Source organism: Hordeum vulgare, chromosome 5H (assembly GCF_904849725.1).
Source record: "Hordeum vulgare subsp. vulgare chromosome 5H, MorexV3_pseudomolecules_assembly, whole genome shotgun sequence".
NCBI classification, from domain to species: domain Eukaryota; kingdom Viridiplantae; phylum Streptophyta; class Magnoliopsida; order Poales; family Poaceae; genus Hordeum; species Hordeum vulgare.
Window position 1 is genome coordinate 25,012,476 of NC_058522.1, and position 72,089 is coordinate 25,084,564.

At 44.5% G+C, this 72,089-nt stretch overlaps 2 protein-coding genes and 1 pseudogene across 7 annotated transcripts; 2 read left to right on the forward strand and 1 right to left on the reverse strand.

Moving 5' to 3' along the window:
* The first annotated feature begins 6,014 nt into the window (after window positions 1–6,014).
* On the forward strand, window positions 6,015–7,586 carry LOC123396235 (annotated as a pseudogene).
* A 14,852-nt stretch (window positions 7,587–22,438) lies between these two features.
* Window positions 22,439–33,581, reverse strand: LOC123399437 (probable periplasmic serine endoprotease DegP-like). 3 transcript variants are annotated; one of them, XM_045093845.1, is made up of 11 exons: window positions 33,328–33,581; window positions 33,070–33,216; window positions 32,811–32,965; window positions 32,294–32,581; window positions 31,883–32,013; window positions 31,221–31,338; window positions 31,055–31,147; window positions 30,882–30,941; window positions 30,678–30,765; window positions 28,049–28,172; window positions 22,439–22,861 (listed from the first exon to the last, which is right to left on the reverse strand). In XM_045093845.1, exons 1-11 carry the CDS (start codon window positions 33,500–33,502, stop codon window positions 22,828–22,830), a joined length of 1,413 nt encoding a protein of 470 aa, XP_044949780.1. In that variant the 5' UTR covers window positions 33,503–33,581; the 3' UTR covers window positions 22,439–22,827. The 3 variants fall into 3 exon arrangements, with proteins under 3 accessions (XP_044949780.1, XP_044949782.1, XP_044949783.1); XM_045093847.1 differs by lacking the exon at window positions 28,049–28,172; XM_045093848.1 differs by lacking the exons at window positions 28,049–28,172; window positions 30,678–30,765.
* A 24,131-nt stretch (window positions 33,582–57,712) lies between these two features.
* Window positions 57,713–64,525, forward strand: LOC123397718 (release factor glutamine methyltransferase). 4 transcript variants are annotated; one of them, XR_006610009.1, is made up of 5 exons: window positions 57,718–58,526; window positions 62,021–62,266; window positions 62,941–63,135; window positions 63,670–63,798; window positions 64,078–64,525. XR_006610009.1 is itself a non-coding variant. In XM_045092258.1 (3 exons), exons 1-3 carry the CDS (start codon window positions 57,723–57,725, stop codon window positions 62,809–62,811), a joined length of 1,116 nt encoding a protein of 371 aa, XP_044948193.1. In that variant the 5' UTR covers window positions 57,713–57,722; the 3' UTR covers window positions 62,812–62,930. The 4 variants fall into 4 exon arrangements, 2 of the variants coding, with proteins under 2 accessions (XP_044948193.1, XP_044948192.1); XR_006610008.1 differs by lacking the exon at window positions 63,670–63,798; XM_045092258.1 differs by lacking the exons at window positions 62,941–63,135; window positions 63,670–63,798; window positions 64,078–64,525 and adding an exon at window positions 62,746–62,930 and having other exon boundaries at window positions 57,713–58,526.
* The last annotated feature ends 7,564 nt before the right edge of the window (window positions 64,526–72,089 follow it).

Here is a 72,089-nt window from a genome sequence, read left to right on the forward strand (position 1 = left end):
CAGGGGCAAAGACTAGAACCCTCAAACCCAACCCTTATAAGGGAATATTCCGTTATAAGGGTTGGGTTTGAGGGTTCTAGTCTTTGCCCCAACCCCAAACCTTAAAACTGTCATTTCATATATCACGCGGTCTTCAAACGCTTGCACGTCGACGAGGAGGCTCATCATCTCAACGTCGTCGTCTTGCAACAACTCGTCAATGTCCGAATCGTCGGATGACGACCAATCCGATGCATCGGACAACGAGTCCATGTCGTCGTTGTTCACCTCCATCTATAATGTGAGTGGCAACAATTGTGAGTGCCAATGAAGCAAAAATGTAAAAATGAAGCAAAAAAGCAAAAATGTAAACCTCAATCTTCGGTGCTGCGGAGGGCCGGCCGGGGCGGCGGCGCTGGGAGGGGCGGCGCTGCGGAGGGCCGGCCGGCGGCGGCGGAGGGGGAGTCCGGGGCTGCGGAGGGCCGACCGAGGCGGCGGCGCTGCGGAGGGCCGGCGGGGACGGGGCGGCGCTGCAGAGGGCGACCGGGGCTGCGGCGGGGCGGCGCTGCGGAGGGGCGGCGGGGGCGGGGCGGCGCTGCGGACGGGGCAGTAGGGGCGGGGCGGCGACGGCGGAGGGCGGCCGGGGCGGGGCGGCGGAGGGGCGGCCGGGGCGGCGGATGGGCGGCTGGAGTGGAGCGGCGGCGGCGGCGGATCGAGGGGAGGGATCTGAAACTTCCCTCCCGCGCTGGAGAGGAAGAGGAGTGCAGGTTGGGGGGAGTTTCTCCCCCCAACCCTCACTTCTACAGGCTGCGATGGCGTTTGAGGGTTGGACCTCTAAAATTGTTTACGGGTTTAAGGGTTTAAGGGTTCTAGTCTACACCGTTTTTTCGACGAAAACTGTAAAAAAAAAGCGGTTATTTTTAAGGGTTTGAGGGTTTGGGGGAGGCGGCGGGTGGTCGGGGGGAGGGGTGCGGCGGCTGGGGGAGGTCGAGGGGGTGGGGCGCGGCGGCGGGTTGTCGGGGGGAGGGGTGCGGCGGCTGGGGGAGGTCGAGGGGGTGGGGCGCGGCGGCGGTCACGTGGCTCTGGCAGAATGGCGGCGGGCGGGCGGTCGGAATGGAGACGGCGGTTGGGGACGGGGAAAAGTCCCTCCCGCGCAACGATGGAATGGTTTGAGGGTTGGGGTAGTTTTCGCTCCCCAACCCTCACTTCTGCAGGTTGGGAGGGGGTATGAGGGTTGGATCCTTAAATTTTTTTTAAGGATTTGAGGGTTAAGGGTTCTAGTCTGCAGGTTTTTTTCTCGCAAACTGTAAAAATCAGTTATTTTTAAGAATTTAAGGGTTTGAGGGTACTACTAGTGATGCTCTTAGTCGGGTAGAGGCACGGGCCTATGGACGGCCTGGTGGGATGTATGCGCATCTAGTGCCAATCGATAGTTTTGGAAATTGTTGCAAAAAGCAGTTAAGTAACTAATATGTTTGTGAGTAAAAGGGAGTAGGTCCACGGGATTGTTTATCGTGTGGTAGACGATCCCTAAAAATTGTGTCGACAAGCAATGGTTTTGGTATGTTGTTCGAGGAACACATCGATGCAATGAGGAAAATGACACGGGTGTAAAGACTCTAGTGGTTCCTAGTTTCAGTTTTCACTTATTGAGTCATATGGCAAATTGTACTATGAGGGGGGGGGGGGGGGGGGGGCAAGTGAACTTCAGGTTTTGGTCATCGATGTATGCTCAATCCAAAGAAAGAATTCCTTATCTAACACTGTCTTAAATTTTCATTCCCTATTTTACACTGAAAAAATATTTCTTCCTTACCTAACACAATCTTTAAATTTTGTTTCCATTATAACACTTTCATCCATCTTTTGTGTGAACGGTGTTAAATGGCACGTGAAATGACTGTTATGTCCTCAATATCTATTCCGTCCTTTTCTTTATTCTGGTGTCTTATTTAAGGGTGGGATCCCGTGGTAGTGTAACAAAATAAGCTCATAGAGGAAGGAAGCTGAAACTTCCTCCCGTGCTCGCGAGGAAATGGATTGCAGGTTGGGGGGAGAAACTCCCCCCAACCCTCACTTCTACAGGCTGCGATGGCGTTTGAGGGTCGGACCTCTAAAAATATTTACGGGTTTAAGGGTTTAGGGTTCTAGTCTACGTCGTTTTTCGGACGAAAACTGTAAAAAAACGGTTATTTTTAAGGGTTTGGGGGTTTGAGGGTTCTATTAGAGATGCTCTAACAAAATAAGCTCATAGAGCAAGCAAGGCTCAAGTACGTACGTACATAGAGACGGGCACGTGCTCGTTCTGCTTGTAGTTAAAAAACAATCGAGCTGCTTGTGTGTTTGTGAGCTAGCTTTCTAGGGGAAACCAATCGAGGTGGAGGTGCTTGTGCCCCCGTCCGCTGCACCTTGGCCGCCCTTGCCTTGACCAGTTTTTCCAGCTGGAACCGTCTATCAACCTTGCAATAGATAATTCATGTCACGGTTCATCTCTCCTTGAGATCCGTCATGCGGACGACCCAGCACAGCTCAGTACACCGCAACATATGCTCCTGTGGCGTGCTAGACTCATGTGCCGCTCAGTGTTCCCGACTGGAAGGGATTGTGAGCCGGGTGAAGCCAATGGCAATGGACTTGACATGACTTAGATGCTTCTAGTGCTAGGGGTAAATTTGTCATTTCACATGTCACTTAACACCATTAGGTCAGAAAATGGACGGAAGTGTTATATTGGGAACAAAGTTTAAAGTTGTTGTTAAATAGGGAAAGAATATTTTCTCAGTGTCAAATAGGGAAACCAAATTTAAAACAATGTTAAATAAGGAATTCTTTTCAATCCAAACCCTATTTCTTCATGTGAAGACGAGAGAAATCTCTTCATGTAGAGTATTTATTCCCTAAGCCGACGACACTGTTCTTCAGGACTCCAAGAAAGAATCACTTGCTGTTAAGTTCAAATGACTTGTTCCTCAAGTAAGTCACTGAGTGAGTTTGAAATGCGATCATTATGTCATGCGTCGGTTCTTTGTTGAGTGGTAAGTTCCCTTAATTGTCATCTCACACCTCGGGATCACTCACTTCTATAAATACCACCACCTCCCAACCTGAGACGGTTGGCTGCTCTCTTTCACTTGGCAATTTTGTTTGAGCAACCCCTCCTCCAGGAGAATTGAGAGAATCCGGAGAGGAAAAAACCCAGATCCTAATATATGTCAAGTGATCGAGTATCATGATGAAATAGATTGAACCTTAGCTTCTAAATATTACTCTTGTGGACTATGCATCTACTAGTCGCCTATGTTGTTGGTTTGGAGTATCCAAGAGCTATCAAGGATCACCAAGAACAAGTCAGTGAAGGTCACGAGATCACCTTGAAGATCTACCTATAGTAATTGGCCCGAGCCGAGGGACTTTAGGTCAACGAAAATAGGATGAAGAGAGTTTTTCTTCTATGTTAAATCGGAAGTTCCTCCAAACAAACGTAGCATTGTGACAACAGTGTGAACTAGATGAACAAATTTTGAGCCACAATCGAGCACCACTGTTAGTTTTCTTACTCACATTACTTTCTGTAATTTTCCCATGTTCTCAAAGAACTTCTCCTCCGTGATTTATCTTTGAAACCAATTCTCCGAAGCTGATGAATACTTTGCATTCTGCTCGCCTTGTTAGCATTATATTTATCTCCTGCAAAAAGTGTATGCGTGTATGCTCGCCTACTTTTCGTCCACTTCTCTTAGTTATTCTTCTATCATGTGTCTTGATAGAATCATCTCATTGGAGTTGCCTAGTTATTTAAGTCACTTACTTCTGCAGTTATATCTGCCTTAGAGAGAATTTACATTGCACTTCTTTGAGAAACTTGTTTTATCGAAGAAAATTTAAATCACCTATTCAACCTCCTCCTCTAATTGATTTCTGATCTTGCAATGCTATCAGATCAAGGTACTCCTTTGTTTCTGCATATTTTGGTCTAACCACCTGGAGTTTTGAATTTTTTGACTCCAATGAATTTCAAGTTGTCTGGAAAGATTCTTGTCTTCGATGTCAAATACTAACCGCTCTAGAATAACAAGATGCTCATCCGCATAAATGTTATTGAATAAGATCTTTGAAGAATCATTGAAGGTGGATACTCTATCACCAACCATGTCTTTGTTACTCTTGTAGAGATGAACTAATGGCAGCTTGTATGCCCAAGCTAACGACATCATCTGCAATCACCTCTCCAAGGGCAAGTCGGTCTCGTTAGCTCTCTAAGGATGATAAAGGCAATCCGGGGAAGACATGGTAAGGTGAATATAGATGTTTCCACTCGGAAAGAATTTTGGGTTGATACTCTGTGAAGACGCTTCAATTTCTTTAGAAAACTTGACAATGGGTGTGTTCAAGATACTTTTGATTGTCTTTGTTATACACCAATGAGCTTAAATGACTCGACACTATTGACATTACTGGTCATGAAGTGGCGATGATGTTGCATCTGTCTTTGGACGGTTCAACACCCTTATTACAGAAGCCATGCTCTTAAGGCCATTGTTCATACTTCATCGAAAGAAGAAATTGATGATTGCGAATCTGACAATTATGACCATATCGCCAAAGATCTCACATTGACCGTGAAACACTTTAACCGACAGAAGAAGAATCACTTCCAGAGGAGTCTGAAATGTAACTAAAAATCTGCCTCTGGCTCAAATTCCTCGAGTGAAAACTCTAGCTAAAAAGGCAAAAAAGACCGGCCATTTCATCGATGAAGGTTTGTTGTTGGAAATTGATGCCGGGAATTACCAAGAGCGGTAAGAGTAGCAAGAGGAAGGACTATGATTTTGTCCATGAAAAGAAGATAAAGAAGCATTTCAAGAATAAAGAGAGTTCATCCTCGAAGTCAAGCTCCTACGGGAAGAAGAGTTCTCATATGGGCAATGCATATATTGACAAAGATATAGATACTGAGGAAGAAGCCTCTGAGTCTGAATCTACTGAAGACGATTCATCTGTTGATGAATCTGACTTCAACATGGCGGATATTGCTTACGCCTCTACACCAACATCGGGCTCGTTCTTCAACAATGATGAAAGCGATGACAAGGCACCTGCATTCTGCTTCATGGCAAAAGGCTTCTAAGGGAAATAACACTTAGTCGAAAAAGAATTCCTAGTAGATCCAGTATGGAAATCCTTCGAAGGGTTCCAATGTTGATTTTCCTCTTATGAATACAAGCATTACTCTTTTGACCATTATATGTTCATGCTTCTAAAGGAGAAAATATGCATATTCATAAAACTATGCTAACCAATCTTCGAGAAAAAAACTCTAAAGTTCATTGAGCAAAGTACTCTTATATATGTTCAACGTCCAACTAAATCTTCTGAGTCACCCCTCAAGATATCGATGGTTAAGAAGACCGAATTTTTCTGCGGCACTATATCTTCGATGGCACTAAATGGGTCATGGATAGTGGATGTATTAATCATATGACCGGAGACAGAAGTTTATTCATCGATCTTAAATTGACTACTTCCTTACATAAGCATATCACTTTTGGCGACACCAAGAAAGGAAAGGTATTGAATTAGGTAAGTTGTTATATACAAAGAGAAACATATTGATATGATCATGCTTGTTCAATTTCTTGATTCAATCTAATGTCCATTTGAAAGCTTTCTGATGTGGACATGATGGTCTTATTCCCCAAATCTAGATTTGTGGTTTTGATTCAAAATAATAACTTCTTTGTCTCCGAAGGGTTCAAAAATGTCATTTATATATTGTGGATTTCCCTAAGGGTCTCTCGGTTACCAAGTGTTTTCTTGTAAAAAGTACAGAGAGTTTGTTGTGGCACCGAAGACTTGGTCATGTAAGTATGATAAACTTGCATGCGTTGGTGAAGATAAATCATGTCGTAGAAATTGCCGCTGTGAAATTCGATAAATATCGCCTTTGTGATGTATGTGAAGTTGACAAGCTCGTGGACAACTCGCATCCCGTACAGGCTATCACAAACATGACAAGGCCACTCGAGATTCCTCACATGGACATCTTCGAGCCGCAGAACTACTCTAGCTTCGGTGGTAACCACTATGGATTCGTCACTGTGTATAATTGTTCTCGATTCACATGTGTTTTCTTCCTTGGGGATAAATCCAAAACCCACATAATCTCCAAACGTTTTGCCAAAAAGGCTCAAAATGGATATGGAGTCACCATGAAGCACATGAGAGGTGAAAGTGGCACGGAGTTCAAGAACACTCATATTGAAGTGTTTCTCAATAATTATGACATCACCCATGAGTTCTCCGCAACTTATACCCCCCAATAAAATGGAGTGATGGAAAGAAAGAATCGAACCAAGGACCATATGATCTCAATGCGATTTTGGGCGGACACCATCAAGAAAGGGCCATATGATCTCACCAGCATCCCTCTCCAGGTCTCTCTCATCTGACCCGTCGAATAGGGGATAGACGAGAATTCACTAAAAGTCAGAGCTCCATGCCTTATCCGCAATATAATCCATCGTATCTTTGGCCCCTTTGTATCAGGTCGCCGCATCGCCATTGCCATCCAGAAATTCGATACTCCACATTCCACACCGAGCCCATACGTGGAGTGGCGCAAATTAAAGGAGCTCGGCATTTGTCCGAACCCTCCCGTACCACCTTTTTCCGGTCAAATTGCTCCAAGATCACCCAGCTCTAAGCAGCCGAGTACAACTCAAAGTCGAAGCCTTGTAGTATTAAGAGAGCTTGCTAGAAGCAATCGCAGCTACTTAGTTAATCTCTCTAACAGTAGCAGCACTGAACACCGGACCAGCCTGATCGAGCAGGTGATGAAGCTAGCGGGGCAGCGGGAGGTGGTGATCTTCAGCACGAGCACCTGCTGCATGTGCCGTACGGTGGCGCGCCTCTTCCGGGACCTCGGGGCGAACCGGCGGTGGTGGAGCTGGACGAGGCACCTCGGCCGCAACCGGCCGTGCCGGCGGTGTTCATTGGCGGCCGGCTCGTCGGATCCACGGACAAGGTCATGTCCCTTCACCTCAGCGGGAGGCTTGTCCCGCTGCTTCGTAACGCAGGTGCTGTCTGGGTCTATTGCGCGGGGGATGGTTTTGTGGATGCGTGTGCAGTGGACAGTGAAGAATTATGTACCGTAGCACGTAAGGCCCTGTTTGGAACCATCCAAATTATATAATCCAGTTTTTATAATCTATCATGTCTCCAAACAGGACAACTTATGATGTAGATTATAAAAACTAGATGACTAGATTATTAAAAACTCATAATCTACTCTATACCAGCTAAAATCAGATTATGGATTGCTAATGATCATTACTCTTATAAAGTTGGAGATAATTACATTCCTACCACCGCCACCCTTCTCTTTTTTCGAAAAAACAAACAAAGGGCAGACAGGTCATTATGCAATGTAAAACGTGGATTACAGTTTATATAATCTGGCATCCAAACATGTCCACCTAGATTATTTTTATAAACCAGATTATATAATCTATCTTCATAATCCAGATTATCATAATCTATTATGGTTCCAAACAGGGCCTAGTGCTCTGTTTTTTTAGCTGAAGTGCTCTGTTTTCTCTACCAGGTGATTATATCAAGACTAGGAAAATGATCCGTGCGTTGCAACGGGATCAAAATTCATCGCACTCCTCTGGCTCTCCTAATCCAATCACTATGATTTAAAATATATGGTTAAATATCACTAACATGAGAATTATTCTTTCAAGCCGATCATCAGTGCAAAAGGTCTAATGCATTGTTGTTGTTATATTTTCCAGGTGAAATGCATGCATTGTTCGACTTGTCGGCCGTGCTTGTATTTTTTTTCTTTTATCAATTGGCTAAATCAAATCTGATTAATCTATACTATTATTAAACAAGCAAACTAATTCTTTTTTAAATTCACATGGCAGATGTACACAGTTTGATTAGCACCGTACGATTAGGCCCACTAAATTTAATCTAACAACTAGCCTTAACTTAATTTGTTCTTTGGTGTGCACTTTGTAATTTACGTTGGCTGGACTGTTTCACCGCAGAGGAATATTTGAAGCTCACCTACGCAATCCCTATGATCACGCAAGGGCAGAAAAGAAAAAGGAAACCAATCAAAATCTGCTCACCTTGCTCGCTCACTTCCTCGTCAAGGCCGCGACCTACGCCAGCTGCCTCTGGCCACCGGACGAGGGTCGGACATCCACACCACATGCACCGCCCGCAGACTTTCATCCGCCATTGCAGAACTGACAAGTGCACCGGGCCTCTCCCACCGCGACCCCTGACGCCGGCAGCACGTCCCAGTCCCATCCCCTCCTATCATCTTCCCTATCCCTACCCAGCTGACGGCCAAAGGAGATGGAGCTGGCGTCTCCCTCCTTCACCTACAGCGACGATGAGCTGAAACGACGCCCTCTCGCCGTGCACGTCCTTAATCTGGACGGCATCGCCGTGCCCGTGGTCCTACTGTCGGGGTCACCGGATCCAGCCAACATCCGTCCCGTCCTCCCACATCGGCAACCATGGTCATCCTCCTCTGCATCCAAGCTTTGTCCATAAGCTCCATGTGCATTAGCAGGTTTGAGCCTGCGATTTTGATCGGGCAAGTCACAGGAGCTTGCCGGCAACATGCAGTTTTTGATCTGGTTTGTTGTTCATCTCAGCCGATTCTTTCTCTGGAAAATAATTTGGAACATAAAAAACTGCATTTTCAAATGGTTCTTGCAAACTGAATTTATGAATAGGACAATCGTATTTGCTTTTAGATGTTCTGGTGTATCAAATCCCTGTTCACTGCATAAATTGGGATTGAAACGATGCCATGATAGGTGGCATTCACGCTTCAGGTATGAGATCAGCTCAATCATCTTCAATTAGTTTTCTTTCTTGTTATCTAGGTCAGGCAGTCTTTGAACAAGGGGTGTATGGGAGTACACAGTTTGGACCCGTCCGCATATTGAAACATTTTTTGATATATAAGTTTGCAATTTTCACAACTTGTCACTTGTATTTGATTGAATAATACTCCCTCTGTCCCAAAATAACTGTGTCAAGCATAGTACAATTTTATACTAAAGTTAATACAAAGTTGAGACACTTATTTTAGGACGAAGGGAGTATATAGCATGGGCATAAAATTCGCAAGTGTGTGATTTTATTTTTGCATAATTATTTGATAAGTCTGAATGTATCTCGTAGCCTAGCTTTTAACTTTCAATTCTTTTTGTTATTTTAGCTCTGGAGTTTATGGTTTGAAGCAACATTTTCATTTTTTAAGAAATCTATTCAATATTTGGTTATGTTTCATATCATAACCAAATATAACTCTGGAGTTTATTCATTTTTTATTATTGTTATTTTTGTTATTTTAACTCTCGAGTTTATTTTTGTTATTTTTTTATCATAACGAAATATTTTCTTTTTGTTATTTTTGTTATTTTAACTCTGGAGTTTATTCATTTTTTAAGAACTTCTCGATGATGCTATAATCGACAGAATCCTCCAGTCTCTCCTACCAAGCTACAAAGGCTTTGTGCTTAACTACAACATGCAAGGGATGGAAAAGACCATTCCCGAGTTGTACTCGATGCTCAAGTCTGTAGAAGTAGAAATCAAGAAAGAGCATCAAGTGTTGATGGTCAACAAGACCACTAGTTTCAAGAAAGGCAAGGGTAAGAAGAATTTTAAGAAAGACGGCAAAGTTGTTGCCGCGCACGGTAAGCCAGATGCCGGGAAGAAGAAAAAGAATGGACCCAAGCCTGAGACTGAGTGCTTCTATTGCAAGGGAAAGGGTCACTGGAAGCGGAACTGCCCTAAATACTTAGCGGACAAGAAGGTCGGCAACGTTAAAGGTATATGTGATATACATGTTATTGATGTGTACCTTACCAGCGCTCGTAGTAGCTCCTGGGTATTTGATACCGGTGTTGTTGCTCACATTTGCAACTCAAAGCAGGAACTGCGGAATAAGCGGAGACTGGCCAAGGACGAGGTGACGATGCGCGTCGGGAATGGTTCAAAGGTCGATGTGATCGCCGTCGGCACTCTACCTCTACATCTACCGTCGGAATTAGTCTTAAACCTTAATAATTGTTATTTAGTACCAGCTTTAAGCATGAACATTGTATCAGGGTCTTGCTTAATGCGAGACGGCTACTCATTTAAGTCAGAGAATAATGGTTGTTCTATTTATATGAGTGATATGTTTTATGGTCATGCTCCGCTAGTGAATGGTTTATTCTTGATGAATCTCGATCGTGATGTTACACATATTCATAGTGTGAGTACCAAAAGATGTAAAGTTGATAATGATAGTCCCACATACTTGTGGCACTGCCACCTTGGTCATATCGGCGTTAAGCGCATGAAGAAGCTCTATACTGATGGACTATTAGAGTCTCTTGACTTTGAATCATTTGACACATGCGAACCGTGCCTCATGGGCAAGATGACTAAGACTCCATTCTCAGGAATAATGGAGAGAGAAACCGACTTATTGGAAATAATACATACTGATGTGTGTGGTCCAATGAACGTTGAAGCTCGCGGTGGCTGTCGTTATGTTCTCACTCTCATCGATGATTTGAGTAGGTATGGGTATATCTACTTGATGAAGCACAAATCTGAGACATTTGAAAAGTTCAAGGAATTTCAGAGTGAGGTCGAGAATCAACATGACAGAAAAATTAAGTGTCTACGATCTGATCGTGGAGGAGAATATTTGAGCCACGAGTTTGGCACACACCTAAGGAAGTGTGAAATCGTTTCACAACTGACGCCGCCTGGCACACCGCAACGCAACGGAGTGTCTGAACGTCGTAATCACACTTTATTAGATATGGTACGATCTACGATGTCTCTTACCGACTTACCGCTATCATTTTGGGGGTACGCATTAGAAATTATAGCATTCACTTTAAATAGGGCACCGTCTAAATCCGTTGAGACGACACCGTATGAACTATGGTTTGGCAAGAAACCTAAGTTGTCGTTTCTTAAAGTTTGGGGCTGCGATGCTTATGTGAAGAAACTTCAACCAGAAAAGCTCGAACCCAAAGCGGAGAAATGCGTATTCATAGGATACCCTAAGCAAACTATTGGGTATACCTTCTATCTTAGATCCGAAGGTAAGACCTTTGTTGCCAAGAACGGATTCTTTCTAGAGAAAGAGTTTCTCTCGAAAGAAGTAAGTGGGAGGAAGGTGGAACTTGATGAGGTAATTACACCCCTCTCGAACAGGATAGTAGCGCAGCGCGGGAAGTTGTTCCTATGGCGCCTACACCAACTGCAGAGGAAGTTAATGATGATGATCATGAAGCTTCGGATCAAGTTACTACTGAACCACGAAGGTCCACAAGGGCACGCTCCGCATCAGAGTGGTACGGCAACCCTGTGATGGAAATCATGTTGTTAGACATCGGTGAACCTTCGAACTACGAAGAAGCAATTGCGGGCCCGGATTCCAACAAATGGCTTGAGGCTATGAAATCTGAGATAGGATCCACGTATGAGAACAAAGTATGGACTTTGGTGGACTTGCCCGATGACCGGCGAGCCATAGAAAATAAATGGATCTTCAAGAAGAAGACTGATGCAAACGGTTATGTAACCGTTTACAAAGATCGACTTGTCGCAAAGGGTTTTCGACAAATTCAAGGAGTTGACTACGAAGAGACTTTCTCTCCCGTAGCGAAGCTGAAATCAGTCTGAATCATGTTAGCAATTGCCGCCTTTTATGATTATGAAATTTCGCAAATGGACGTCAAAACATGTTCCTTAACGGGAACCTTAAGGAAGAGTTGTATATGATGCAACCAGAAGGTTTTGTCGACCCTAAGGGTGCTAAGAAAGTGTGCAAGCTCCAGCGCTCCATCTATGGGCTGGTGCAAGCATCTCGGAGTTGGAACATTCGCTTTAATGAGGTGATTAAAGCGTTTGGGTTCATACAGGTTTACGGAGAAGCCTGTCTGTACAAGAAAGTGAGTGGGAGCTCTGTAGCTTTCCTCATACTGTATGTGGATGACATATTATTGATGGGGAATAATATAGAGATGTTGAGAGCATAAAGGCCTATTTGAACAAAAGTTTTTCAATGAAGGACCTTGGAGAAGCTGCATACATATTAGGCATCAAGATCTATAGAGATAGATCAAGACGCCTCATAGGTCTTTCGCAAAGTACATACCTTGACAAGATATTGCAGAAGTTCAATATGGAAAACTCAAAGAAAGGGTTCTTGTCAGTTTTGCAAGGTGTGAGATTGAGTAAGACTCAGTCGCCGACCACGGCAGGAGATAGAGAGAAGATGAGTTATGTCCCCTACGCATCAGCCGTGGGCTCTCTAATGTATGCCATGTTGTGTACCAGACCTGATATAAACCTTGCCATAAGCTTGGTAGGGAGGTACCAAAGTGATCCCGGTATGGAACACTGGACAACGGTCAAGAATATCCTTAAGTACCTGAAAAGGACTAAGGAAATGTTTCTCGTTTATGGAGGTGACGAAGAGCTCGTCGTAAAGGGTTACGTCGACGCTAGCTTCGACACAGATCTGGATGACTCTAAGTCACAGACCAGATATGTATATGTGTTGAATGGTGGGGCAGTGAGCTGGTGCAGCAACAAGCAAGAAGTCGTGGCAGCATCTACATGTGAAGCGGAGTACATAGTTGCTTCAGAAGCAGCTCATGAAGGAATTTAGATGAAGGAGCTCATCACCGACCTTGGAGTGATTCCAAGCGCGTCGGGTCCAATGACACTCTTCTGTGATAACACTGGGGCCATTGCCATAGCCAAGGAGCCCAGGTTTCACCGGAAGACGAAGCACATCAAACGCCGCTACAACTCCATCCAGGACCATGTCCAGAGTGGAGTGATAGATATTTGTAAAGTACACACGGATCTGAATATTGCAGACCCGTTGACTAAACCTCTTCCACGAGCAAAACATGATCAACACCATAATACTGTGGGTGTTCGATACATCACAATGTAACTAGATTATTGACTCTAGTGCAAGTGGGAGACTGTTGGAAATATGCCCTAGAGGCAATAATAAAATGGTTATTATCATATTTTCTTGTTCATGATAATCGTCTATTGTTCATGTTATAATTGTATTAACAGGAAACAGTAATACATGTGTGAATAAATAGATCACAATGTGTCCCTAGCAAGCCTCTAGTTGGCTAGCTCGTTAGTCAATAGATGATCATGGTTTCCTCATCATGGGCATTAGATGTCATTGATAACGGGATCACATCATTGGGAGAATGATGTGATGGACAAGGCCCAATCCTAAGCATAGCACTAGATCGTATTGTTCATATGCTAAAGCTTTTCTAATGTCAAGTATCTTTTCCTTCGACCGTGAGATTGTGCAACTCCCGGATACCATAGGAGTGCTTTGGGTGTATCAAACGTCACAACGTAACTGGGTGACTATAAAGGTGCACTACGGGTACCTCCGAAAGTGTCTGTTGGGTTGGTACAAATCGAGATCGGGATTTGTCACTCTGTGTGACGGAGAGGTATCTCTGGGCCCACTCGGTAGAACATCATCATGAGCTCAATGTGACTAAGGAGTTAGTCACACGATGACGTGCTACGGAACGAGTAAAATAGACTTACCGGTAACTAGATTGAACAAGGTATAGGTATACCGACGATCGAATCTCGGGCAAGTTCTATACCGACAGACAAAGGGAATCGTATACGGGATTAATTGAATCCTTGACATCGTGGTTCATCCGATGAGATCATCGTGGAGCAAGTGGGAGCCACCATGGGTATCCAGACCCCGCTGATGGTTATTGGCCGGAGAGGCGTCTCGGTCATGTCTGCCTGTCTCCCGAACCCGTAGGGTCTACACACTTAAGGTTCGATGACGCTAGGGTTATAGGGAATTGTTATACGAGGTTACCGAAAGTTGTTCGGAGTCCCGGATGAGATCCCGGACTTCACGAGGAGCTCCAGAATGGTCCGGAGGTAAAGATTGATATATAGGACGGATGTTTCAGATACCGGAAGTGTTTCGGGCATCACCGGTAACGTACCGGGACCACCGGGACCACCGGAGGTGGCCCCGGGGGTCCACCGAAGGGGGGCAACGACCCCGGAAGGTAAGGTGGGCCAAGTGGGGAAGGGAACCAGCCCCTAGATGGGCTGGTGCGCCTCCCCACTCAGCCCAATGCGTGGGGGAGAGAAAAGGGGGGGGGGCAAACCCTAAGCCAGGTGGCCCTAAGGCCCACCAGGTGGTGCGCCACCCCCTCCCCACCCTAGCCGCCGCCCCCCTTTCCCATCTGGTGGCCGCCGGCCCCTAGGGAGGGAAACCTAGGGGTGGCGCAGCCCCTTCCCCTCCTCCTATAAATAGAGAGGGGTTTTGGCCCTTGGGAGACAGACTTCTCCCTCTCCCTCGGCGCAGCCCTGCCCTTCTTTCTCCTCCTCTCTGCCGGTGCTTGGCGAAGCCCTGCCGGGAGACCTCGTGTCTCCATCGACACCACGCCGTCGTGCTGCTGGAGTTCTTCCCCAACCTCTCCCTCCTCCTTGCTGGATCAAGGTGCGGGAGACGTCACCGGGCTGCACGTGTGTTGAACGCGGAGGTGCCGTAGTTCGGCACTAGATCGGAATCACACCGCGATCCGAATCGCTGCGAGTACGACTCCATCAACCGCGTTCTAGTAACGCTTACGCTTAGCGATCTTCAAATGTATGAAGATGCTCTTACCCCTCTCTCGTTGTTGGTCTCTTCATAGGAAGATCTGAATATGTGTACGAAAATTTTGAATTTATGCTACGTTACCTATCATATGTTTCATATCATACGTGCGTTGCACGTGCATGCTTACTAGTCAAGTTAATTGTTAGGTTTTCAAAACAGGATTACGGATTTTATTGACCATCCTGCTTTAGTTAGAGCACTATGTAGGGCCCATATAATATGTGAATGCACACCGTGCATGTAATCCCCTGTATAGTATTAAGCAAGGCCCATGATGCCGCTAACCAATGCCAACGTCTCCTGTATAATCATCCAGCCCGTAATGTTCTCCTTCGTCATTCACGTTGAGGATTTCCTTCCTTTTGAGGATTAGAGGGTGTCTTTTCTTATTTTCCACCTTCCTTATATTATTAAACCTTGGACTGCTCCTTCCGTATATTCCTTCTCTTCCTTATTTCTTTCCGTACTTGGATGAAATTTTATTATTTACTTCCTTAGTTTCCTTGATATTTCTTTTAGTCGACTGCATGTTTCCCTTCTTTAATTTTCATGAATTGGCAGCCTGATCGGTTGCGTGATTGTTTTAATTCACATGACACAAATTCCGTTAATTATGCCAGAGGAATCTTTCGTTTTCCTTCGTCTGCTTATTGATTCTTAAAGCGGTTATTGATTTTAAATTGCATACATATATAGATTGATGGGAGCCACTACATAGCGGCGCAACACATAGATCTTTCGATGCTGCGGTTTTCTTCGTGTATGCAAACTAATACGCTAGCATGACATCAGCAAAGATTCCTCTAGTGTTAAACTTTTAAAAAGTTTTATCTCTTAAATTATATAAATCTAATTGATGATCCGCTTTCACCGTCAGCTTTCTCGCATTGAGATCTTCGAAACTAGATCCCATGTTGACATGTTTCGATAATATTTTTTTCCGTCGATAGTTGCCAGAATATTATTATTTACTTGTCATAATATTTGTCACATAGTTCTCACATTAAATTAACTTGGTATCAGGTTTATGAATGTCGATATACCCCACTAAAAAACTTGATTCATTGTGCTTGTGCTGGTTCATGCATTTACTTGCTTATTGTTAGTGCATTAATAACCACTTTTTAGCTCCATATAACACTGCAATACTTAAAAGGTATAAATTATTGCCCCGGTAACTATGTATAATTTTTATGACAACTGCACACCCGTAAGATGACATAAATGTGGCAACTAGGAACGATGAAAAAAACAACGAAACATGTCAACATGGGATCTTATTTTGAAGGTCTCATCGAGACGAATCTAACGGTAAAGACGAATCTTCAATCAAATTTTTAATCTGTGAGACAAATCATTTTTTCAACCCGCATGCATGCATGCATAGAGTCCACGTTGTTGTGGAGCAGGTTGAAAGCGACGGGTGCCTTTTTTTAATGCTCGGGCATGTATGCACGAGAAGGACAGGGTGCCGCGGTGCTAATTAGATTTTTCCTAGATTGATAGGACGGATGGTAAAGAAGTAATGTGGTACAATTTTGTAAATTGATGGTTAGCTCAATTTGTTGTGCACATTAATGATTGGGCTGCAGGTCAGGTTTCGATCCCACACGTTTCCACTATTATTTCTACACAGAGTCCAGGCCCAACCGGATGAAATTAAAAAAGTATTAATATTGATTGCATGTTTATTTTTAAAAATGTGAAGGGTCATTGCGTAAACACATGCATGATGGACTAAGAATGTTTATTTTTTTAGTAGTAGGTAGTATAGTAAAGATGTCTGTGCGTTGATACGGGTTAATTTATTTGAATTTTTGGCCATGAAAATTTTAATCGAGTTCAATCTTCATATTGGTTCAGTTAGCCCATTTAGGATGCCGTTGTCTAGACCATGGGGCATAGATGTGAAGAAACATACTCATTCCCTCCGATGGTGCCCCTTCAAGTCCCCACTACCCTAGTTTGAAGATGGTTTTTGCATGAAAGAGTTTTTGAGTGGGAGAAGCACATGGTGGAAGGGTTGCGCTTGGAGAGGGAGGGGCGCACGGAGGACTTCAGGTCGGGTGCCTATTTTCTCAAGTTTGAAGCATATTCTTTGAGAGTTTAGTTACAAATTCAATGGATTTCCAGATATTATTTGAATTAGGAGCAATGATACATACATGTTGTTTTTTTGTCAGACTTAACTACGACATCGATGCTTAGTTAAAACCATGTCATATCGGCACATTAACCATCATACTCATAATATTTTTTTTCTCCATGCAGAACTTATATTCAGTTTCAGACAATAAAAATGATGTATAGTTCATTGGGCATCCATGCCTATATGCTCATGTTGTGTGTGTGCTAAGTATGAAGTACTCGTACAGATGTACTAACTTCCTCTTGCTTTAACTCACGGTTGGCTGCAATTTGCTCTATTGTAGATTCCTTTTGTTCAAGCTATATATTTTGTATATTGTCGCACATCCTTTTTTCTTTTGTGTTGGTTCCATATTTGCATATTTCTTCCTCCCTTGTGTGCATTTTTTGCAACTCGATTGAATATTAATTTAATTACTTGTTTTACTGATAGGCTTCATGGCGCTTTTTATTTCTTGCTTCATTGGTCAATTGTGCACACTACTCTCTATCCTTTTCCCTTCTTTATTCCTTTGCATCCATGACTGGAGGTTGTGACGCAAACAATTTGCTTGCATGAGATATTTTTATACTGTTTGACTCTGTTGTTCATTAAAAAAAATTATTAGATCTTGCATCATAAATAGAACATATGTAGCTACTTATAAGTTACTTTAATTAAAACGGACGTTAGCAATACAATATATGTGTTGTTTCTATAGTAATGTTTTACTTCATTTCCACGGTCTCTTTTTAAAGTCTTGTAGTCATTTTGGCTTACAATTTTCAGTTGATAGTAGCCAAGTTTCATATTATTTATCTGTCCTCTTTAAATGATTGATACTAAAGTAAGGTAAGAGTATCATACATAAAACTATACAAAATCTCTTATATCACATAATGTCATGACCTTAGTAAGTTACTCCTCCGTTTCTAAATATAAGTCCTTTTAGAGATTTCAATACAAACTACATACATATGTATATAAACATATTTTAGATTGTTGATTCACTCATTTTGCTCCATATGTAGTTTCTTATTGGAATCTCTAAAAAGACTTATATTTAGAAACTAAGGGAGTACATAATTTACATTACTGTATTAAACCAAGATAGCTCATATTAAAATCATGGTGGAAGGATATATAAAAGCACTTGTGGTTACCTTTCATTTAATAAAGCAATGTACTTGTGTTTACTATATTCTTTTGTTTAAATAATATAGTTTTTGTAGTGTGGTATCCCTAAACATAGTTTGAAATAAGCCTGAATGAGTTAACTAATGTCAATGGATGTGTTGACAGAGTGTCATGTTTTTTCTGGATGCAATTCAGAAAATAGAAAAATGGTATTGAGGTAAGAGCATTGGTACACACACACCATTTTTTGTCCAACTTCAGTACGATGACGTTGATAGGGCTTCCATGCATAGTGTCAAAGCATACCACATCGGCAGATTAACCATCTTAATCAGTCACTGGCATCGGGTCACATCGGCAGATTAACCATCCTAATGAGTTACTGGCATTGGGTCACATCGACAGATTAACCACCCTAATGAGTTACTGACATCGGACAATAAAAATTTCGTCCACGTCACACTTTTGTTGAAGTAATTTTACCTGGACGAGATTTTTCCTGCATACAACATCCATCTTATCCACCTTCAGGGACATTAAGCATGCCACCTTCTTCCTTGTTGTTAATGACTCTAGACATGAAATCTAAATGTCTATATTTTCGAATCTGTGGTTTATTATGCAATCACACGTATATAAGTGAGATCAACATTGCCTAAACATTTTTTTTTTTGTATTTTGCTTTTGTGTGTTCATCGTCTCGTATACTTCACAGATTGTCCAGGTGTATATGCTTCCCGTGTGTCTGCTAATTTGTGTATATATCTTAGTCCAACCGTATAATCCTAATTGGACTGTTGATAGTATTCGTTTTCGGATTTTTCGTTGTACCAGTCCGTGAAGAACACAAACAAACACCAGTTAAAAAGATGTCACATTTTTTTCCTTGAGACTTTCAACTCGGCAAGGCAGCGTGCAGTATGCACATGGAGTTTAGTTTAAATTGTGGTCCTCCTTTATCTCTGCTATTTCCTTCATTCACAATGTGAATGTCGTCCTTACATTATTCAATGCATTATTAGGGATGACTTAATTATTTTGAGTCTCCTTGAGACTTTCAATCAGCAGAATGCATCAATGCACAACGTGAATGTCCTCCTTATATCACCTACAAGTACATCTCATTATCTCCGGTAAAAAATATTTTCAGTGCTGCAAATACAATAGCATAACAAATGTTTTCTTCTTTAAAAAAAAACTATATATGCTTTTGCAGGTGCATCAGTCACATGGTTTAGTCGATTCTCAAAATCGTATAGCCTCTATTTACACTTTAGTCTTTTTCCCTCTTATTATATGCACCTTGTACATGCTCACTATTTCCTTCCTTATTTCTGTCCACGTCGCCTGTCTTTCCATCTTTTTTCTCTAATTAGCCTCTCTTTCCTTTTTTATTTCTTCTTGCTGATATTTCATGTAATTTGCAAAGTATATAAAAGTGTACGAATAACTCTAAGGTAGCGAGGTGGTACCATTCAACATCGATCTAAGGCCTCGATGGCTGACATAGGCTAACGATGTACGGACGAAAATATTGGTAAACAGGCCATAATTTTGGAGCAAGAAGCGATCCTTGCAAAATAGAAAGTATGCCCGTGCTTTACAACGGAGATACACTATATATGACCACGAAAACAGGCAAGGAAAGATTGTATTTTTGTAAATTGTATTATTTGAAATTGTTCATAATTTCAAAAAGGTTTAAATATTGAAAAATGTTTGATATTCAAAATTGTGTTCACGATTTCAAAAACAATAAGTTTTAAAAATACCACGCTCAAAATAAATTTAAAATTCCAAATTCCAAAAAAGTTCAAAATTCGAAATTTTTGTTCCTCACTTCAAAAATTGTTCAAGTTTCAAAAAACTTTCACCATTCAAAAAATGTTCATTGTGTACAAAAAAATCTTCATCTTGTATAGTAAATTTGTTCAGCATGCATTTAAGAAAACTTATCATATATTTTTAAAACATTCAATGTGTACTTGAATATTGTTCACCATATATTGAGAAAATACTCAGAGTCTATTTTAATTTTATTTTTTAAAAATGGTCTACAGTTAAAAAATTGTTCAGAATTTGATATTTTTCACGTTTTGAAGAAGTGTTCATATTTATTATTTTTTTGTTTATTTTTTCGGAAAAAAACTGTTTATGCTACTATTAGAATTTAAAAAATCACGACTTTTAAGCATTTTTTTGAACTTTGGAATACGTTTTGTTCACATTTTCTTCAAAACAATGTTGAAAAACGGATCTGCCGTTGTCGCTAGGCTGTAAATTTAGTGCTGCTTCTTAGCCATCCGGAGTTGCTAGCTTAGGTAGAGTGTCAGCATTTTCATTAAAAAGATCTGGATATATTGGACCTGAAACCTGTGATCTCTGTGTATTTCCTGACTCCAGAGTCCAGATGACTCGATGCCGATGTAATTCTCAAGGGTCATCCTAACAGTGCGGTGGTACTGCACAGTGAGAAAAGAAGATGATCAAGTCATGTAAGTCAAGTAAGTCAAACATGACCAAGTCAGCTGTGACATGCTAATTAGATATAGTACTCCCTCTGCAAAGAAATATAAGAGAGTTTAGATCATTACTTTAGTGATCTAAACTCTCATTTATCTGGACATGGACTATTTGACCCCAAACTCACATGCTCTCTTATGAACAGTACAATCCAACAAAATAATAAAAGGATACAAAAAAACAGATTTCTTTTGTCATAAACACTGATGGGGGAAAAATGTATGCTTCAAAAAGACTCTTGTTCAAAGCATTTTGATCACAAAATAAATTCAGATTTAAAAAATAATATCGTTCACAAGGGAGCATATGACTTGGGATCAAAAGAGGACTTCGACAACTTATATAATCCTTTCAAAGGCCTTTGAAGCAGGGGTTGTTTAACCCATGAGGTAGAGATTTGTTGGTCTTAGAGCATGTACAGCCAGACCCCTTAAACCCGTCTTAAACGTCCGGACAGGTTGTCCGATCACGAAAATATGACCCAGACGAGCCTCTCAAACTGGCCTCAAATGTCCGGGTTGACTGGCACCCCCATTTTCATCCCAAATATGGGGCGGATATGGGGGAACCCGGATGCGCCCGGGCACGCCCGCCACGTCGGCCTGACGGCATGGCCTCACGTGGACTCGCAGGAAAATTTGACGGTCCGACGGACGTCTTGACCGTCGGCGCGGTGTGAACGTTGTGTGGTGCCGCTCCGACTCCTAGCTCGAGGTCGGAGCCTGCTATTTAAGCTGACTGGCGCCCCCAGCCCTAGCTCATGCGCCTCCTCCATCTCTTCGCCGCCACCCAAGATGCTGCTCATCTCACACTTCCCTCTTCGTCAGGGATGGCTAACGGCTCATCACCACATACACGCAGCTCACTCCGGAGCGGTGCCTGCAAATCGAGGCGGAGATTCAGGCTCGCCGCGCCGCCCGCATCACTACGGGTCTCCCTCCGGACTCGCCGGAGACGAAGGAGGAGGAGCAGGAGCAGCATGAGGAGGACCAACAACAGGAGGAGGACAACCGAAGTCCATGGAGGAGGACAGCCCGGAGAAGGAGGCTCCCGGCTTGAGCAGTTAGAGGCAAAGACGGTGTTCACCGTCGCCCAATCGAAGGAGATGGCGGAGCAGCAGGACATCATGGATTCCATTCGGTATGAGGCCGAGGTGGAGGCCAATCGCCGGCTCATCCGGTAGAGGCAGGCCGAGGCCGAGGCCCTCTTCAACGAGTTGGAGGCAGAGATCAAGGCAGAGGAGGCCACAGCGAAGTAGTCGGAGCTGCGACAGGTGGCCATTTATCCGTCGGAAGGCACAGAGATCATCGACATGTCCGACGAAGAGTAGATAGGTTATATGTAGTACGTAGGTTTTATATGTTACATGCTTTTGTATGGATTTGAGGCTTTTAATATGAGATGCCCGATTGTGGAATGAATTATTTGAGGCGTGATTTCGCATACGCGCCTCGATGCGTTAGCGGACATTTGAGGGGCCGAATTCGCAAGATCCTGTTGTAGATGCTCTTAGAACTAGCCTACACATGGATGCTGCAGCATTATCCTTCGTCAGGAAATACTTCTCGAAGAAATGGATATATCTAGACATATTTTAGTTCTAAATACATTATCTTTATCCTTGAATCCTATTAGGTAGGAGACCGCGGTAAGAAACTTCCTATGGAGCTAGGTTTCTACCACAGTTGCTTCGATGCAGACAACTGGGCTACCAAGAAAACGGATAACTGCAGAAGAAACTTCCTATGGGCAGGGGATGAGGAGATACATGGAGCAAAACTTCTGAGCAAATTCTGCATTTTTTTCAGTAAAAGAAGGTAACTTGATTGGTTGATCCACCTGAACGTTCAGCAAAATGAGATCTTAACGGGGCTAGGTTTGTGACTCAGGGTCTAATAGTGGAGAGGCGCGTATATACGCCACCTTACACTTGCAACTTAGAAATTTCACCTACTTATAACAACAACAAAAAAACATGTGTTTACAGTCAGATCACCATGGAAAAGAATTGCCATAGACCAGCAACAGTTACAAATTATCGCTTTTTCAGAAAGTTCATGAGCCCCCTCGTGCATACCCATATGCGCAGAGCCAAGATACTTGGCCTTGTTGACCACCAAATGAGATAAGACAACTATCGACGCTTCCTCAGGCACCAAGAGAGGTTTCAATAAGGTGTAGAGAAAATCTCACAAGGAGCTGCTACTTTGGAGAACCAAGGCACTAAATTACAGATAAAGATGTTATTTCTAATATATCTACAATACTACATATGGTCACAGGTAAGTATCCATCACAGTATGCCACGCTATAGAAACATCCGCCCTCAATCTGGCATCCAGTTCAAGAGTCTGTAGGACCTGTAACAAATTATAACACAACATGAGTGCCAAATAACCAATCCTTCTTTTGCATGCAAACGACCCTCTCAAGGCGAATGTTTTGTATCCCTGTCCAAAAAGATAACTGAGAGCGAACATGCAAGCAATATTTAATCCACATTCTTTGCAAAATGCCACGCAACTCGAAGTCAGTGCCCATCGACAAACCTACAAGCAGAGACATGCATCTCTTTGTTCCAAAAAATCCTGAAACTTCCAAGTCTACAAATGGAAGGTGGATGCTTGGGTAAAAAAAAAAGGATGAAGTCTGTTCTCCACAACTTGCTGCACACCACCTATTTATGAAAACCATAAACTTCCAAAATATCATCATACTTTATGGTGTGGTATGATAATTTAAACATCATATGGGTGATGTAAGAGTGTATTATTGCACAATGCACATAAGCTTGCATACTTTGTGCTAGCATTATGTCTGGATAACAATTTATTTACAAAATATAAAAAAACTGGAATATACATACTTAAGAAGGCAACAGAGAAAAAGAAAGTAGGTGACATCGACCGAGTCACTTGACTGAAACGGTATGCGCGAAAAGAGTGGTCTGGCGACGAGTCAGGCGGCCTCGTCGCTGGCCGCATCAGGAAACGCCGGCGACGGGAGTTTCAGGCCTGGAGGGCGGTTCTGGGTTCTGGCTGACAGTGACGATGAGGAGGAGGCCCTCGCCACCGACGGTGAGCATTCTCTCAGCGCTTCACCTACACCTTCTGATCGTATTTGTAAAGCGTTTCAGGATGGATTCTCGGAGGAGGAGGTCGCCGAGATCGTAGACGAACTGGTTCCGACGAATGATCCAGCCAGGCAAGGACTGCAGGATGCGGACAGGATCGAGGTCGCCAGGAGGGTTGCCCGTCAAAGAACATCGGCGTCGTCTGTGCGGCCATGGCAGGGTCCTCTTCCTAAGGTCAGTTTGCCGAAACTTACTTTGTCAGATTTCTTGTCCACGCCGTGGAAGATAGTCACAAACAAGAAACAAAGAAAGAGAGCTGCTGTGTTGACGGCGACGGCGAGGCCGCCGGCGAGTCAGATCCCATCGGCATATTCAAATTCGTTGAAACCGTTGTTGGGCCTAGTAACGACAGAACAAAAAACGCAGGGGCTGGACTTAAGTCATACTGGGTATATGGCCCAGTTAAGAGTCCAGGCTTTTTGCAATAATAACAATCACGAGGTATCTGATGCTATTACGTATCCACAACAGCCTGGTCCCGCTGCCGTCTCTCTTTCGATCGCGGCCCAGGCTGGGGCTTTGCTGCCTGTCGAGGGACGTATATCGCGATAGAAGGATCCCGACCCTGCCGTCTCTCGTTCGATCGCGAGGGTGTCTAGGGCTGGCTTTCCTCGCTTGGGTCCAGGAAGGGCGCCCCAGATCCCTTCTCTCCGTTGTGCTGCTGCTATGTCAGGGAGGGGAGGGTCGCAAGTGCAGCCACCGTCGGGCCAGGCTGGCGCTACTGGGGCGCTAGGGAAACAACTCGAACCAGCAAGGGCTCGAGCCACGGTCCTAGGCAGCCTGCGACTGCTGCTGCCAAGCCGGCGGTGCCTCCTGGGGCCACGGGATCGCAGGCGGGGCATGACGTCAACAGGTTTCAGCCGCGTGGGCGATGGGGCGATGACGGCGTTCACGCGTACGGTCCTGGACATCACCGAGGATCCTCTTTGGCTGGAGGGGGCCGCGGCTATGCATGGCAGGCTACTGCTGCTAATGGCCAAGGGTTCTCGGGTCCTCCCGGGAATTTTGTGCCGGGGCTGGCTGGCCCTAAGAGGGGTGGTTTCCGTCAGAAGTGGGGAGGTCGCGGAGGTGGCAGGCACCCTCGTCCTCCGGTGCCGCCTGAGACTGCTTCTGGGACTGATAGTGGGGAATTTGGTTGCGCCGTCTACTACCCCTCCGATAAAGGGCATAGCTGATGGTGCTCTGGCTTCGTCGGACAAAGGTGGGGGTGATCGTCCAACTAAGTGGGCGCGAAAGAAGGAAAAAATGACTTGTTATCGTTGTGGAGAGAATGGTCATTTTGTGTCTGAATGCTCGGCGGATCTTTGTGAGTTCTGTCTCAAACCTGTTCATGGTTCTTCTTTGTGCCCCCTTTTGACTGGCCAAATGCCCCTTATGGCTATCTATCGAGTATGCTCCGAGGAGCTTATGTTTTTTGAGTCTCCGGCTTTGACGTCGACAGTGCATGTGCCAGATGCGGCTCTTATTGGTATGGTTACTGTCGCTAGTGGGAGGATGACTGTGGATCAGATTGTGCAACAACTTCGGGATCTTGTGTCGGCAACTTTCCGTTGGGAGCCTATTGCGATTTCTGAGACTGTGTTCAAGGTGGTGTTTCCTTCCAAGGAAGAGTTAGCACGACTGCTAAAGTTCGGCATGTGTAGAGTGCCTAGCACGTCGTGTATCCTCGAGTTCGATGTGTGGAAGGATGATGAGCCTCAGGGGGTGCCTCTGGATCAGATTTGGGTTCGTTTTTCTGGAGCTCCGTCTAAGGCGGTTAATGACTTCTTGGTTGCATGGAGTTTTGGGTCACTAATTGGAAAAACTGAGAAGGTTGATATGGCGTTCACGCGTAACAATGGAGTTGCTCGAGTTCTCGTTAGTGTCATAGATAAGGGGTTGATTCCGGATGAAGTGCTTTGGACTTTTGCGGGTAGAAGGTATACCCTCAATCTTGAGGTCGAGAGCACTTCTGTATCAATTGACGGGGTGCTGGACCCTGATGTGGATATGACTGACAGAGATGGTGCGGATAGAGATGGTACGTCGGGGCCTACAGATTCGGCCAAAGGCGACTCATTGCCACAGGCGCCTGCACCTGGGTCGGCTGCACCAGCACTGCTGGCAGGTTCGGGGGGACCGGCCCCTGGTGGGGTGGCATCTTCCTTAGCATGTGATGGTGTGGCATCCTCCCCGCTAGCGCAGCTGTGCTTTGGTTCGGTTCAGCCGGCTTCGACGCCGTCGTATGTTGATAGGTCCGGGCTGCCAATTCAGGATATTGACCGCGGGCAAGTGAAATTTTCTTTCGCTGGGAAACTCCACGTATGTGCTTCGTTGCAGCCGTCATCTCCAGCTGAGGGACTTCCAGCGGTTTCTTTCGATCACTACCTCAGTCGGGCTAGGCTTGAGGAGGCTTCGGCTCCGATACTGATGGCGAGCCTACGGGCTGAGGGGGAGGGAGGCGTTGTGGTACCTCCTCACGCATCGGAGTCTGAGACGCTTGTGGCAGAGGGAGATAACTCAGAGAGGCTACCGTTCACTAATGAGGATGTCATCGCTTTTGGCGGTATACCAGATCCTGCGACACTGAATATGAGGTCTAGTCAGCGGATCCAGGAGCAGCCAGATGCGGATGACTTGCAGTTGGGACGTGCGATGCGAGTTGCTAAAATGAGGGATGTGGAATCTTCAACAGGTATGTCGGTTAATTTGGAAAATTCCATTCTTCATTTTTCCCCTACTGAAATTATTGATAAGGCAACTGCTATTGGGGTATCTCTTGGTAATTCTAATGCAGAAGTTGCGAAATCTATTAATGATTTACTTGATTTAGAGGTAGATAGGGCTCTTGATATTGTTCGAAATTTGGCTACTGTTAAACCTATGACAGATGCTGAGATTAATGACCTTGGCGGGCTAAATTCTCTGTGTGAGAATCTTTTGCCCAGTGATGAGCCTAAGATGGGAGGGGATTCTTATCTGGATTTTAGTTTGGACCCCGAGTTGACTCATCTAACCGAGTCCGATAATCCTGGTTGTATGGACCAGGAATTCGGGGAGAAACCGAAGCGGACTTGGAAAAGGAAAATTTATCCGGTCTCTACAATTCGCAGAAGTGCTCGATTTAAAACTGCTAAAAAATTCTACGATGAACGATGAGAGGCATATTTTGGAATAGCAGAGGTCTACGTAACTTGGCTAAAACCAGATTCCTTGCTGACGCAACGATTGAACATAAGCTTGACTTTATCGCCATTATGGAGACAGGGCGCGATAATTTTACAGCTCAGTTTCTAAATTCTTTATCGGCAGGGGTCGATTTTGATTGGCACTGCCTCCCTCCAAGAGGAAGATCCGGAGGGATCTTACTTGGAGTAAGATGCGACACACTTCAGGTTAGGGAAGTCGTGTTTGGTGATTTTGCAGTTAAGTTTAGGATAGCTTCCAAAAGTGACGGTTTTCGCTGGGCTCTTGTAGCGGTATATGGGGCGGCTCAACCGGAACTTAAAGCTGATTTTTTTGCAGATTTAGTTCGAATCTGTGATGAGAAATTACCACTTTTGATTGGGGGTGATTTCAATATTATTAGGTGGGCTCATGAAAAGAACAATGACAATTTCGATGGTAGATGGCCATTTATGTTCAACACTATTATTGAGAGCCTTGATCTTAGGGAAATTGAACTCTCGGGTCGGAATTTCACATGGGCGAATTCCTTACCAAACCAAACTTTTGAGAAGTTGGATAGAGTTCTGTCTACCATTGATTGGGAACAGAAATTCCCTCTTGTTTCAGTGCGTGTGCTTCCGCGGGCGATCTCAGATCACACTCCTCTCCTGTTAGATACGGGGGATGCCTCGCATATGGGGAATAGAAATGGGTTCTCCTTTGAGTCCAGCTGGTTCTTAAGGGAGGGCTTCATGGAGATGATTGCCACGGAATGGAATAGGAACGTGGGTGGAAATACTAATGTGGAACGATGGCAAAATAAGATCAGACATCTTAGACAATACCTCCGTGGTTGGGCTAAAAATGCCTCAGGGTCTTATAAAGATGAGCGGGACAGGCTTACTATATCGATTGAGGAGCTTGATAGAAAAGCTGAGTTTACTATGCTCAATTCGAATGAGCGAAGTCTAAGATTTGAGGCCGAACAAAGACTCCGTGTACTCCTTAGAGAGGAGGAAATGAAGTGGGCATCTAGAGCAAAAGTTAGGGCAATCGTTCTGGGTGATAATAACACTAATTTTTTTTCACTTGATTGCAAATGGCAAACATAGGAAAAAGAGAATCTTGCAGCTTGAGCAGGACGAGGGTACAATTGTAGGTCATGAGAACTTAAAATTGTATATCTCAAACTATTATAAACAACTTTTTGGTGCTCGTCCTCATGATAGTTTTGTAACTATGGATGAACACCGGGTGGCAGACATACCTCAAGTCGGTGAGGCCGATAATGAGTCTCTGTCTGCTCCTTTTACGGAGAAATAGGTGCTTGATGCTATTGGTGGAATGAAGTGCGGTAAAGCCCTTGGCCCTGATGGGTTTCCGGCGGAGTTCTACAAAAAATGTTGGCATATCATCAAATCGGATCTTATGGCAATGTTTGATGATCTTTTTGCCGGTAATTTACAGCTCTTCCATCTAAATTTTGGTACAATTACGTTGATACCAAAGAAGGAGGGGGCGACACGCATAGAGCAGTCTCGTCCCATCTGTTTGCTTAATGTTAGTTTCAAAATCTTCACAAAGGTGGGAACGGATAGACTAACTAAGATGGCACATTCAGTAGTGCAATCTTCGCAAACCGCTTTCATGCCCGGACGTAATATTCTGGAAGGGGTGGTCGTGCTTCATGAGACCTTACATGAAATTCACTCGAAAAAACTAAACGGGGTGATTTTCAAAGTGGATTTTGAAAAAGCTTATGATAAAGTGGAATGGTCCTTTTTACAACAAACCTTGCGTATGAAGGGGTTCGATGAGCTTTGGCGAAAGCACGTTGACTCCTTTATCAGGAGAGGGAGTGTCGGAATTAAGGTAAACGGCGACATTGGTCACTTTTTCCAGACACTAAAGGGGCTAAGGCAAGGGGATCCGATGTCCCCTATCCTTTTCAACATTGTTGCTGATATGTTGGCCCTCTTGATTAAGTGCGCAAACGAAAAGGATCTTGTCGGTGGACTAGTACCACATCTGGTAGATGGGGGTGTGTCCATTTTACAATATGCCGATGATACTATTCTGTTTATGGAGCATGATTTAGTGAAGGCTCGAAATTTAAAACTCATCATGTGCCTTTTTGAGCAGCTATCAGGGCTGAAGATTAATTTCAATAAAAGTGACTGTTCTGTTTTGGTGAAGCCAAAAATCAACAACACATTTACAATCAGTTATTTAGATGTGAAGCTGGGGATTTACCTTTTACGTATTTAGGTATTCCCATTCATCATCGTAAACTCTCCAATAAAAAGTGGAAATGCATTGAGGAGCGATTTGAAAAGAAACTTAGCAGTTGGAAAGGTAAGATCCTTTCCTACGGCGGTAGGTTGGTGCTTGTTAATTCAGTTTTAACGAGCATGCCTATGTTTCTCCTATCTTTTTTTTGAGATACCTATGGGGGTGCGGAAAAGATTGGATTTCTACCGTTCTAGATTTTTCTGGCAAAGTGATGAGGTTTTGACTAAATATAGGTTGGCTAAATGGGACATTATCTGTCGGCCTAAAAAACAAGGGGGGTTAGGTATCGACAACTTAGAGACAAAAAATAGATGTCTTCTCAGCAAATGGCTGTTTAGACTTTCTATGGAGTCTGATGGGATGTGGGTACAAATTTTGAAGAACAAGTACCTCCACTCCAAATCCCTATCTCGGGTTACGGCTAGACCAATGGATTCACCTTTCTGGAAAGGACTGATGCGGGTGAAAAACTCCTTCAATAGAACGAGGGTGATCATTGGTAATGGTGAAGCAACTAGATTCTGGGAAGATTCCTGGCTAGGAGATTCGCCTCTTGCGCTTCAATACCCGCGACTGTACCATATTGCCCGGCGTCGACAAGTGTCGGTGGCGGCAGTATTTCGTGAGATACCCCTTAATATTCAGTTCCGTAGGTCCTTAGTCAGCGACAGATGGAATACCTGGTTACATTTGGTCAGAAGGTTAATGGAGGTTAACCTTTCTGACAGGGCGGATCGAATTTCTTGGAGTTTAACTTCGAATGGGCTGTTTACGGTTAAATCCATGTATCTTGATCTCATTGACTCTGTACCCATTCCAAAATCGCAACATATTTGGAAGATTAGAGTTCCTCTTCGAATTAAAGTTTTCTTGTGGTTTGTCCATAAGGTAGTTATTCTAACGAAAGATAATCTGGCCAAGCGAAAATGGAAGGGTAGCCCCCAGATGTAGCTTTTGCCCAAGGGTAGAGACTATTAAGCACCTCTTTCTTGATTGTCCTATGGCTAAGCTTGTTTGGCGCTCGATTCATATTACTTTTAATATCCCTCCCCCTGTTAATTTGAATTCGTTATTTGGAACATGGTTACAGGGAGTGAATGTTTATTTGGCCAAACATATTCGTGTTGGAGCATGTGCTCTTTTGTGGGCTCTATGAAATTGCAGAAATGATTTGGTTTTTAACAGAATACGTGATATTAACTTTCTGCAGGTTATCTTCAAAATTACCGCACTGATCCGCACATGGTCGTTACTCACTCCTGTGGCAGCCAGGGAGCATATGGTTACTGGGTGTGCCCGTTGGAAGATGGTAGCACAGGATATCTTTAGCCGGTTTGGATGGCGACATATTAATAGGATAGGTGTTTGAACATCTAGATCTTTTAGTCATCTCCGGCTTTGGCGCGAAGCTCGCCTGTATTTTTAACTTTTACTCTTTGTTACTTTTAGTTGTACTCTGTCGACACTTGTTTTGGTTTAATATATGGCTGCATGCATCTATTGATACAGAGGCCGGGGTTAAGCCTCCTTTTCAAAAAAAATACATACTTAAGGATCGAACTAATAATCTGTGGATGTGGCTATTTAGAAGAGGAGATGTGTACCTCTTGTAATAATTTCTCCAAGTTCTGATAATTTTGCAGTCAACTCTATGGTGCTTCGTTGTTCTTTGAGTATGTGAAACACCCCAACCTATGGAGTTAGACAAACACATCTCTTACAGCTAGCATTTTGGTAATAATACTTCCGTACAAATAAATGGATGGCCGGAATCAAGCAAACCGCCCTTGCATGTAGAAATGACTTACATAAATATGAACTTCAACATCTAAAGGGCACTTGCATATGCTCATCAGCACATTTTCCAACTGATAATTGCAAGAAACAAAAACATTATAGTCAAGACTGTGAAGGTACTAAATATCACACAAATGAAATTTGTTTTCAGTTCGTTTAACAAACAAATCTCTAATACACTCACCTCAATTGTGGAAGAAACAGGCTTTCCATTGAAAGATTCAATAATATCACCTTTTTGGATTCCAGATTTCTCAGCAGCAGATCCTCCCGACACCTAATGTTCAAATGTCGATAAATAACCTTTACACAGATGAGAAATTGAGCACCTCCAGGAAGTCATTACCTACCTCTTGAACAATAAGACCATCATCAATGTTAAACGTACGCCATAACATGTCAACATGAGCAGGTTCTAGAAGTTTGATGTCCTTAAACATCATTCCAAGATGGGGCCGGGGGATGTGCCTACATCAAATCCGATAATCATTTAACATATTTTAAGCAAGGTATACATGGGCATGTAACCCTTTCAAATAAGCAATCTTTGTTAGAATCCAGCTTCTATCTAACGTGTTCAAAAAATAAAAAATAACAAAATATTTTGATTCAAATAGAGTTCAGAAAGGCCCAACAGGGATGAATCATTCATAGTAGTTGACAAAAGCTCATAGAGGGTGTTTTCATAATATTACGTAAAAGTAACACATTTTGCACTCTCAGCGCAGTTATACTTGTTTCTTCCTATGTAGGCCCCATCAAAGATCGAGTTCTTGATTTTCTTATAAATGATCATTATTGCTATATTATTTATTGTAGCCACATGTTCAAACATATTTATATATACATAAAACACACAATGATGATATTTTCTTTGAGAATCTTTACACAACTTATGGTCATTAAATTTCATAAAAGTGAGAAAATAGATACTGCTAAAAATAGAAAAAAAAACAATTAGGAGACACCACATTAGTCTGATACTATCACAGAACTGAGAGGAAAAACGTACTGATATTTCTTCCATGAATCCAAACAATTGAGCAAAATGGAAGAAGGTACAAAAGACCCAAATCTCTTAGGGACGTTGACCATTCCAACAACTTCTCCACACAAGTTAATAACTGGGCCCCCATTGTCATACTGCAACAATTCATATTGGCAACGTATGAGAGTTTGCAAGAACAAGAAAAATGTTAAAACAATAGATTGCAATATAGAACATAAAGATGACATCACACAAAACTCGAAACTGTACCACATGTATACAATACTCCCTACGTCTCAATTTTTTTGTCTTAGGTTTGTCTAGAAATGGATGTATCTAAATACTAAAACATGACTAGATACATTCATATCTACACAAATCTAAAACAAGAATTTTGGAACGGAGGGAGTACAGTCTAATGATAAGATACATTACCTCACTATTATCGCCATGGCCATCTGGAGAACGGAAGTATACATTGTGGTGCCGCTCAAACATGGTTGGATTCAAATATTCTGCCCTGGCATATGTTATCCTCAGATTTAAGGAATCATCTCTTCCGAGCCGAAAAACCTCTTGAGCATATTCTACATCTTTTTCATTCAAAGATGGTAGGTTGATTGGTTGATCCACCTGAACGCTCAGGAAAGCGAGATCGTAGTGGGGCTGGAGATAGACCAGCTGGCCCTCTGCACTGGTGCCATTTAGCAAATGAACAGTGACCTAAAAGAAGTTGCAGAACAGATTATATACGTATTTTTTTAATGGTAAGCGAAGACGGCGCGTTTTGTCTCCATTTTGTTATCAGAAAAGGCCAATAGCACACAAAAAAATAGCATGTGAATTGCAATATATTGGAGATTATTTTATTTATTTGAGATGGAACCAGCTGTAAAAGATAGTACATGCATGCATATATACAGAAACCAATAGAAGAAGCACATTGACTCACATGAGCATCTGCAGCATACTCTTCACCGCCTGACCAGACACTGTAAGGAGCATCCTTTGTGCGAATCAGCCGTGCAGTTGTCAAAACAAGGCCGGTTTTCTTCTCCTCATCCCAGTCGACCCAGAAGCCAGAGCACCGTCTTAGCGGTTCACCATCTGTGTGTGATTAATTCAAGCACAATATATATAAGGTATGTTATAAGTTGCGCCTGCGCGACGACGGATCAAATAATGCAAATCATATAGAGGGTAGGGTATACCGAGCGAGGATGAAACCCCTAGAAGAAATTTGGCAGCGCGGAGGACGGCCTTGCTGCCGGATTGAGAGACGGGGAAGAGCTCGACGGTGTGAAACATGGTGGGGGGTTTGTAGTAATCGAGCGTAGCAATTTTCACGGGGCGGGGAGCTACGGACAGGCAGAAGGAAGGAAGACACATTCGATGAGAAATTGAGCAGTTGCGTTATTAGTAAACCGATGACTGATGGATTAAAAATTCGATGGTGATCATATTCATACCTGATTGTTCGTCGAGCCTGTCCTGTTCCACCTTGGCCAAGTAGTCGTCGCGGAAGGAGTCGGGATTAACCCCCGCCCACTCGGACGGGACGGGCGATTCCTCGTCGCTGTCGCTCCACAGATCCACCGCCATCTTCATCTTCTTCTTCTCCCTGTCCAAGGGATCGGCCGCCATGCTTCTTTCTCCGGTCGATGGGAACCAACCGCCCGCACTCTTTCAACCGCGCCGCCGCTACCGACTGTTCGTGGTTGGGACTCGGAGGGCCGTTGATTTCTGTCTCTATCCGACGGCCGCTATCCTCTTCTCCAAAAAGACCCTCCCATAGGGACTTCTTCAAATAGTCTCAAATACCCCATTTTAGTCCCTAAAAGTCCCTCCTGTTTGTTTCACATGGGACTAAATAGTCCCAAATACCCCATTTTAGTCCCTAAAAGTCCCTCCTGTTTGTTTCACATGGGACTTTTTAAGACTTTTTTTAGTTCCTACATCAAAAAGTCCCTGGAAACAAACACCCCCTAACATTACACGATGTCGCCCAACTTCCTCACGTACGTTCCGCTGAAAAAGAATTAATTCTTCCTCACGCACGTCCTTTGACGCTTCCTTCCTCTTCTCTCTCTCCCCCAAATCGCCGCGGCCTTTTAAGGGAAACTCCAATACACCATTTCAAATCATCCGCTCCCATTCGTTTGAGATAAACGGACACAAATCACGGTCCAATACGTGAAAGCAAATGGATAAATATTCGTTTTTATCCGCTTTTGGCTTATTTCCCGTCCAAGTTTAAACCGCGTTTGCGACCAAACAGACACGCGCGGACCGGACAGGGACGATGTGTCCTCTTGTCCGCCCCTGGTCTGCCCGTCGGGGACACAACTCATTACCGTCCTTCATTTCCTTGCTCCACCCTACGTCCCTCGTCATCGCCGCCGCCACGCACGTTGTCCACCTTCCTTTGCCCTTTGGTGGAACAATCCCTTTTCTTCATTCCCTCTCGTCGCTCCGCCCTCTGTCTGCGGTCGTCCACCTTGCTGCCTGTGAAGGGGCTCGATGTGACCTTTCCGGCCGCGTCTTCATCACAATCGTAAGGTATCATGGATAGCGGGGATGAGTATTTCTTTCACAACTTCATTTGTTCATCGGATGATTCGTCCTTAGACGATGAGGACATAGTGGTAGCAGCATTGGTCGTCTATAACCACATCAGTAGGATGCGGCCTCGGTTCAGGTGAACAATCCTCGGCCATGCTCCGGCCGTGAACCGCAATAGGGAGAATGGGCACGACCTCCTCTATTCCGACTAATTTGAGAGAACCACACTTTACAAACCGCATCAATTTCGTCGTCACTTCCGAATGTGGAGGCATGTGTTCAATCGTATTCGAAAGGGAGTGGTTGCATACGATCCATACTTTAAGTGCAAAGAGGATGCCCTTGGCAAGCTTGGCTTCTCTTCTTACCAGAAATGCACTACGGCTATTCATATGCTTGCATATGGAATTTCTAGTGATCTTGTGGATGAGTATGTTCGTATGAGTGAGTCCACGTATCTCGAATCAATATATAGTTTTTGTAAGGCCGTGGTGGTTGTGTTTGGCCCTGAATACCCGAGAGAGCCAAATGTCGCTGATACAAAAAGCTTGTTGACAATGAATGCCGAGAGGGGCTTTATGCGCATGCTTGATAGTATCGATTGTATGCACTAGAAGCGGAAAAAATTGTCCATTTACTTGGCAAGGGCAGCACAAGGGACATATGAAAGGTGCAAGTATCATACTTGAAGTTGGGGCTTCACAATATGTGTGGATATGACATTCTTTCTTCGGCATGGCTGGTTCTGACAATGATATTAACGTCTTCAGCATTCTCCAGTGTTTGCAAGGCTTGCAGAAGGCCACTACCTAGAGGTCAACTTTGAGATCAATGGCCACCATTACAACAAGGGATATTACCTTGCTGGTGCTACCTATCCCGAGTGCTCCACTCTTGTGAAGACCATACCTAATCTGCAAGGAAAGAAGAGACAGAGGTTTGCCCAAATGAGGGAGAGTGTTAGGAAAGATATGGAGCGTGCATTTGGTGTGCTTCAATCTTGATGGGCTATCGTTCGAAACTCTGCATTGACATGGAGCACTCAGAAGCTTTGGGAGGTGGTGACTGCTTGTCTGATTATGCACAATATGAGCGTTGAGGATGAGCGTGATGGCAGCATCTACGACCAAGGGTTTGATTTCCAAGATGAGAATGTTGAGCCTGAGCATCCACCTGCTGCAACCTTTGAACAGTTTGTCCATTTTTATCTGGAGATGCATGATCGGAACGCTCATATGCACCCGCAAGCTGACTTAGTTGAGCACATGTAGGACCACATTGATCTATCGGTTTAATCTATTTTCTTCTGCACTAATTTTGAGTGGTTTTGTAAGACTATTTGATATTTTTAAAATGTTGATTGGATTGTAAAAAAAAGAGTATTTCAGACATGGAACTAATTGTTATGTTTGATTTGAACTATTTTTTATATGCTTGATTTTATTGTACTTGGTCTTCGGCGAACGAGATGGGACAGAAGATGCGACCGCGCATTGGGCACCGGCCGACGCAAACACAAATCCGGACGAACACGGCCCCATTGTCACCCCCAAACGGATGAAATCCGGACAAAAGAGACGTCCATCGGGGGTTGTGCGTTGGAGTTGCCCTAATCTCAAACGTATCTACAATTTTTTATTGTTCCATGCTATCATATTATCATCTTAAGATACTTTTTTGGCCATAATGCACCAATTTATATTATATTTTAGCACTAACCTATTAACCCACTGCCTAGTGTCAGTTGTTGTTTTCTGCGTGTTTTTTGTTTTTTCAGGTTTTCAGTACTAAACAAAGTCCAATTGCAACGAAACATTTTGATGATTTCTTCTGGACCAAAAGAAGACCTGGAAGCTTGGGGGAGGAGACATGAAGCCACACGAGAAGCCCACAAGGCAGCAGGGCGCGACTAGGGGGTGGTCGCGCCCTGCTGCCTTGTCGCCTCCCTGATAGAGGCAAAGTTGTCTCGGTATTTCAATGAGATGATGTTTATTGTTTTGGTAGAGTAGACTTTGACGATACGACTAAGAACGTGTGAGGATTCGCGCCTTAGCAATCGCTAAACCAACTCCAAGAGGTTATTGACCATGCCGTAGCACGATCAACCTGACCACGAGGGGTTTGTTTCCTACACGCAAACGAAGAACAAGCAAGAAACTAAGATTGCAATCTGAATATTGCGAATATAAGAGGAGAGCTTTATTTATAAAAGTGAGGTTCTGTGACGCCTTTGTCTGGTCGTGGAACACAAACGAAGAACGTGAAGTTGCAGCAAACGCGAACTTGGAATCTAAACAAAAACTAAGTATAAACGGCACCCTAAGAATTGTTTATATGGGGGAATAGAGGAGGAATTTCGTGACCCCTTAGAGGAGGGGTCCGAAACCGACCCTAACTCGGTTTCCCCACACATACGAACTCTAAAAATAACCTATAATTTCGAAATTACATGGGCCTGGCCCAAAAATAAGGTGGTGCATCACATATAATAGCCTATGGACGAAATTTATAAAGTGGCGTCTTGAATATTTCGTCTAAGCCTTCATGCTCTTCTTATGGTGGCTTCAAAGTGCGAAAATCACGAGTGGAAGCTCCATTGTTCTTTCCCACGCGTGCACCTTCTACTCCATGCTTGATCCCGCTCAAACGAATATCCTTCTTGTTCATCCTAGGTCCTTCATTCATAAGTACAACAAAAGTATCTAACTTAGGCAGCATCATATGTTCATGAACATTAGAAGTATTTCCAAAAAATGAAAGTACCTCGTAATTCAATTGGCATGCACGAGCTCTAGTAACTGGTCCACTATGTATAGCAGCTCGGGCTGTGGGTGTAACAATGGTGTTGATGTCCTCATCATCCTCCCCTTCTTGAACTGAACTCGTCCTCGACATAAGCTCATCTTTCTCATCCAAATATGGCTTCAAATCTGCAATGTTAAAAGTGGGACTAACCCCAAATTCCGCAGGCAGCTCAAGTCTATATGCATTATCATTTATTTTCGGTAACACCTTGAAAGGACCATCAACACGTAGCATTAGCTTTGACTTGTGCATATAAGGAAACATATCCTTACGCAAATGCAACCAAACAAGATCTCTCGGTGCAAAGACAACGTGTTTTCTACCCTTATCTCCAGCAAGTTTATATTTAGCATTCATATGCTCAATGTTTTCCTTAGTTAACTCATGCATCTTTAATATCAAATCAGCACGTTCTTTAGCATCAAAATTAACCTGCTCCGAAGATGGAAGAGGTAACAAACCAATAGGTGCATGAGGTAAGAAACCATACACAACTTCAAAAGGGCACATCTTAGTAGTAGAATGCAGCGAAGGATTACAAGAAAATTCAATATGAGGCAAGCATTCTTCCCACATTTTCAGGCTTTTTTTTCAAAACAACCCTAAGTATAGTAGACAATGATCTATTGACTACTTCGATTTGTCCATCAGTTTGGAAGTGACATGTAGTACTAAAAAGTAATTTTGTCCCCAACTTAGCCCATAAACAACTCCAAAAGTGGCTAAGAAATTTAGCATCACGATCTGAAACAATCATATTTGACACACCATGCAAGCGAATAAATTCATGAAAGAACAAATCAGCCACATTAGCAACATCATCACTTTTATGACATGGTATAAAGTGCGTCATTTTTGAAAATCTGTCCACGACAACAAATATGCTATCCCTCCCCTTTTTTGTTCGAGGTAATCCTAAAACAAAGTCCATAGATATATCCTCCTAAGGAACACTAGGTACATGCAAATATTGGAAATGTGCCCTAGAGACAATAATAAATTGATTATTATTATATTTCATTGTTCATGATAATCATTTATTATCCATGCTAGAATTGTATTGATTGGAAACTCAAATACATGTGTGGATACATAGACAACACATTGTCCCTAGTGAGCCTCTAGTTGACTAGCTCGATGATCAAAGATGGTTAAGGTTTCCTGACCATAGACAAGTGTTGTCACTTGATAAACGTAGCATATGATAATGTTATTTTGTTGCTATTGTTTTCTACATGTCAAGTATACATTCCTAGGAGAAATCCTCGAGGAGACAACCATACGAAGGCTGGCCGGGAGATGGCAAGCTCGAGCAGACCGAGCGAGATAGGCGACACGAGATGGCGCGTCTCCTTCGCCGCCGATATCGGCTCACGGCAACTTCGGTTCGCCGACGACGAGCTGCTCCTCCGACGGGAGGCTCTCAGGTTATTTCTGCGGGACGCGAGAGGGGTTACTATCGATGCGAGATGCCTTCGGGAAGGGGAAACCCTAGATATTGGCGACATGGTGGCATTCCACTTCTATTTTGCGCGGATTCGGGACCGGCTGCCGGAGATTGGGGCTCCGGTGAGGGCGGCCGTGGATGCGGCGTCGGGCTCGATGTGGGGAACGGTGGGTGGGGATGTTGGTCCGACATGTGGGGCCGGTGCGGGTCCTGCCCCCAACAGTGCGCCAATGGCAGATGGGCGACACGTGGGAGGGGATCGGAGCGCACATTTTGCCTCGGACGGGAGTATAAGTGCCCCCATCGCGTCGCGGCTTGACCTAGAGGAGGCATTTTCCCACTTCTGGTCGGCGCAGCCGAGAAACCCTAGATCGAGAGCGAGCGACTCCTTTGGTTGGTGGAGAGGGAAGGTTGTTGGAATTATGCCCTAGAGGCAATAATAAATATAGTTATTATTATAATTCCTGTATCAAGATAATCGTTTATTATCCATGCTATAATTGTATTGAATGAAGACTCATTTACATGTGTGGATACATGGACAAAACACCGTCCCTAGCAAGCCTCTAGTTGGCTAGCCAGTTGATCAAAGATAGTCAGTGTCTTCTGATTATGAACAAGGTGTTGTTGCTTGATAACTGGATCACGTCATTAGGAGAATCATGTGATGGACTAGACCCAAACTAATAGACGTAGCATGTTGATCGTGTCATTTTGTTGCTACTGTTTTCTGCGTGTCAAGTATTTATTCCTATGACCATGAGATCATATAATTCACTGACACCAGAGCAATGCTTTGTGTGTATCAAACGTCGCAACGTAACTGGGTGACTATAAAGATGCTCTACAGGTATCTCCGAAGGTGTTAGTTGAGTTAGTATGGATCAAGACTGGGATTTGTCACTCCGTGTGAACGGAGAGGTATCTCGGGGCCCACTCGGTAATACAACATCACACACAAGCCTTGCAAGCAATGTAACTTAGTGTAAGTTGTGGGATCTTGTATTACGGAACGAGTAAAGAGACTTGCCGGTAAACGAGATTGAAATAGGTATACGGATACTGACGATCGAATCTCGGGCAAGTAACATACCGAAGGACAAAGGGAATGACATACGGGATTATATGAATCCTTGGCACTAGGGTTCAAACGATAAGATCTTCGTAGAATATGTAGGATCCAATATGGGCATCCAGGTCCCGCTATTGGATATTGACCGAGGAGTCTCTCGGGTCATGTCTACATAGTTCTCGAACCCGCAGGGTCTGCACACTTAAGGTTCGACGTTGTTTTATGCGTATTTGAGTTATATGGTTGGTTACCGAATGTTGTTCGGAGTCCCGGATGAGATCACGGACGTCACGAGGGTTTCCGTAATGGTCCGGAAACGAAGATTGATATATAGGATGACCTCATTTGATTACCGGAAGGTTTTCGGAGTTACCGGGAATGTACCGGGAATGACGAATGGGTTCCGGGAGTTCACCGGGGGGGGGGGGAAACCCACCCCGGGGAAGCCCATAGGCCTTGAGGGTGGCACACCAGCCCTTAGTGGGCTGGTGGGACAGCCCAAAAGGGCTCTACGCGCCAAGAAGAGAAAATCAAGAGAAAAGAAAAAAAAAGGAGGAGGTGGGAAGGAAGGGGGACTCCCTCCCACCAAACCAAGTCCAACTCGGTTTGGGGGGGGGGAGTCCTCCCCCCTTGGACTCGGACGACCCCCTTGGGGCTCCTTGAGCCCCAAGGCAAGGTCCCCTCCCTCCCACCTATATATACGGAGGTTTTAGGGCTGATTTGAGACGACTTTTCCACGGCAGCCCGACCACATACCTCCACGGTTTTTCCTCTAGATCGCGTTTCTGCGGAGCTCGGGCGGAGCCCTGCTGAGACAAGGTCATCAACAACCTCCGAGCACCGTCACGCTGCCGGAGAACTCTTCTACCTCTCCGTCTCTCTTGCTGGATCAAGAAGGCCGAGATCATCATCGAGCTGTACGTGTGCTGAACGCGGAGGTGCCGTCCGTTCGGTACTAGATCGTGGGAATGATCGCGGGATTGTTCGCGGGGCGGATCGAGGGACGTGAGGACGTTCCACTACATCAACCGTGTTCACTAACGCTTCTGCTGTACGATCTACAAGGGTACGTAGATCACTCACTCATCCCCTCTCGTAGCTGGACATCACCATGATAGGTCTTCGTGCGCGTAGGAAAATTTTTGTTTCCCATGCGACGTTCCCCAACAAAGGTTGGGGGAGATCCGCGTTCCTTCGCGGCGGTGACCGCGTCTTCTCCTTCGATGGGGGATGGTCGAGGCTTCCGTGGAGATCGACAGGGGGAGCCTAGTCGTGGGGCTCGCGGACCCGGTCCTGCTCCTGGACGGGGCGGTGGCCATGGTGGAGACCGAAAGTTTTCCTGGAAGCGAGACGACGGCAACAACAACTCATCTACCTCCAATGTTGCCTCCGGATCTGATGACACCTCGCGCTGGGATGAGGCTGCGATGGGGAAGCAGGCGGTTGAGGGTGGGATCTAGGTAGCCAAGAGCCAAGGATCCTCCGGATCTGCGAGTGAGGGAGCAGATCGCCAGATCTCCACTCCTCTGTGTCGTAATCAAGGGCCCAAAGCGAATCAGGTGACTCCGTCCAATGTTCATGATCCATGCCTTATCTGCAAATCTCGTGAGCATGTTTCTGCGTTCTGTGCACAAGCTTTTTGTGAAAGATGTGGTCGATTAGGTCACCTTGCATCTGTTTGCTGTGAATTCTTGCCCTGGAGTTGTGCTGCATCTATGTGTGCGTTCCAATCGAGGGGACAGGGTTTTTACTACATACATGATTCATGCTCGGCTAATCTGATGAAGGAGAGATGTAATAACATAGTTGTGAGCATAGTGGAGGGGGAGACATCTACTAGACAGATGGAGCTTGATCTCAATGACTATTTAGCCACAGGATGGCGATGCTCGGCTCATGCTATTGGCCCGGGTGTCTTTGTAGTAAGATTTCCTAACCCTAGGGCTGTAGCTCAAATCTGTTATGTGGGTCGCACTGTGCTCAAGACCAGTGGTGCTGTTGTTAATGTGACAAAATGGTCTTCTGCTGTTTGGTCTAAGGGGGTGATGGAAGTAGCCTGGGTTAAGGTTAGTAATGTTCCTCTGGATAAAAGAAGTGAGAGAAACATGGCTTATGTTGCTTCCTTGGTGGGTTCTCCCTTGGAGATTGATAGTGCTACTTTACATCGTCATGCTTCTGCTAGGGTGAAGGTTGGGTGTAGAAATGTGGATGAGATCCCTTATGTAGCTGAGGCTGTTCTAGGGGAGCACTTTTATGATTTTTACTTTGAGGTGGATCAGGTCCTGGTGAGAGATCCTAACCGGGGTGAATTCCTTCTTAGTTCTGGTAAAAGCAAGGATAAAGAAAAAAATGATGATGTGGATATTAATAAAAATAAGAAACCTAGAATTGATGAAAGTCCCAGGGGGATGTGGAGGAAAAAAATGATAATGAGCAGACCGGGAAAAAAAAGAGCAAATCCAAGAATCTCAAGAGAGCATAGAATCTGATGTTTCCTTGCATACCTCTTTGTTGATTGATTCTATGGCTATGGAGTTTATGGAAGAAGAGAAACATGTGAGTACTAAATGTTCTGGAGGTGATATAAATAAAAAAATGATATCTCCTGAAAGTGATAAAAAATCCTTTGCTGATGTGGTGAGAGTGTTGAGGAACGTCGCATGGGAAACAAAATTTTTCCCTACGCGCACGAAGACCTATCATGGTGATGTCCATCTACGAGAGGGGATTTCCGATCTACGTACCCTTGTAGATTGCACAACAAAAGCGTTAGTGAACGCGGTTGATGTAGTGGAACGTCCTCACGTCCCTCGATCCGCCCCGCGAACCGTCCCACGAACCGTCCCGCGATCCGTCCCACGATCTAGTGCCGAACGGACGGCACCTCCGCGTTCAGCACACGTACAACTCGACGATGATCTCGGCCTTCTTGATCCAGCAAGAGAGACGGAGAGGTAGATGAGTTCTCCGGCAGCGTGACGGCGCTCCGGAGGTTGGTGGTGATCTAATCTCAGCAGGGCTCCGCCCGAGCTCCGCAGAAACGCGATCTAGAGGTAAAACCGTGGAGGTATGTGGTCGGGCTGCCGTGGCAAAAGTTGTCTCAAATCAGCCCTAATAGCTCCATATATATAGGAGGAGGGGAGGGGAGGCTTGCCTTGAGGCTCAAGGAGCCCCAAGGGCTGCGCCACCTAGGGAGGAGGAGTCCTCCTCCAATCCTAGTCCAACTAGGATTGGAAGGTGGAGTCCTTCTCTCCCTTCCCACCTCCTTTTTTTTTCTTTTCTCTTAGATTTTCTATCTATGGCGCATAGGGCCTTCTTGGGCTATCCCACCAGCCCACCAAGGGCTGGTGCGCCACCCCCAAGGCCTATGGGCTTCCCCGGGGTGGGCTGCCCCCCCACCCCCCCGGTAAACACCCGGAACCCATTCGTCATTCCCGGTAACTCCGAAAACCTTCCGGTAATCAAATGAGGTCATCCTATATATCAATCTTCGTTTCCGGACCATTCCGGAAACACTCTGACGTCAGTGATCTCATCCGGGACTCCGAACAACATTCGGTAACCAACCATATAACTCAAATACGCATAAAACAACGTCGAACCTTAAGTGTGCAGACCCTGCGGGTTCGAGAACTATGTAGACATGACCCGAGTGACTCCTCGGTCAATATCCAATAGCGGGACCTGGATGCCCATATTGGATCCCACATATTCTATGAAGATATTACCGTTTGAACCTCAGTGCCAGGGATTCATACAATCCCGTATGTCATTCCCTTTGTCCTTCGGTATGTTACTTGCCCGAGATTCGATCGTCAGCATCCGCTTACCTATTTCAATCTCGTTCACCGGCAAGTCTCTTTACTCGTTCTGTAATACAAGATCCTGCAACTTACATTAAGTTACATTGCTTGCAAGGCTTGTGTGTGATGTTGTATTACCGAGTGGGCCCTAAGATACCTCTCCGTCACACGGAGTGACAAATCCCAGTCTCGATCCATACTAACTCAACGAACACCTTCGGAGATACCTGTAGAGCATCTTTATAGTCACCCAGTTACGTTGTGACGTTTGATACACACAAAGCATTCCTCCGGTGTCAGTGAGTTATATGATCTCATGGTCATAGGAACAAATACTTGACACGCAGAAAACAGTAGCAACAAAATGACACGATCAACATGCTACGTCTATTAGATTGGGTCTAGTCCATCACGTGATTATCCTAATGACGTGATCCAGTTATCAAGCAACAACACCTTGTACATAGTCAGAAGACCCTGACTATCTTTGATCAACTGGCTAGCCAACTAGAGGCTTGCTAGGGACAATGTTTTGTCTATGTATCCACACATGTATATAAGTCTTCATTCAATACAATTATAGCATGGATAATAAACGATTATCTTGATACAGGAATTATAATAATAACTATATTTATTATTGCCTCTAGGGCATAATTCCAACAGAGAGTTACTCCTCAGGTGGTATCTGTGGATGTTGAGAGGGGGGAATTTGATGCTGGAAAGGTGGAATATATGGTGGAATCTCCTGACACTGTTGTGGAAGTGGAGGTGATTCCTACTCCTCCATTGGCTACTGAGGAAAATTTGAGATTCAGTCTCCGTAATGTGCAGAGAAAGATGGATGATGTGCAGTTGAAGGCTGCTGCTGCTATCAAGAAAAGGAATGCGGAAGGTATTCTACATTCTCATAATTCTTTTGATGCTTTGTCTAATCAAAACATGGTGTTAGCAGCTTCTAAGATGGGGGGTTATTATTCCTGATAATGATTTTGTTAATATTGATATTATTAGGGAGTTGGAGAAATTTAGGAATAATAACTCTAAGGTGGAGTCCTTCTCTCCCTTCCCACCTCCTTTTTTTTCTTTTCTCTTTGATTTTCTATCTATGGCGCATAGGGCCTTCTTGGGCCGTCCCACCAGCCCACCAAGGGCTGGTGCGCCACCCCCAAGGCCTATGGGCTTCCCCGGGGTGGGCTGCCCCCCCCCCGGTGAACACCCGGAACCCATTCGTCATTCCCGGTAGCTCCGAAAACCTTCCGATAATCAAATGAGGTCATCTTATATATCAATCTTCGTTTCCGGACCATTCCGGAAACCCTCGTGACATCCCTGATCTCATCCGGGACTCCGAACAACATTCGGTAACCAACCATATAACTCAAATACGCATAAAACAACGTCGAACCTTAAGTGTGCAGACCCTGCGGGTTCGAGAACTATGTAGACATGACCCGAGTGACTCCTCGGTCAATATCCAATAGCGGGACCTGGATGCCCATATTGGATCCCACATATTCTACGAAGATATTATCGTTTGAACCTCAGTGCCAGGGATTCATACAATCCCGTATGTCATTCCCTTTGTCCTTCGGTATGTTACTTGCCCGAGATTCGATCGTCAGCATCCGCATACCTATTTCAATATCGTTCACCGGCAAGTCTCTTTACTCGTTCCGTAATACAAGATCCCGCAACTTACATTAAGTTACATTGCTTGCAAGGCTTGTGTGTGATGTTGTATTACTGAGTGGGCCCTAAGATACCTCTTCGTCACATGGAGTGACAAATCCCAGTCTCGATCCATACTAACTCAACGAACACCTTCGGAGATACCTGTAAAGCATCTTTATAGTCACCCAGTTACGTTGCGACGTTTGATACACACAAAGCATTCCTCCGGTGTCAGTGAGTTATATGATCTCATGGTCATAGGAACAAATATTTGACACGCAGAAAACAGTGGCAACAAAATGACACGATCAACATGCTACGTCTATTGGTTTGCGTCTAGTCCATCACGTGATTCTCCTAATGACGTGATCCAGTTATCAAGCAACAACACCTTGTACATAGTCAGAAGACCCTGACTATGTTTGATCAACTGGCTAGCCAACTAGAGGCTTGCTAGGGACAGTGTTTTGTCTATGTATCCACACATGTATATAAGTCTTCATTCAATACAATTATAGCATGGATAATAAACGATTATCTTGATACAGGAATTATAATAATAACTATATTTATTATTGCCTCTAGGGCATAATTCCAACAGTCTCCCACTTGCACTATAGTCAATAATCTAGCCCTCACATCACCATGCGAATCACATTGTAATAAATCTAACACCCATACAGTTCTTGTGTTGATCATGATTTGCCCGTGGAAGAGGTTTAGTCAGCGGGTCTGCTACATTCAGATCCGTGTGCACTTTGCATATATTTACATCCTCCCCTTCGACGTAGTCGCGGATGAGGTTGAAGCGTCGTTTGATGTGTCTGGTCTTCTTGTGAAACCGTGGTTCCTTTGCTAAGGCAATGGCACCTGTGTTGTCACAGAACAAGGTTTTGGATTCAGTGCGCTTGGCACCACTCCAAGATCCGTCATGAACTGCTTCATCCAGACACCCTCCTTAGCTGCCTCCGAGGCAGCCATGTACTCCGCTTCACATGTAGAATCAGCTACGACGCATTGCTTGGAACTGCACCAGCTTACTGCACCCCATTAAGAATAAATACATATCTGGTCTGCGACTTAGAGTCGTCCGGATCTGTGTCAAAGCTTGCATCGACGTAACCCTTTACGGCGAGCTCTTCGTCACCTCCATACACGAGAAACATCTCCTTAGTCCTTTTCAGGTACTTCAGGATATTCTTGACCGCCGTCCAGTGATCCACTCCTGGATTACTCTGGAACCTGCCTGCCATACTTATGGCCAGGCTAACGTCCGGTCTTTTGCACAGCATTGCATACATGATAGATCCTATGGCTGAAGCATAGGGGACGGTGCTCATATGCTCTCTATCTTTATCAGTCGCTGGGCACTGAGTCTTACTCAATCTCGTACCTTGTAAAACTGGCAAGAACCCTTTCTTGGACTGTTCCATTTTGAACCTCTTCAAAACTTTATCAAGGTATGTGCTTTGTGAAAGTCCTATCAGGCGTTTCGATCTATCCCTGTAGATGTTAATGCCTAGAATGTAAGTAGCTTCTCCTAGGTCCTTCATAGAGAAACTTTTATTCAGGTAATCCTTTATGCTCTCCAAAAACTCTACGTTGTTTCCAATCAGCAATATGTCATCCACATATAATATTAGAAACGCCACAGAGCTCCCACTCACTTTCTTGTAAATACAAGATTCTCCAACCACTTGTATAAACCCAAATGCTTTGATCACCTCATCAAAGCATTTGTTCCAACTCCAAGATGCTTGCACCAGTCCATAAATGGATCGCTGGAGCTTGCACACCTTGTTAGCATTTTTAGGATCGACAAAACCTTCGGGTTGCATCATAGACAACTCTTCCTTAAGGAAACCGTTAAGGAACGCTGTTTTTGACATCCATTTGCCACATTTCATAATCAAAAAATGCAGCTATTGCTAACATGATTCTGACGGACTTAAGCATCGCTACGGGTGAGAATGTCTCATCGTAGTCAACTCCTTGAACTTGTGAAAAACCCTTTGCCACAAGTCGAGCTTTATAAACGGTCACATTGCCGTCAGCGTTCGTCTTCTTCTTAAAGATCCATATGTTCTGAATAGCCTTGCGGCCCTTAGGTAGTACTTCCAAAGTCCACACTTTGTTTTCATACATGGATCCTATCTCGGACTTCATGGCCTCCAACCATTTGTTGGAATCTGGGCCCACCATTGCTTCTTCATAATTTGCAGGTTCATTGTTGTCTAACAACATGATTGACAAAACGGGATTACCGTACCACTCTGGAGCAGCACGTGGTCTCGTCGACCTGCGTGGTTCGATAGGAACTTGAACCGGAGTTTCATGATCATCATCATTAACTTCCTCCTCAACCGGCGTCGCAACGACAGGGGTTTCCCCTTGCCCTGCGCCACCATCCAGAGGGATGAGAGGTTCGACAACCTCATCAAGTTCTATCTTCCTCCCACTTAATTCTCTCGAGAGAAACTCCTTCTCGAGAAAAGCTCCGTTTTTAGCAACAAACACTTTGCCCTCGGATTTGAGATAGAAGGTGTATCCAACTGTCTCTTTTGGGTAACCTATGAAGATGCACTTTTCCGCTTTGGGTTCTAGCTTTTCAGGCTGAAGCTTTTTGACATAAGCATCACATCCCCAAACTTTATGAAACGACAACTTTGGCCTTTTGCCATACCACAGTTCGTATGGTGTCGTCTCAACGGATTTTGATGGTGCCCTATTTAAAGTGAATGCAGCTGTGTCTAATGCATAACCCCAAAACGATAACGGCAAATCGGTAAGAGACATCATAGATCGCACCATCTCTAATAAAGTACGATTACGACGTTCGGACACACCATTACGTTGTGGTGTTCGTGGCGGTGTCAACTCTGAAACAATTCCACATTGTCTTAAGTGAGCACCAAACTCGAAATTCGGATATTCACCCCCACGATCAGACCGTAGGAACTTCATCTTCTTGTTACGATGATTTTCAACTTCACTTTGAAATTGCTTGAACTTTTCAAATGTTTCAGACTTGTGCTTCATTAAGTAGACATAACCATCTCTACTCAAATCGTCGGTGAAGGTGAGAAAATAACGATATCCGCCGCGTGCCTCCACGCTCATCGGACCGCAGACATCGGTATGTATGATTTCCAACAAGTCACTGGCACGCTCCATTGTTTCGGAGAACGGAGTTTTAGTCATCTTGCCCATGAGGCATGGTTTGCATATTTCAAGTGAATCAAAGTCAAGTGACTCCAAAAGTCCATCGGTATGGAGTTTCTTCATGCGCTTTACACCAATATGACCTAAGCTGTAGTGCCACAAAAACATGGCGCTAGCATTGTTAACTCTAACTCTTTTGGTCTCAATGTTATGTATATGTGTATTATCACTATCAAGATTCAATATGAACAATCCTCTCACATTGGGTGCATGACCATAAAAGATGTTACTCATAGAAATAGAACAACCATTATTCTCTGACTTAAAAGAGTAACCGTCTCGCAATAAACAAGATCCAGATATAATGTTCATGCTCAATGCAGGCACTAAATAACAATTATTCAAGTTCATAACTAATCCTGATGGTAACTGAAGTGAAACTGTGCCGACGGCGATTGCATCAACCTTGGAACCATTTCCTACGCGCATCGTCACTTCATCTTTCGCCAGCCTTCGCCTATTCCGAGTTCCTGTTTCGAGTTGCAAATATGAGCAACAGAACCGGTATCGAATACCCAGGCACTACTACGAGAGCCGGTTAAGTACACATCAATAACATGTATATCAAATATACCTGATTTTTCTTTGGCCGCCTTCTTATCAGCCAGATACTTGGGGCAGTTGCGCTTCCAGTGACCCATACCCTTGCAATAGTAGCACTCTGTTTCAGGCTTACGTCCAGCTTTGGGTTTCTTCGTCGGATTGGCGACAGGCTTGCCGCTCTTCTTTGAATTACCTTCTTCCCTTTGCCATTTATCTTGAAACTAGTGATCTTATTCACCATCAACACTTGATGCTCTTTACGGAGTTCAGACTCTGCGACTTTCAGCATCGCAAACAACTCGTTGGGTGACTTGTTCATCCCTTGCATGTTGTAGTTCAACACAAAGCCTTTATAGCTTGGCGGCAGTGATTGAAGGATTCTGTCAGTGATAGCTTCTTGCGGGAGTTCAATCCCCAGCTCAGCTAGACGGTTTGAGTACCCAGACATTTTGAGCACATGTTCACTGACAGATGAGTTTTCCTCCATCTTGCAAGCATAGAATTTATCGGAGGTCTCATACCTCTCGATCCGGGCATTCTTCTGAAAGATAAACTCCAACTCCTGGAACATCTCATATGCTCCATGACGCTCAAAGTGACGTTGAAGTCCCGGTTCTAAGCCATACAAGACTGCACATTGAACTATTGAGTAGTCCTCCTTACGCGCTAACCAAGCGTTCTTAACATCCTGATCAGCCGTAGCGGGTGGTTCATCTCCTAACGCAGCATTAAGGACATAATCGTTCTTCCCAGCTTGTAAGATTAGCTTAAGATTACGAGCCCAGTCTACAAAGTTGCTTTCATCATCTTTCAACTTAGCTTTCTCTAGGAACGTATTAAAATTCACGGTGACTGTTGCGTGAGCCATGATCTACAACACAAATATATTCAAAGTGGACTTAGACTATGTTCAAGATAATTAGAGTTTAACTTAATCAAATTGCTTGCTAAACTCCCACTCAAAAAGTACATCTCTCTAGTCATTTGAGTGGTTCATGACCCACTTACAGTAGCTCAAGTCCGATCATCACGTGAGTTGAGTATAGTTTCAGTGGTAAGCATCCCTATGCTAATCATATCAACTATATGATTCATGATCGACCTTTCGGTCTCATGTGTTCCGAGGCCATGTCTGCACATGCTAGGCTCGTCAAGCTTAACCCGAGTGTTCCGCGTGTGCAACTGTTTTGCACCCGTTGTATGTGAACGTTGAGTCTATCACACCCGATCATCACGTGGTGTCTCGAAACGACGAACTGTAGCAACGGTGCACAGTCGGGGAGAACACAATTTCGTCTTGAAATTTTAGTGAGAGATCACCTCATAATGCTACCGACGTTCTAAGCAAAATAAGGTGCATAAAAGGATTAACATCACATGCAATTCATAAGTGACATGATATGGCCATCATCACGTGCTCCTTGATCTCCATCACCAAAGCACCGGCTCGATCTTCTTGTCACCGGCGCCACACCATGATCTCCATCAACGTGTCACCATTGGGGTTGTCGTGCTACTCATGCTATTACTACTAAAGCTACATCCTAGCAAAATAGTAAACGCATCTGCAAGCACAAACGTTAGTTTAAAGACAACCCTATGGCTCCTACCGGTTGCCGTACCATCGACGTGCAAGTCGATATTATCTATTACAACATGATCATCTCATACATCCAATATATCACATCACATCGTTGGCCATATCACATCACAAGCATACCCTGCAAAAACAAGTTAGACGTCCTCTAATTTGTTGTTGCATACTTTACGTGGTGACCATGGGTATCTAGTAGGATCACATCTTACTTACGCAAACACCACAACGGAGATATATGAATTGCTATTTAACCTTATCCAAGGACCTCCTCGGTCAAATCCGATTCAACTAAAGTTGGAGAAACCGACACTTGCCAGTCATCTTTGAGCAACGGAGTTACTCGTAGCGATGAAACCAGTCTCTCGTAAGCGTACGAGTAATGTCGGTCCAAGCCGCTTCAATCGAACAATACCGCGGAATCAAGAAAAGACTAAGGAGGGCAGCAAGACGCACATCACCGCCCACAAAAACTTTTGTGTTCTACACGAGATTACATCTACGCATGAACCTAGCTCATGATGCCACTTTTGAGGAACGTCGCATGGGAAACAAAAAATTTCCTACGCGCACGAAGACCTATCATGGTGATGTCCATCTACGAGAGGGGATTTCCGATCTACGTACCCTTGTAGATCGCACAACAGAAGCGTTAGTGAACGCGGTTGATGTAGTGGAACGTCCTCACATCCCTCGATCCGCCCCGCGAACCGTCCCACGAACCGTCCCGCGATCCGTCCCACGATCTAGTGCCGAACGGACGGCACCTCCGCGTTCAGCACACGTACATCTCGACGATGATCTCGGCCTTCTTGATCCAGCAAGAGAGACGGAGAGGTAGATGAGTTCTCCGGCAGCGTGACGGCGCTCCGGAGGTTGGTGGTGATCTAATCTCAGCAGGGCTCCGCCCGAGCTCCGCAGAAACGCGATCTAGAGGTAAAACCGTGGAGGTATGTGGTCGGGCTGCCGTGGCAAAAGTTGTCTCAAATCAGCCCTAATAGCTCCATATATATAGGAGGAGGGGAGGGGAGGCTTGCCTTGAGGCTCAAGGAGCCCCAAGGGCTGCGCCACCTAGGGAGGAGGAGTCCTCCTCCAATCCTAGTCCAACTAGGATTGGAAGGTGGAGTCCTTCTCTCCCTTCCCACCTCCTTTTTTTTCTTTTCTCTTTGATTTTCTATCTATGGCGCATAGGGCCTTCTTGGGCTATCCCACCAGCCCACCAAGGGCTGGTGCGCCACCCCCAAGGCCTATGGGCTTCCCCGGGGTGGGCTGCCCCCCCACCCCCCCGGTAAACACCCGGAACCCATTCGTCATTCCCGGTAACTCCGAAAACCTTCCGGTAATCAAATGAGGTCATCCTATATATCAATCTTCGTTTCCGGACCATTCCGGAAACACTCTGACGTCAGTGATCTCATCCGGGACTCCGAACAACATTCGGTAACCAACCATATAACTCAAATACGCATAAAACAACGTCGAACCTTAAGTGTGCAGACCCTGCGGGTTCGAGAACTATGTAGACATGACCCGAGTGACTCCTCGGTCAATATCCAATAGCGGGACCTGGATGCCCATATTGGATCCCACATATTCTATGAAGATATTACCGTTTGAACCTCAGTGCCAGGGATTCATACAATCCCGTATGTCATTCCCTTTGTCCTTCGGTATGTTACTTGCCCGAGATTCGATCGTCAGCATCCGCTTACCTATTTCAATCTCGTTCACCGGCAAGTCTCTTTACTCGTTCTGTAATACAAGATCCTGCAACTTACATTAAGTTACATTGCTTGCAAGGCTTGTGTGTGATGTTGTATTACCGAGTGGGCCCTAAGATACCTCTCCGTCACACGGAGTGACAAATCCCAGTCTCGATCCATACTAACTCAACGAACACCTTCGGAGATACCTGTAGAGCATCTTTATAGTCACCCAGTTACGTTGTGACGTTTGATACACACAAAGCATTCCTCCGGTGTCAGTGAGTTATATGATCTCATGGTCATAGGAACAAATACTTGACACGCAGAAAACAGTAGCAACAAAATGACACGATCAACATGCTACGTCTATTAGATTGGGTCTAGTCCATCACGTGATTATCCTAATGACGTGATCCAGTTATCAAGCAACAACACCTTGTACATAGTCAGAAGACCCTGACTATCTTTGATCAACTGGCTAGCCAACTAGAGGCTTGCTAGGGACAATGTTTTGTCTATGTATCCACACATGTATATAAGTCTTCATTCAATACAATTATAGCATGGATAATAAACGATTATCTTGATACAGGAATTATAATAATAACTATATTTATTATTGCCTCTAGGGCATAATTCCAACAGAGAGTTACTCCTCAGATGGTATCTGTGGATGTTGAGAGGGGGGAATTTGATGCTGGAAAGGTGGAATATATGGTGGAATCTCCTGACACTGTTGTGGAAGTGGAGGTGATTCCTACTCCTCCCTTGGCTACTGAGGAAAATTTGAGATTCAGTCTCCGTAATGTGCAGAGAAAGATGGATGATGTGCAGTTGAAGGCTGCTGCTGCTATCAAGAAAAGGAATGCGGAAGGTATTCCACATTCTCATAATTCTTTTGATGCTTTGTCTAATCAAAACATGGTGTTAGCAGCTTCTAAGATGGGGGGTTATTATTCCTGATAATGATTTTGTTAATATTGATATTATTAGGGAGTTGGAGAAATTTAGGAATAATAACTCTAAGGTGGAGAGAGAGAGAGGGTATAGTGGAGGTTGAGGAGAATATTAATAATATGACTCTGATTAATGCTAATGGTGTAGTTACTCCGTTAGATTTGAGTTGGATGGAAGAGGGTAATATTGAAGAGGATGATTTTATGCTTGTGCGGACTAGGAAAAAGAATAGAATTAAAAAGCCTGTTGTGCTAGCTAGACCTGTTACTAGAAGCCAGAAAATTGAATCATCCTTGCCTAAGAAAGTGGGTGCTCCTATTGTGATTCCTAATAGGGGCCCCAAAGAGAGGAAAAATTCAAAAGGAATTATATGAAAGGGGTCTTTTGGAATTGCAGGGGGGCATGTAGGAAAGGGGTGGCCTCCTGTTTTGTAGACATTATTAAAGATCACTCTCTCGACTTTGTTGGTATTCAAGAAACCAAGAAAAAGGAATTTCCTGCGAAATACTTAAGTAGAATGGATCCTGGTGGTTACTTTGCGTGGAATTTTTTACCTTCCGTGGGGAGATCGGGGGCTATCCTTTGTGGGATTAAGAAAGAGAGCCTGGAGTTAGTTTCCTGGAAGATGGGGAACTTTATGGTGCAGGCTCATGTATTCGATGTGAAAAAAATGTGTGTGGGTGTTAATTGTGGTTTATGGAGCGGCGCATGATGATCGTAAAGATGACTTCCTGGAGGAAATGCTTGTTACCTGTAGTAATGTTGATGTCCCTTACATTATTGGGGGGGGGATTTTAATATCATTAGAGGGATGCAGGAGAAGAATAAGAGACATGGTAATCTCAAGTTTGCTGTGAAGTTTAATGATGTTATTCATTCATTAGGCCTAAGAGAGGTTGATATGGGAGGGGGGAAGTATACGTGGACTAATAAACAACGTCATCCTACTTTGGACAAATTGGACACGGTCTTAATGAGCTTTAACTGGGAAGATCTATATCCTTTGGTTTCAGTTCGCAAACTGGTCCGGGAGGTGTCTGATCATAACCCCCTGTTGTTGTCGACGGGGGCGGATGAAAGGTGTGCTACCGTGAATAGGGAATTTAGATTTGAACTTTCCTGGCTTAAGAATGAAGAGTTTTTTCCTAAAGCTAAGAGCATCTGGGAACAAAATGTCAGGGCAGATGATCCTATTGATATTCTTAATATAAAACTGAAGCGCATTAAGAAGTATTTTAAAGGGTGGGGATCAAATAAATTTGGTCATAGCAGGAAGAGGAAAGATGAGATTAAGAAAGAATTAGAAGAGATTGAGAAGCTGGAGGAGATGGGCCCTTTGGATCCTGGCATATATGAAAAGAGAACTTTGTTGTGTGCTGAATATAATGAGATCCTTAATAATGATGAACTATTTTGGCTCCAGCAGTCTAATTAGAGATGGTTGTTAAAAGGGGATCAAAACACAACCTTTTTTCATAAAGTGGCTAATGATAGAAAGAGGAAAAATACTATTCATTCTTTTGTTAATGGGGATGTGGTAATTGAGGGGACTGAAAATCTGTTGAGACATGCAACTGACTTTTATAAGGAGTTGTTTGGTCCTTCTAATGGGAACATGTTTCACCTGGACCCTAATACTTGGTCCATAAGGGAAAAAATCAGTATGGAGGATGCTGATTGTATTACTAGAAGGTTCACGGAGGAGGAGGTGAAGAAGGCCTTGTTTTATATGGAAAGCAATAAAGCCCCAGGCCCTGATAATATTCCTGCCGAATTCTATAAACACTGTTGGGAGTTTGTTAAAAAGGATCTGATGAGATTGTTTGATGCTTTCCATAACAACTCTTTAGATGTGTCCCGTTTGAATTATGGGGTGATCACTTTGCTTCCTAAGCTAGATGGAGCTAAGAAGATTCAACAATACAGACCTATTTGTTTGTTACGTTGTCCCTATAAGTTGATCACTAAAGTTTTGAATGATAGAGTGGCTCTGTACTCTGATGTGCTAATTAGTAGGCATCAAAATGCTTTCATCAAACATAGAAATATAATGGATGGTGTCCTGACTTTACATGAAGTTTTGCATCATACTCAGCGTCAGAAAAAGTGTGGAGTAGTACTGAAATTTGATTTTGAAAAAGCCTACGATAAGATCAACTGGGATTTCCTTCTGGAGTGCCATAGGAACAGAGGTTTTGGAGAAACCTGGTGTGGTTGGATAAAAAAGATTTTGTATGATGGCACGGTGTGCATTAAGTTGAATAATGAAAAAGGCCCGTATTTCCAAAGCCATAAGGGGGTTAGGCAGGGTGATCCTTTCTCTCCCTTCTTATTCAATATTGTAGTGGAGGCCTTATCTAAGATGGTGAGAAATGCCCAGAAGGAGAAATTATTCACAGGTTTGGCCCCTGATCTCATTGATGATGGTGTTGCTATTCTTCAGTATGCGGATGATACGGTAATATTTTTTGAACATGATGTAGCTGCAGCTGTTAATATGAAACTTTTACTATATATGCTTGAGCTGATGTCAGGGTTAAATATCAATTTTGAGAAGAGTGAGGTTTTTTGTGTGGGTGGTGATGATAATATCCTGAATACTTATGCTGACATGTTTAATTGTCAGATTGGGCATTTTCCTATGAAATATTTGGGAGTCCCAGTAAGTTGTACTGGTCTTAGAAATATTGATTGGTTGTTTCTGGATGAGAAATTTCTTAAATGTTGTGAATCCTGGATAGGTAATGCTGCATCTTCGGGGGGTAGGCTGATTCTGATGAACTCATCCCTTACTAGTATAGTATATTACTATATGGCTATGTTTCTGCTCCCTAAGATGGTCATATACAAACTGGATAAGCACAGGAAGAAATTCTTTTGAAGAGAATTCGAGGGTAATAAGAGGTATCACCTTGTTAAGTGGGACCGTATCTGTAGATCAAAGAAGAAAGGGGGCCTGGGGGTGAAGAATTTACATAAACAGAATGTGAGTTTGCTTGTCAAATGGTGGTGGAAGTTAGAAACACAACAAGGGTTGTGGCAAGATGTGATCAGGGCTAAATACTTTAGAAGAGTAGATGTGACATCTATCTCTAGTAAGTTTCCGGATTCCCCCATCTGGAAAGCTATTATGAAAGTTAAGTCGCACTATATGGCTGGTAGAGAGGTGGTGTTGAGATCTGGTAATATTACTAGATCGTGGCATGATTCAGTGAATGCTGCCCCACCATTGAAAAACTCTTATGCTGATTTATTCTATATCTGCAATAACCAGGATATTACTGTGAAAGATTTTAAATCCTGGGAGGGGGTGACTTTTTTAGGAGACAGTTGACGCCTATACTTTCGGGCCAATGGTCAGAAATGAACGCAGTTGTTGGCCAATGGGTCTTATCTGATGGTCCAGATCAGATTAGATGGAAGTTTGGGGGTGGTAAAAGATTTTCTACTAAATCTGTGTATGAACATCTGGAGAATATATTGCTCGTTGTGATTTTTGATGGATCTGGAGTGCAAAGTTGCCTCTTAAGATCCAAATTTTCTTGTGTCAGCTTTTCCAAGATGCTATTCTAACACGAGATGTGATGAGTAGGAGGAAATGGAAAGGTAACCCTAGATGTTCCTTTTGCCCAGATAGGGAGACTTCGCAACATTTGTGCTTTTCTTGCCCTGTCGCTAGAGTGGTATGGAGAACAGTGGGATGTATGCTTGGGACCAGTAATGGTCCTGATAATCTTTGGCAATTTTATGCTTGGTGCTTTGCTTATCTGCCTAATGGAGTTAGGTTTTATACTTGTGGTCTGGCGGCTATCTGTTGGGCTTTGTGGAATTGCCGCAATCGCGCGACATTCGAAAAAAAGAAGATGGGATCCCCTTTTGATGTCGTTTATTATGCTTGTGGGTTCCTGACATATTGGGCAGGGCTGCTGACAGGGGAAGAGAAACTGGCGCTGGAGCGGGGAGCGAAGATGCTGAAGAGGAATGCGTCGAACATGCTAAGGATCTGTGCGGCCCCGGAGGAGGATTGTTGATGGGCGTAGTTGATGTTACTTAGTTGTTTTGGTGGCCTCCCTGTGTGGAGTGATTTCACGTGGTGACCTGTGTTTTGCTTACAGCTCCCTAGGACTCTTTGGATGGTTTGTGCGTGATATGTGTGTTCTTGGGTTTTTGCCCTGCGATAGGCTGCTCGATGACGAGTGTCTATGTGTAGGTTTCCCAAGAATGCTCTGAACTCGCACCCCTTTTCTGGTTTCCTTTCTGGCTTTGAACTTTGTATTTCCTTATGTGAGTAATGGAAAGGGGTTGCCCGGTTCAAAAAAAAGTATACATTCCTATGACCATGAGATCATGTAATTCACTGACACCGGAGGAATGCCTTGTGTGTAAAGGTAGTCGTAACATTACTCGATAACTATAAAGGTAGTCGCAACATTACTCGATAACTATAAAGGTATTCTATATGATACTGTAAATGCTAGGATGAGGCTGGATACCACAGTCCCTCGTAAGTCTGTTGTTTCTGCCCTTGGAGTCGCCATTTTTCTCCTCCTTTCCCCTCTCTCTGAAGAAGCCATGCTCTCGCTGTCCGCCCGACCCATCCTCGCCGCCTTCCTCCTCCCCAAGCCCAAGCCCAAGCCCCGCCGCCTCCTCCTCCTCCTCCTCAGACACCTCCACTCCTCCTCCTCCGCCTCCGCGCTGACGCCGCCCACCCCGCGGACCACCACCCCCGACCTTCCGGAGGACGCGGACCCCACGCCGCTCTTCCTCCGCCCGCCGGCCCACCCCGTCCCGGATGCCTCGCTCGCCGCCTTCCGCCTCCGGGCCGCGGCGCTCGTCCCGCCCTCCGCGCCGCACCTCCACCGCCACCTCCGCTGGCTCCTCGCGGACGCCTCCGCCCCCGCCCCGTCCAGCGCCGACCCGGCGGCGCCCCACCTCCACCTCCTCCGCGCGCCGCTCGACGAGCTCGAGGCCCTGTGGCTCCGCCACGTCCGGGACAGGCGCCCGTTCCAGTACGTGGTCGGGAACGAGCACTGGAAGGACCTGGTGGTCGCGGTCCGGGACGGCGTGCTCATCCCGCGGCCCGAGACGGAGGCCGTCGTCGACATGGTCGGGGCGGTAGAGGGGTTCCAGGACGGGTGGTGGGCGGACCTCGGGACCGGCAGCGGCGCCATCGCCGTGGCCGTGGCCAGGATGCTGGGGCCCGCGGGGAGGGTGTTCGCCACCGACGTCAGCGAGGTCGCTGTTGAGGTCGCGCGGCTCAACGTCCACAGGTACGGCGTGCAGGTGAGGCGATCTCGTTGTATTTAACCTGTTTCACATCCACTCTGTTCAAACTAAAATGCCGCCGCATCTACCCAGCTAGATAATGGATGTTCTCCTGGTTATCAATTATCATCCGTGGGTGTAGTGAGCTAACTGAATCTGTGTTACAGTGTAGTCCAGGACAGTGCCTTCAAACAGGTAGTGTAGGGTGAAATGTGGATAATTATTTATTATGTAGCGGCAATTCTAGTTTTTCACCAATGGACGCAACAATTATACTATTATAGCGCCTTGTAATTAACCATATCAATTGCATTTATTTGTTATACAACAAGTGCGATCTGATATATGACCAACCAAAATATCTGACATAAATTGACGGTGCGGTGCGAAATGTGGATGATTATTATTATGCTACCAGCATTACGATTTCGCCACCAGTGGACGCGGCAACTGTTGTGCCATGTGCTTAAGCATATATGTTGCATTTATTTATTATACAACAAGTATGAACTGATATGACCAACCAAAATTCGAAACAAATAATCAGATAGAGGCTTATTCTACATGACCATTGCATATATAATCAAGTGGATTACTTAATTTTAACCAAGTGTAGGCTCATAACGAAGGATCAGTTTGGCAAACTATCATGAGTTCATGACTTCGCTTAAGCAAGTTGATGAACGTATTTGTCACCTCCTCCTTAATATCACCTTCTTGCATCAGCACCTTCGTTTTGGGCTGCTTCTAGATTTTAGCGTTGAGGGCTTGGGCATTTCACTAGCAAGCTTCAAGAACGGAAGCTTAAACATGCCATGATGTTTTGCCTACAGGGTCAACACTTCTTGCCCGAGGCACCGGTAAGAATTGTAATTCTCCTTTAAGAGCTTCTCTAGATTACTTTTAGACAGATCATCTTCGCCAACCTTAGCTGGTTACATCCTCTTCAAGCTGAAACGAGAAGGCCTTCCTCTTGGGCTCAGTTGGCTCGGCGAGTTTGGCCTGCAGTGTCTTCCTCTTGCGTTGGGCCTTCTTGGCCACTTTCTCTTTCGAAAGGGTGCTGGCTTGGGTTGCACCTCGTAGGTCTCAGACTTAGTATCATGTACCCGAGGACAAGGTGAGAGACTCTGACTTGACTCTGAGGACATAGAGACCCATGATATTGAGTCTGAGGCTGACATGGTGCAGCCCAAGCCAGCTCCCCTCGGAGAAGAATGTAGCCGAGAAGCCCTAGTGCAACTTGAAGGTGCTGCATGCCAAACTCATCGAGCCAACCGAGCCCAGGGAAAAGATCTTGTCTCCTCAGTTGAAGAGGATACAACCGGCTGAGGTTGCGAAACATCGTCTGCCTGAGAGCAATTTGGAGAAACTCTTCAAGGAGAAGTGTGATTCTTACTGGTACATCGGGCAGGAAGTGTTGGCACTCGTGACAAACCATCGCAGCATGTTTAAGCTTCTATTCTTGAAGCTTGTTGATGAAAAGGCCCGACACATTAACATTAAAATCCAGAAGCAACAGATTGCCCAAATGAAGGTGCTGAGTGACATGGTGATATCAAGGAGGTGACCAATGCGCTGATCAACTTCCAGAAGTGAAGTCATGATATGTCAGTAAATAATCGACTTGATTATATACAAATGGTCATGTAGATACGTTTCTATTTGGTTATTTTTTTTCAATGGAGATGCCAATTCACGTCAGAATATTTTTGGTTAGTCATATCAGTTTGTGTTTGTTGTATAACAACTAAATGCGATTGATATGGTTAAGCACATGGTGCAAGAATTGCTGCATTCATTGGTGGCAAAGTATAATTGCTCGTAGCTTAATAAACTCAGCGTAGGGTGGATTTTGGCTTGTTGCCAAAACGGAGGTGTTGTTTCATGTTCTGATTTTGACTTATTAGTGTAGATAGCAAGCGAGTTAAACCACAACTGAGATTTACATTTGGTAAATGCTTCAAGTTGGAACACCATTTAGTAGTAATAGTACTTCATAGTCTGCTTACTTGCTCCTGTTAGTCCCACAACTATACCCTGAGGCAAAAAAATGGCTACTACCACCGGGTTTTAGTTGTTTGCTCTGTTAAAATTTATTTCTAACTAATCAGCTTGGAAAACAAAATTGGCTACTGCCGGTTTTAGATTTTCCGACTAACCAGCTTGAAACGTCTGCAACGCCCCTGAATGCACTGGTCAATCATGAAACTTGCAGAAGGAATCACATTCATTGAATAATTCACAAATCTTCCAATACATACACACCCACACTCACACGCGCACGCACACGCATGCAGAGAGAAAACACACATGATCTGAGCAACTACTCAGCTCGGGGAGAAAGTGGAGATTTTGGTGCAGGAGGCGACGCAGGAGGAATCTCGCGGTGGTGGGGTTGGTGAGGCTGGACCAGATCATGGAAGGGCGCGGCAAGGACGAAGCTGACCCTGTGGGAGGCTACGCAGGAGGAGACGGTTGGAGGCCCTGTGGGAGGACGATGAATGGTTCTCGTTTGACGGGGGCATGGTGTCGTCGGCGCCGGAGGCCCAAATGATGGCTAAGCCGGCTGCCGTGGCTCCGGTGGTCGAGGTCTTCAAGCCGGACAGGATCCCGGCGTCCGTCTTCAAGCCCAGGACGGGGTCGGCGCAGTTTAGAGTGGAGCATCACGCCCAATGAGCCGCTGTTCAGCATCCATGGCGCCAGCCAGCCAGCCCGAGGACTTCTGCGCCACCAGAAGGTCCTGATTCGACTACTACGACGAGGCCATGGCTGCCGATGGGGATCCGGATGGGAAGCTGACGCCGCTCACGGAGGTCTCAGATCACAGTGGCAAGGAGTTCGGCATGCTGGGCAGCAAGCCGTCAGCCGCAAGCGACGGGAGGAGATGGCTGGCGAGGCCCTATGAGAGGCCCTTGGATCAGACGGGAGAGATGAGAGGAGAGAGGAGTCATGGGTGGAGGACGTGGGGAGCAAAGACAGAGGGTGGGGTGAGAGTGGCGGTGGCTGGGGGAATAGCTTAGGGCTGCGCTGGCAGTTTCATTTGTAATATTGACTGGAAACAGGTGCAAGGACTGAAATAAACCATTTTCTTTCGCGGGAAGGTGCAGAATCACCAGAATCACCGAAATGGCTGCTTCCGGCTTGGCTTGCCTGGTAGTTCATTTTCCAGAACCTATTCTAGGAAGCTAGGTACAAATCTGATGTGTTTGTTTGAGATTCTGATTTTGGAAGGCCTAGAATCTGAGATAAGTAGCTGGGGCCCAAACAAAGGCCACCTTAGTTGCAACCGAGATTTATGTTCAGGGAAATATTCAAGTTAGAACACATTTTATTAGTAACTATACTTTCAGCCTATTACACATTTTTATAAGAGCTACTTGCTACAGCAGCTACTCTCAGCAGCAAAATTATTGGCTGCTGCTTCCGGGTTTTAATTATTCTGCACAGTTAAATTTGTATTGCTTTGCAGAAGTAAATGAATACTCATTGTTAACGTCATGTACTGCAAATAGGATAAAGTTGAGATAAGGCGCGGCTCATGGTTCGAACCTCTAGAAGATGTCAAGGGAAAACTGATGGGTGTCATTAGTAACCCTCCATACATACCAACTGATGACCTACCTGGCCTGCAACCTGAAGTTGGTTGGCATGAACCAAAATTGGCACTTGATGGAGGCAAAGATGGCCTTGATCATTTGCTTCATCTATGTGAAGGGTTATCTTCGGCACTGATGCCTGGAGGTTTCTTTGTTTTTGAGGTAAAGCATCTTCAGATGTCATGTATCTTAGATCTGCATGTTTTTGTTGACTACCAACACCACTGTGCTCCCTCCGTCCCAAAATAAGTGTCTCAACTTTGTACTAGCTCTAGTATAAAGTTGTACTAAGCTTCAGACACTTATTTTGGGACAGAGGGAGTACACGACACTAAATATTGCTAGATAACTTCAAATGAATAATTCAGTCCAATATGGGCTTAAACTGTTACAAATATGTTTTCATGTTTAGCTGTAGGAGCAATTTCGTTTTTACAACTTTCAGATAATTATTTAGTAAGTGATTGGTGGTGCAGTTGCTTACAAGGTCATAAAGAGATACTCCCTCCGTTTATTATAAGATGCTCTAATTTTTTTCTGATTTTGATGTACTTAGACGTATTTTAGTGTGTTTGTTCACTCATTTCAGTCTGTATGTTGTACATGTTGAAATATCCAAAACATCTCATATTTGTGAACAGAGGGAGTATCACATAACAAGAATCAAACAGTGTTGCTTTTATATGTACTACCCTACAGTGCCTTGATTGGTATTCCCTCAGATGCACATCATGCTTTCGCTTTTCTTGGATTTGTTGCTTTGCAAGTCCTGTAGGATTTATATTGGTATTTTCCCTGATGTAACATGCCAAAATCTCTCTTTGTGTGTGTGGCAGACAAATGGCAACAAGCAGTCTGAGTTTCTTGTCGACTTCATTAGTACAAAGTGGAGCTCTTCTTTTTGCGACGTGGAGGCAGTTTTAGACTTTGCAGACATCAAACGTTTTGTAAGAGGGTACCGCAGATGAAAAAATAAACATGGATGCGGATTAAATATTCTGGAGATCACTTCTGTTCCTTAGTGATTTTGGGTAAGAACGGCCCAATTTCTGACTTGTTTGCAGTGCAGCAGCAGCACTTGGTTATTTGAACCATCATCTTCTATGGTAGTCCATAGTTACTGGTAGATGCTAGATTGTGGAAAACTGACAAGTGACGCTCAGCTTGGGACATATTGTATGCTAAGGTGTCATATCCTCCCTCCGTCCCAAAATAAGTGTCTCAAGCTTAGTACAACTTTTGTACTAAAGCTAGTACAAAGTTGAGACACTTATTTTGGGACGGAGGGAGTAACTTTTAAGGTTCCTTTTCTTTTTCTTCAGATGATGGCTTCTTGATATCCTAGTCATTCAAGTGACACAACACTGCTTTAAATGATAGTACCTCTCTTTTGTGAAAGATATAATTGCTGTCTTGTCGTCGTCTGCCCCTTAGCGTAACAAAGTGGTGTTTTGCAGTTTACTGTAAGCCTGTGCATATGTAATTTCTCTTGCACATAGATAAAAGTATTTTAAGAGAGAATCTCCTGATGGATGGCAATTATATCTGTTAATGTTTAATTGCAGGAACCTTATCTCACGATGAGTTCGTTTTTGCTCGTAAATTTGCTGAATTTCCGTGTCTAAACTTCCCAGCCCAGCTGGCCTGGTTCCTGATTGAATAACATATCCAGTAGAGCTTGATATGCATTGCAGGTATTATTTTTGCAGCGTCGTGATAGAGTCACTATAAAATTCACGTGGGGAACACAACAGTGTTGCTAGTGATATTGTTAACAAAGTTCACACAAAGCTGCATCTGAGCTAACTACGTGTGAGCTGAGCATGGGCTCAAGCAAAAAAGATAATGTTTCTCGCGTGTCCCAAAGTTGTAGAACTCGTCACGTGAATTTGTGTACATTCCTGTGCTTTTCCTTGCATATTCCTTCGTTATATGTATCTAAACTCCGCTCTTTCTCTTCATCTGCTTTTCAGCCCCCTACCAGTTTGAAAAGAAAAAGGCGGTATCGATGTTCATATTCTGTGCTTGGCTTCAGCGAGAAGCGAGCAAACCCGATTACACAATTCCCTCTGGGCATTTATCGCTTGCGGCTTAAGCGTTTGTAGTGGGCAATAACATAGTACAAGTCAATCATGATCCCTGTGCATATGAGTGAGATGGGATGGTATTGTTTTGCCGAGCTGCCATTGATGGTCCAAGGAAGCTTCTCTAGGCTACGGTGGACACAGGTCTAGTAGTTTGCATACAAAAAGGTGTACCTGGCATTTGTTTTTAAGGGGGTGATATGTGTGGCCAATTGTTCTTTTTGGCGTGTTGGGCCGTGATGATGTGATCTGGAGGGAGAGGCTGCTTTTGTGGCCTCCAAATTATTCCGTCGTCCACAAGCGACTGGTGTGCTTAATTATTTGTCCCTGCTGATAATGTGTTTCTCTTCCTTGCCCACCACCATTTGGATCCATCTACAGGTAAATCATATGCTGAAAGCTCAACATGTTCATCAAACTACTGTCTGTATCTTTCTTTGGAAATCTGAAAATTTTGATATGAACGCATTTGAAAGATAAACAGGAGCCCGTGAATAGATGGACGATGAATGGCTTAATTGTGAACTTCCATTTTGCAACTTTGGGTGTTCTTACTAGAATTTGGTCTGACTAGAGCTTGATTGCCATGGGTCCCATGTTGTTCTATTTATCTGAGACTTTTCCGCAAGTTTTGTGCTCCGACATAATACAAAGCAGTGCAAACAGACTGCTGGAAACATCTTTCGAATGCAAATCCAGTGGTATGTTTCTCTGGGTATATAAACTCGTATTTTCGTACTCCATCCAAACTACGTGGCACCGGAAATTTCATAGATTCCAAGGTGGGTGCGTTTGACAGAGGTCTTGGACAGAAATACCCCAAAAATATGATTAACACCTTATATACCGGTCTGGAGGTATGACACAAATTTGATCTCCTAGTAATTTATTCATAGCATAATGTGAGCCGTTGGGTCTTAGAATCAAAGAAAGAGAAGCTAAAAAGATCATCAAGACGTGACAAGCAAGGATTGAAGCACAAGTTATCCCTGCTCTAAAGGAATGAATGTCGGAGCCTTGATCTTAGATGCCGTCTCCTCTTCTTCTACCTTTAATCCAACTCCTCCTTGACTGAATCTAGAGAGAGACATAAAGAGAGAGAGAGAGAGAGAGAAGCAGGTGAGCACAAGTAGCACCTTGTGGACAGCATGTGAAGTAGTTCTACCTCCTTTCAACTATCTCCCCATCACTCTCCATCCAGCTGAGCTGTTTCAACCAACCTCTCACAAGGACATCATGCTCCTATTTGTCTGAATGTTTGATTGGCCAACTGTTGCTGCAATCATGCTTGATTTGTAGCGTAATCTTAGTTTTATCGCGGTCGTGAACGCGTATTTTTGGACGACAATTCCTGCATCTGGATTATGTATCATATATAATTGAAGAGGATTGGACAGGTGGGGATTACGACGCGTATAAAAATTAGCCAGAAATCATAGAAAAATACCATCAGTGATCTTGATACCACATGATTAATTAGCAGTAAGCACAAGTCAAGTCAGGAAAAGTATTGGCGAGTTCGGGCTAGGTTCCATATAGTTTGACTTTCTCATCACTTGAGCTTAAGAGGATGACAACAGAAAATTGCAAAACACCAAGTCGGGTCAAGGCATAAAACTCTACATTATGGTGGTGGCTTGCGGTTTGAGTTGAGCACATAAAAAAGAACAGCTTTTAAAATCAGAATGCAGATCATGAAATGCCAGGTCATGATCCAAGAAACAGTATCAGTGTTGCTTGTGTCGAGCTCCATGCCATTCATTATTTACAAGGAAAAGTCAGATCCTCGGTCATCTGACCCCAGACCCCATGATGCAATCCCCAGTGCACCATCCTTTACTCTCTCTTTTTTTAACATGGATGCATCATACTTTACTGTTGTATAAAAATATAGCGAAAAATTGCATGGTAGACATAGATCAAATATGCAAAAAAGTAAAAGGAAGGGGAATAAATCAAAGGAGGGGGGAAAAGAGAAAGGAAAATGGCAAGCTGCTTTGGTTGAGCCGAAACAAATCTAGTGTCACGCAGACGCTTCTTTGACATGGCAGCACCTCATATCATCTCATCTCATGAGAGAGGTCAACTGGGAGGTTGCTTCTCTTTCACCTTTAGCATGCAGCCCTATGATTTGGTAGCACCTTCCCCAATAATAAGTCATGTGCTTGTCATGTGACTCGCCTCGCCTTGCACATAGACCCCCTAAATAAGTGGATAATCACAGTCTTTGGAATTTTCTCATTGTTTGTTCGCTGGCACATAGGTGTGTCTCACTTGAATAATGGAGACAAGATAGTGTTGTTTTCTTTCTTTCTTTCTTTCTTTCATTCATTCTTTCTTTTGATGTGTCATTAGCTATGGTGGTTCATCTCCCTCAGTGAGTGGAAGTAGTTCACAAAAAAAGACAATACAATTACTTTGTTTTGTCGGGCACTTTCCAACAGTTTGGCAGCAAACTGTAACAACCAAGAGCAAAGACATGAGGTGAACAGTGATCTGTTTTGGGGCAGGTCGTGCTTTTCTCCTTTTGATCAACACTTGCAGGTTTGGGTACCGACACAAATAGATTCAGTAAAAGGATGCTTGCAAGGAGCAACAAACTGCATATATGCATGGGCCCGCTGACAGGGAAAGAGAGAGATAACAAAAAGGAAAACAAAAAGGAAAAACAAAGGTTAATCCTCTCGGCTTTATGCGTCGTTGGATGCACATAACCATACTTTTCATTGTAACTAGATAATCAAAAATGCTAGACATACAAAGAGTTACATAAGGTTACACGCTGACTAGGATTCTTTTTTTCAAACTAACCACCCCTGATTTTCAAGGAGGGTGGAGCCCTCATTCCCCTTAATCTCTAATCAAAATTTACCTTTTTGTAAAACCTATGTAAACTTATGTATGTGTAGCATTGCTGCTAGATAATTGTATGTGCTTACAATTGCGTCATGAATATTCTAGTAGGTTGGCACATGGTTTACCTGTCCGTATTAATTTGATTGTGTAAATGAAAGAGGTCAAACGGAGCCTTGGCGTCGGGTCAAAGTCTTTGACCGTCATAACATTGTTGCTGATGCGTGGGATAAACATGTAAGGTTGCATGCATTCGTATCGTCGTTGCTGACACGTGGGACCGGCATGTAAGGCACATGCATTTGCATCGCCGCTGTTGATGCGTGGGGCCGTCATGTAAGGCCGCATGCATTCACACAGCCAGATGCTAACACATAGGACTGTCATGTAATTTCACATGCATTCGTATCGTTGTTGCTAACGCGTGGGATCGACATATAAGGCGCATGCATTCGCATCACCGTTGCTCACGCGCGAGACCATCATGTAAGGTCACATGCATTTGCATCGCCCGACGCTGACACCTGGTTACACCATGTAAGGCCGCATGCATTCAAGTTGCTCAGTGTTGATGCATGGGACCGTCATGTAAGGCTGCATATATTTGCATCGTCGTTGCTCATGCATGGGACCGACATGTAAGACGCATGCATTCGCATCGTCGTTGCTGACGCATGGGACTATCATGTAAGGTCGCATGCATTCGCATCGCCCTGTGCTGACGCATGGGACCACCATGCAAGGCGCATGCGTTCACGTCGCCAGTGCATACAGTCGCGTGGGACCCACCACCAGTAGGGAAAACCTTATAGGTAGGAGCCTAGTAGTAGCGCTGGAAAATACAACGAACTGCTGCTACTTAGCAGTAGCGCTGGAAATAGTAAGCGCTACTGATAACTACCGTAGTAGTAGCACTGGCTTTAGTACTAGCGCTACTGATAAACGGAGCCCAACGAGGCCATCCGCAGTATCTGTAGTAGTAGCGCCTCCCTGGAGCCAGCGCTACTGCTAATTTCCATACCAGTAGCGTTGGACAGTAAAACGCGCTAATGCTAAACGGTGTCCAACGAGGCCACCGACAGTACCTGTAGCAGTAGCGCTGGACTGTAAAAACTGCTACTGCTAATTTCCGTAGTAGTAGCGCTTCCTTGGAACCAGCGCTACAGCTACACGTGGGCAACTTCATTTACACCCCACACACTTTCCCCCTTTGCCCTCCTTTCTCCTTTCCCTTCTTCTCTCTTTCTTCTACCTATCACCCACACACACACCCTCTCCCCCTTCCTCCCCCATTTGCACTATCCCCTCCTATCTCCTTTCCTCCACCATTGCCCTTTCACCCACACACACCCCCTCTCCCCCTCCTCCCCCCTTTGCCCTATCCCCTCCTTTCTCCTTTCCTCCACCATTGTTGCCCTCATTTCACCCCCCCACACACACCCTCTCCCCCTTCCTCCCCCCTTTGCCCTATCCCCTCTTTTTTCCTTTCCTCTCTCTAAGTTCTCCACCATTGTTACCTCTCCATTATTTAGCCATGCACAATTTCTCTCTGGATATATATAGGTGAGTAAAAAGTTGTGCATTTCAATAATGGGAATATGTGTGTTTGCGATATGAAGGGATATTGTGTGAGTGTACATGACCCGTGAGTTGCTTATGTTTTGCCGAAATGTCGATTTATTTCCGTTTCGGCGAATTACGAGCAAACTTGATATGTCCTATTTTTAGGCAAGGTCATGCCAAATTTTTATATGCATGCATTTTGTTTATGACCTTTTTGTTTGTTATACCTTGCAGTCATGAAGGTGAGTGGTAGGAAGGTGGACCAATACTTGCAATCCACGAGTATGGACATGTATGAAAATAAACGGACTGGGATTATGTTGGAATTATGCCCTAGAGGCAATAATAAATATAGTTATTATTATAATTCCTGTATCAAGATAATAGTTTATTACCCATGCTATAATTGTATTGAATGAAGACTAATTTACATGTGTGGATACATAGACAAAACACTGTCCCTAGCAAGCCTCTAGTTGGCTAGCCAGTTGATCAAAGATAGTCAGTGTCTTCTGATTATGAACAAGGTGTTGTTGCTTGATAACTGGATCACATCATTGGGAGAATCACGTGATGGACTAGACCCAAACTAATAGACGTAGCATGTTGATCGTGTCATTTTGTTGCTACTGTTTTCTGCGTGTCAAGTATTTGTTCCTATGACCATGAGATCATATAACTCACTGACACCGGAGGAATACTTTGTGTGTATCAAACGTCGCAACGTAACTGGGTGACTATAAAGATGCTCTACAGGTATCTCCGAAGGTGTTAGTTGAGTTAGTATGGATCAAGACTGGGATTTGTCACTCCGTGTGACGGAGAGGTATCTCGGGGCCCACTCGGTAATACAACATCACACACAAGCCTTGCAAGCAATGTAACTTAGTGTAAGTTGCGGGATCTTGTATTACAGAACGAGTAAAGAGACTTGCCGGTAAACGAGATTGAAATAGGTATGCGGATACTGACGATCGAATCTCGGGCAAGTAACATACCGAAGGACAAAGGGAATGACATACGGGATTATATGAATCCTTGGCACTGAGGTTCAAACGATAAGTTCTTCGTAGAATATGTAGGATCCAATATGGGCATCCAGGTCCCGCTATTGGATATTGACCGAGGAGTCTCTCGGGTCATGTCTACATAGTTCTCGAACCCGCAGGGTCTGCACACTTAAGGTTCGACGTTGTTTTATGCGTATTTGAGTTATATGGTTGGTTACCGAATGTTGTTCGGAGTCCCGGATGAGATCACGGACGTCACGAGGGTTTCCGGAATGGTCCGGAAACGAAGATTGATATATAGGATGACCTCATTTGATTACCGGAAGGTTTTCGGAGTTACCGGGAATGTACCGGAAATGACGAATGGGTTCCGGGAGTTCACCGGGGGGGCAACCCACCCCGGGGAAGCCCATAGGCTTTGAGGGTGGCGCATCATCCCTTAGTGGGCTGGTGGGACAGCCCAAAAGGGCCCTATGCACATTAGAAAGAAAAATCAAAGAGAAAAAAAAAGAGGAGGTGGGAAGGGAAGGAAGGACTCCCACCCACCAAATCAAGTCCAACTTGGTTTGGGGGGGGGGGGAGACCTTCCCCCCCTTGGCTCGGCCGACCCCCTTGGGGCTCCTTGAGCCCCAAGGCAAGGTCCCCTCTCTCCCACCTATATATACGGAGGTTTAGGGCTGATTTGAGACGACTTTTCCACGGCAGCCCGACCACATACCTCCACGGTTTTTCCTCTAGATCGCGTTTCTGCGGAGCTCGGGCGGAGCCCTGCTGAGATAAGGTCATCACCAACCTCCGGAGCGCCGTCACGCTGCCGGAGAACTCTTCTACCTCTCCGCCTCTCTTGCTGGATCAAGAAGGCCGAGATCATCGTCGAGATGTACGTGTGCTGAACGCGGAGGTGCCGTCCGTTCGGTACTAGATCGTGGGACTGATCGCGGGATTGTTCGCGGGGCGGATCGAGGGACGTGAGGACGTTCCACTACATCAACCGCGTTCACTAACGCTTCTGCTGTACGGTCTACAAGGGTACGTAGATCACTCATCCCCTCTCGTAGATGGACATCACCATGATAGGTCTTCGTGCGCGTAGGAAAATTTTTGTTTCCCATGCGACGTTCCCCAACAGTGGCATCATGAGCTAGGTTCATGCGTAGATGTCTTCTCGAGTAGAACACAAAAGTTTTTGTGGGCGGTGATGTGCGTTTTGCTGCCCTCCTTAGTCTTTTCTTGATTCCGCGGTATTGTTGGATTGAAGCGGCTTGGACCGACATTACTCGTACGCTTACGAGAGACTGGTTTCATCGCTACGAGTAACCCCATTGCTCAAAGATGACTGGCAAGTGTCGGTTTCTCCAACTTTAGTTGAATCGGATTTGACCGAGGAGGTCCTTGGATGAGGTTAAATAGCAACTCATATATCTCCGTTGTGGTGTTTGCGTAAGTAAGATGCGATCCTACTAGATACCCATGGTCACCACGTAAAACATGCAACAACAAAATTAGAGGACGTCTAACTTGTTTTTGCAGGGTATGCTTGTGATGTGATATGGCCAACGATGTGATGTGATATATTGGATGTATGATATGATCATGTTGTAATAGATAATATCGACTTGCACGTCGATGGTACGGCAACCGGCAGGAGCCATAGGGTTGTCTTTATACTAATGTTTGTGCTTGCAGATGCGTTTACTATTTTGCTAGGATGTAGCTTTAGTAGTAATAGCATGAGTAGCACGACAACCCCGATGGCGACACGTTGATGGAGATCATGGTGTGGCGCCGGTGACAAGAAGATCGTGCCGGTGCTTTGGTGATGGAGATCAAGAAGCACGTGATGATGGCCATATCATGTCACTTATGAATTGCATGTGATGTTAATCCTTTTATGTACCTTATTTTGCTTAGAACGACGGTAGCATTATGAGGTGATCTCTCACTAAAATTTCAAGACGAAATTGTGTTCTCCCCGACTGTGCACCGTTGCTACAGTTCGTCGTTTCGAGACACCACGTGATGATCGGGTGTGATAGACTCAACGTTCACATACAACGGGTGCAAAACAGTTGCGCACGCGGAACACTCGGGTTAAGCTTGACGAGCCTAGCATGTGCAGACATGGCCTCGGAACACATGAGACCGAAAGGTCGATCATGAATCATATAGATGATATGATTAGCATAGGGATGCTTACCACTGAAACTATACTCAACTCACGTGATGACCGGACTTGAGCTAGTGTAAGTGGATCATGAACCACTCAAATGACTAGAGAGATATACTTTTTGAGTGGGAGTTTAGCAAATAATTTGATTAAGTTAAACTCTAATTATCTTGAACATAGTCTAAGTCCACTTTGAATATATTTGTGTTGTAGATCATGGCTCACGCGACAGTCACCCTGAATTTTAATACGTTCCTAGATAAAGCTAAGTTGAAAGATGATGGAAGCAACTTTGTAGACTGGGCTCG

Excerpts from the sequence above, each read along its gene's own strand:
- LOC123399437 (XM_045093845.1), bottom strand. The coding sequence starts at position 33,502 with ATGGCGGCCGATCCCTTGGACAGGGAGAAGAAGAAGATGAAGATGGCG. Across the intron at positions 32,582-32,810 it reads AGTATGCTGCAGATGCTCAT|GTCACTGTTCATTTGCTAAA; the intron begins GTGAGTCAATGT and ends AACTTCTTTTAG. Across the intron at positions 31,339-31,882 it reads GATTCATGGAAGAAATATCA|GCACATCCCCCGGCCCCATC; the intron begins GTACGTTTTTCC and ends GATTTGATGTAG.
- LOC123397718 (XM_045092257.1), top strand. The coding sequence starts at position 57,723 with ATGAGGCTGGATACCACAGTCCCTCGTAAGTCTGTTGTTTCTGCCCTT. Across the intron at positions 58,527-62,020 it reads TCCACAGGTACGGCGTGCAG|GATAAAGTTGAGATAAGGCG; the intron begins GTGAGGCGATCT and ends TACTGCAAATAG. Across the intron at positions 62,267-62,940 it reads GAGGTTTCTTTGTTTTTGAG|ACAAATGGCAACAAGCAGTC; the intron begins GTAAAGCATCTT and ends TGTGTGTGGCAG.